At 48.9% G+C, this 72,089-nt stretch overlaps 1 protein-coding gene across 1 annotated transcript; it reads right to left on the reverse strand.

The window, feature by feature from the left end:
* Window positions 1-13,296: 13,296 nt before the first annotated feature.
* On the reverse strand, window positions 13,297-47,958 carry LOC147084134 (uncharacterized). The gene is made up of 3 exons (XM_085979829.1): window positions 46,655-47,958; window positions 24,555-24,639; window positions 13,297-16,618 (listed from the first exon to the last, which is right to left on the reverse strand). Exons 1-3 carry the CDS (start codon window positions 47,741-47,743, stop codon window positions 15,321-15,323), a joined length of 2,472 nt encoding a protein of 823 aa, XP_085835955.1. The 5' UTR covers window positions 47,744-47,958; the 3' UTR covers window positions 13,297-15,320.
* Window positions 47,959-72,089: the final 24,131 nt, after the last annotated feature.

A 72,089-nucleotide genomic window follows, 5' to 3' on the forward strand; every position in this document is an offset into this window, starting at 1 on the left:
GAACTTGGATGATCAGCCATGATCGCATTGAATGGCAGAGCAGGCTCGAGGCGCCAAATGACCTACTCCTGCTCCTATCGTCTATGTTTCTATCTCTTATGCGGGACCTTATCGAAAGCCTTTTGAAAGTCCAAATACACCACATCCACTGGTTCTCCCTTATCTATTTTACCAGTTACATCCTCAAAAAATTCCAGTAGATTAGTCAAGCATGATTTACCTTTTGTAAATCCATGTTGACTTTGTCCGATCCGGTCACTGTTTTCCAAGTGCTCTGCTATTACGTCTTTTATAATGGCCTCTAGCATTTTCCCCACTACCGATGTCAGGCTTACCGGTCTGTAATTCCCCGTTTTCTCTCTACCACCTTTTTTGAACAGTGGGGTAACATTAGCTACCCGCCAATCCATGGGTGCTGTTCCAGAGTCTATCGAATTTTGGAAGATGACCAGCAATGCATCTACTATTTCTAGGGCCACTTCCTCGAGTACCCTCGGATGTAGATTATCTTCTATGTATTCAATCTTTCCTTGTAGCTGAAATTCTCTAGCCCTGGCAAGAACCTCATAAATCTCCCGTCTCGAGCAGTCACATCTTTCCTGCAATGGGGCGAGCAGAACTGCACGCAGCACTCTAGCCGGTGGCCTAACTGGTGTTTTGTACAGTTCAAGCAGAACCTCCCTGCTCTTACATGATACAGAAAGAGGCACTGCCCCTTTAAATACCTGGGGGGGCACCCACAGACTCACAGAAACTCCACAGTGCAGATAGAGGCCATTTCGGCCCATCGAGCCTGCACCGACACATATCCCACCCGATCCCCGTAACCCCTACACCAACACCAACACATATCGCACCCTATCCCTGTAACCCCACGTATTTAATCCCCCTAACACTAAGGGTCAATTTATCATAGCCAATCAACCTAACCCGCACATCTTTGGACTGTGGGAGGAAACCGGAGCACCCGGAGAAAACCCACGCAAACACGGGGAGAATGTGCAATCTCCACACAGACACGGATTCGAACCCGGGTCTCTGGCGCTGTGAGGCAACAGTGCTAACCACTATGCCAAGCAGTTTTTGTTGAAAAGGGGCCGCAGTCCCCTTTGACTCACCCCCCCTCCTCTCACCCACCACAAATACTCACAAGAGAGAGAGAGAGAGAGGAGGAAGAATGCTGGTCTTTGTCCCTTTAAGAGTGGCTGCCCACCAAAATGTTCACAGCACCAGGGCTCTTTGTTCTGGATAAAAGTCAAAGAGAGAAAAGGTTCACTTATTTTTAACTGAATGCAGTTGATGAATAGCCTTGCAATAAAAAGGTAATGCAAAGGAATAAACACTCACAAGCTGGGTTTTTTCCACCCCCTCCTCCCCTTCCCTTTAACAGCTCCTGCAGACAATGAAAGCAGGAAAGCGGCCTGCAGCCCACCGAGGTCCCGCCTCGCCATTAGTTGGAGGACCGTCAGCCCGCCCGGTCCTCCCAGCGTTTTCCGCGCTCCTGATTGGCGGGCGCCTTGCGTCAATCACACCACCTCCGATTACGCGCTGACGCATGCACGCAACTCCCAGGGGTCGGTTGGATCGGCGCACGCCACCGCAAGGTAAAAAAAAGACACCCCACACAAATGAGGAAAAACAAGAATAATAATAATCGCACTTTAGAGGGGAGGAGGTTGGGGAATTAATGAGTGTTTTCAATTTGTTTCGGAAAAAAACATTTTTGAAAAGCTTCTCAACGGTGCGAGGCTGCCAGTGCGCCTGCGCGGGGCCTCCGGGGAGCAGACGGAATCAGCGGCCGGGGTAAAGTCATCTGTTGGGGAATCGATTTAAATCGAGGTGAGGGGGGAGCGGAGAGCGAGATTATAAAGTAAAATACGTGAAAACCCAAACCTGAGAGGCGGGCGGGACCTCCGCGGACGCCGAACGGAGCGGATTGAGGTGCGCGGGGTGGCGGAGTGAGCCGGAGCAAAGTGATTCTGACTGACGGGAACGCTGACCAATAGGACGAGGGCGCAGGTGGGAGGACTGAACTGGGCGGCCTGGTCCTCCAACCAATGGTGGCGCGGCAAGGGGGCGGGGCCTCCTCTCCAGCTCAGGTGCGCTGGGGCCGATTGTGACGCGCTGTCCCCAGGTGAGAGCAGCTCAGTCAGCACAGAGCTGGGGCTGGAATCTGGGAGAGGGGCCGCAGGCAGTGGGCCTGGCAAAGGGGCACAAGCTTCACAATACAAGCTGCTTTCAAATGCACAATTGTTTCCTACACACAGCCTGGGTCACTGCAAAAAAAACTGTTTAACAATTCATCATAACGCCCCTGCTTTAGGAGAGGCGCAGAGTGCAAAAAGCAAGGAAGTTATGATGAAACTGTGTAAAAGACTGGAGTCAGCTGTGGCTCAGTGGATAGCAGAGTCAGAAGGTTGTGGGTTCAAATCCCACTCCAGGGACTTGAGCACATAAAGCAAGGCTGACACTCCAGTGCGGTGCTGAGGGAGTGCCGCACCGTCGGAGGGGCAGTACTGAGGGAGCGCCGCACTGTCGGGGGAACAGTACTGAGGGAGTGCCGCGCTGTCAGAGGGGCAGCGCTGAGGGAGCGCCGCTCTGTTGGAGGGGCAGTACTGAGGGAGCGCTGCAATGTCGGAGGGGCAGTGCTGAAGGAGTGCTGCACTGTCGGAGGGGTAGTGCTGAGGGAGCGCCGCACTGTCGGAGGGGCAGTACTGAGGGAGCGCCGCACTGTCGGAGGGGCAGTAATGAAGGAGCGCTGCAGTGTCGGAGGTGCCGTCCTACGGATGAGACGTTAAACCGAGGTCCCCGTCTGCCCCCTCAGGTGGATGTAAAAGATCCCGTGGTGCTATTTCGAAGAAGTTATCACCGGTGTTTTGAGCCCAATATTTATCCCTCAATCAACATGATGAAGACGCAGATTATCTGGTCATTATCACATTGCTGTTTGTGGGAGCTTGCTGTGCACAAATTGGTTGCCGCGTTTCCCACATTACAACAGTGACTACACTTCAAAAGTACTTCATTGGTGTAAAGCGCTTTGGGGCATCCGGTGATCATGAAAGGCGGTTAACAAGGCAAATGGTATGCTGGCCTTCATTACAAGAGGATTTGAGTACAGGAGTAAAGAAGTCTTACTCCAATTATATCTTCTTAGGCAGTCCCTCGGAACCGAGGATGACTTGCTTACACATTAAAAATGAGTTCTCAGGTGACTGATGAGTCCACACAGCTGGGGCAGATGGTGGTTGAAGGGGCGGGTGGGTGGGGTGCTTGGGTTGACGTACGCTCCTTGCGCTGCCTGCGCTTGGCTTCTGATTGCTCCCGGCGAAGAGACTCGAGGTGTTCGGCGCCTTCCCAGATGCGGTCTTGGGCCAGGGATTCCCAGGTGTCAGAGGGGATGTTGCACCTTTTCAAGGAGGCTTTGAGGGTGTCCTTGAAGGGTTTCCTCTGCCCACCTGGGGCTCTCTTGCCGTGCCGGAGCTCCGAGTAGAGCGCTTGTTTTGGGAGTCTCATATCGGGCATGCGGACAATGTGACCCGTCCATCGGAGCTGATCGAGCGTGGTCAAAGCTTCGATGCTAGAGTCCATTATAAAAGATGTAATAGCAGAGCACTTGGAAAGCAGTGACAGGATCGGACAAAGTCAACATGGATTTACAAAAGGTAAATCGTGCTTGACTAATCTACTGGAATTTTTTGAGGATGTAACTGGTAAAATAGATAAGGGAGAACCAGTGAATGTGGTGTATTTGGACTTTCAGATGGATTTCGATAAGGTCGCGCATAAGAGATTAGCATGCAAAATTAAGGCACATGGGATTGGGGGCAAGGTAGTGACTTGGATAGAGAACTGGTTGGCGGACAGAAAGCGAAGAGTTGGAATAAACGGGTCTTTTTCCGAGTGGCAGGCAGTGACTAGTGGGGTAACGCAGGGATCGGTCCTTGGACCCCAGCTATTCACAATATATATTAATGATCTGGACGAGGGAATTGGATGTAATATCTCCAAATTTGCAGACGACACAAAGCTGGGTGGGAGGGTAATCTGTGAGGAGGATGTCGTGAAACTCCAGTACGATTTGGACAGGTTGGGTGATTGGGCAGAAACATGGCAAATGCACTATAATGTGGATAAATGTGAGGTTATCCACTTTGGTGGCAACAACAGGAAGGCAGATTATTATCTGAATGGCAATAGATTGGGAGAAGGGGAAGTGCAAAGAGACCTGGGTGTCCTTGTGCACCAGTCGCTGAAGGTAAGCATGCAGGTGCAGCAGGTGGTTAAGAAGGCAAATGGTATGTTGGCCTTCGTAGCGAGAGGGTTTGAGTACAGGAACAAGGATGTCTTGCTGCAGTTGTACAGGGCCTTGGTGAGACCGCACCTTGAGTATTGTGTGCAGTTTTGGTCGCTTTATCTGAGGAAGGATGTTCTTGCCATGGAGGGAGTGCAGCGAAGATTCACCAGGCTGATACCTGGGATGGCAGGAATGACGTATGAGGAGAGATTGTGTTGATTGGGCTTGTACTCGCTGGAGTTTAGAAGATTGAGAGGGGATCTCATCGAAACCTATAAAATTCTGTCAGGCCTGGACAGACTAGATGTTGGAAGGATGTTCCTGATGGTCGGGGAGTCCAGAACCAGGGGTCACAGTCTAAGGATAAGGGGTAGGACATTTAGGACTGAAATGAGGAGGAATTTCTTCACCCAGAGAGTGGTGAACCTGTGGAATTCTCTGCCACAGATATTCAAAACAGAAGTCGATAGATTTCTGACTAGTAAGGGCATCAAGGGATATGGCGATAGGGCCGGTGAATGGAGTTGAGGCAGAAGATCAGCCATGATCTCATTGAATGGCGGAGCAGGCTCGAAGGGCCGAATGGCCGACTCCTGCTCCTATTACTTATGTTCTTTTAAATGCAAGTCTTTCTTTCTTTCTTATTGTGTCCAATTCTGGGCACTGCACTTTAGGAAGAATGTGAAGGCCTTGGAGAGGCTGCAGAAAAGATTTACCAGAATGGTTCCAGGAATGAGGGACTGGAGAAGCTGGGGTTGTTCTCCTTGGAGCAGAGAAGGTTAAGGGGAGATTGACCAGAATGGTTCCAGGAATGAGGGACTACAGTTATGTGGAGAGACTGGAGAAGCTGGGGTTGTTCTCCATAGAGCAGAGAAGGTAGAGAGCAGATTTGATGGAGGTGTTCAAAATCGTGAGGGGGTCTGGACAGAGTAGAATGAGGGAAACTGTTCCCATTGGCGGAAGGCTCGAGAACCAGAGGACACAGATTTAAGGTGATTGTCAGAAGGTCCAAAGGCTCCTCACAGCTTACTGTCCCAGCTAGCTTTGTATCATCAGCAAACTTGGATACATTACACTCGGTCCCTTCATCTAGGTCATTAATATAGATTGTAAATAGCTGAGGCCCCAACACTGATCCACGCGGCACCCCACTAGATACAGCCTGCCAACCTGAAAAAGATCCGTTGATCCCTGCTCTCTGTTTTCAGTCTGTTAACCAATCCTCTATCCATGCTACTATATTACCCCCAACCCCATGAGCCCTAATCTTGTGTAATAACCTTTTATGTGGCACCTTATCGAATGCCTTTTGGAAATCCAAATATACTACATCCACTGGTTCCCCTTTATCTACCCTGCTAGTTACATCCTCAAAAAACTCGAATAAATTTGTCAAACACGATTTCCTTTTCATAAAACCACGTTGACTCTGCCTAATCATGTTATGATTTTCTAAGTGACTTGATACCACTTCCTTAACAATGGATTCCAGCATTTTCCCGATGACTGATGTAGCTTTCAAAAGCTCTTATAATAATGTGTCCGTGACTACACAAACCACTCTGGGTACAGGTATATTGTGTATCAGCAAAACAGTCCATGACCACACAAACCACTCTGGGTCCAGGTATATTGTGTATCAGTAAAACAGTCCGTGACTACACAAACCACTCTGGGTCCAGGTATATTGTGTATCAGTAAAACAGTCCGTGACTACACAAACCACTCTGGGTACAGGTATATTGTGTATCAGTAAAACAGTCCGTGACTACACAAACCACTCTGGGTCCAGGTATATTGTGCATCAGTAAAACAGTCCGTGACTACACAAACCACTCTGGGTACAGGTATATTGTGTATCAGCAAAACAGTCCATGACTACACAAACCACTCTGGGTACAGGTATATTGTGTATCAGTAAAACAGTCCGTGACTACACAAACCACTCTGGGTCCAGGTATATTGTGTATCAGTAAAACAGTCCGTGACTACACAAACCACTCTGGGTACAGGTATATTGTGTATCAGCAAAACAGTCCATGACTACACAAACCACTCTGGGTCCAGGTATATTGTGTATCAGTAAAACAGTCCGTGACTACACAAACCACTCTGGGTACAGGTATATTGTGTATCAGTAAAACAGTCCGTGACTACACAAACCACTCTGGGTACAGGTATATTGTGTATCAGTAAAACAGTCCGTGACTACACAAACCACTCTGGGTACAGGTATATTGTGTATCAGTAAAACAGTCCGTGACTACACAAACCACTCTGGGTCCAGGTATATTGTGTATCAGTAAAACAGTCCGTGACTACACAAACCACTCTGGGTACAGGTATATTGTGTATCAGTAAAACAGTCCGTGACTACACAAACCACTCTGGGTACAGGTATATTGTGTATCAGCAAAACAGTCCATGACCACACAAACCACTCTGGGTCCAGGTATATTGTGTATCAGTAAAACAGCCCGTGACTACACAAACCACTCTGGGTACAGGTATATTGTGTATCAGTAAAACAGTCCGTGACTACACAAACCACTCTGGGTCCAGGTATATTGTGTATCAGTAAAACAGTCCGTGACTACACAAACCACTCTGGGTACAGGTATATTGTGTATCAGCAAAACAGTCCATGACTACACAAACCACTCTGGGTCCAGGTATATTGTGTATCAGTAAAACAGTCCGTGACTACACAAACCACTCTGGGTCCAGGTATATTGTGTATCAGTAAAACAGTCCGTGACTACACAAACCACTCTGGGTCCAGGTATATTGTGTATCAGTAAAACAGTCCGTGACTACACAAACCACTCTGGGTACAGGTATATTGTGTATCAGTAAAACAGTCCGTGACTACACAAACCACTCTGGGTCCAGGTATATTGTGTATCAGTAAAACAGTCCGTGACTACACAAACCACTCTGGGTACAGGTATATTGTGTATCAGTAAAACAGTCCGTGACTACACAAACCACTCTGGGTACAGGTATATTGTGTATCAGTAAAACAGTCCGTGACTACACAAACCACTCTGGGTCCAGGTATATTGTGTATCAGTAAAACAGTCCGTGACGACACAAACCACTCTGGGTACAGGTATATTGTGTATCAGTAAAACAGTCCGTGACTACACAAACCACTCTGGGTACAGGTATATTGTGTATCAGTAAAACAGTCCGTGACTACACAAACCACTCTGGGTACAGGTATATTGTGTATCAGTAAAACAGTCCGTGACTACACAAACCACTCTGGGTCCAGGTATATTGTGTATCAGTAAAACAGTCCGTGACTACACAAACCACTCTGGGTACAGGTATATTGTGTATCAGTAAAACAGTCCGTGACTACACAAACCACTCTGGGTACAGGTATATTGTGTATCAGTAAAACAGTCCGTGACTACACAAACCACTCTGGGTACAGGTATATTGTGTATCAGTAAAACAGTCCGTGACTACACAAACCACTCTGGGTACAGGTATATTGTGTATCAGTAAAACAGTCCATGACTACACAAACCACTCTGGGTACAGGTATATTGTGTATCAGTAAAACAGTCCGTGACTACACAAACCACTCTGGGTACAGGTATATTGTGTATCAGTAAAACAGTCCGTGACTACACAAACCACTCTGGGTACAGGTATATTGTGTATCAGTAAAACAGTCCGTGACTACACAAACCACTCTGGGTACAGGTATATTGTGTATCAGTAAAACAGTCCGTGACTGTGGTATACCACGTTCACTATCGTATCACTGTTAGTAGTTAGCACTGTTCACCACTGTTCGTTATAACTGTATCACTGACCACTATTGTATCACGGTACGAGGTCGCCTCTTGCCACACTGCTATACCTGGGATGACCACTGCCGACTCCGCCTTGGCTCCACCCACCAGGCCAGGTATAAAGGTGAGCGACTGGCTGGTATTCCTCCTGCTTGGATCGGATCACCCACGAGAGTGGGCTCTGTTATTTAGTCAATAAAAACCTTTAGTCACCTTCGTAACTCTTCGCCTTTTATTGGAGGAATTGATAGGTATATCAATTTTATTGACTAAATTTAATGATGTCCGACAACGAGTCACAACTGGCGGAGGAGCCACCAGCGCAGCTCCCAGGAGCACAGCCACACCAGCCAGCTTGGCTGCGAGCCCTCAGACCGCCGTACCTGGACCTGAACCCACGAGCAGCAAACTCAGCCGCAGACTTTAAACACTGGCTGGTCTGCTTCGAATCATACCTGAGAGAATCCAGCGTCCCTCAGGCATCCAAACTAAGTGTCCTGCAGGCACAACTGAGCCCGAGAGTATACACTCTCATCGAGGACATGACTACCTACGAGACCGCCATCAACCTGCTGAAACAGAAGTACCGGACCCCGGTAAACTACATGTACGCTAGGCACCTCCTAAGATCACGGCCGCAACAGCCAGGAGAATCAGTAGCCGAATTCTCACAGGCGCTATATGCACTCGCCAGGAACTGTGAGTTTAAATCGGTGTCGGCAGCCGAAAATACTGAAGATAATATCCGCGACGCATTCCTGAAAGGCCTACGGTCCGAGTACTCACGGCAAAGACTGCTGGAAGCTAAAGACCTCAGCATGGAAAAAGCTGAAGCCCTCGCTATCTCCCTGGAAGTGGCCCACCAAGATCAGGAAGCATTCACCAGGTACTGCTCGCGACCCTGGGACTCGGGCCCGACCCCTACCACAGCACCCTTCCCAGCGCCGCCCCCGGGACCTACCTCTGCGTCGGCGTCCCGGACCCGACCGGCCCCGCCACCCCCGGCACCGGCCCCGACATCGGGCATCCGCGATCGGGCCGCCGGCTGTTTTTTTTGTGGCCAGGAGAAGCACCCGAGGTCGCGCTGCCCAGCCAAGAACTCCATATGTAAAACCTGCCTGAAGAAAGGCCACTTCTCCAAGGCCTGCAGGAGCAGATCCTCAGAGGCCAGCAGTGCCGCATGCGAACTATGGGGGCGGCCATCTTCGTTTAGGGCAACTGAGGCCAGCATCCCCACACATGAGTCATGGGGCGGCCATCTTTGTTTAGGGCAACTGAGGCCAGCATCCCCACACATGAGTCATGGGGGCGGCCATCTTTGTTTAGGGCAACTGAGGCCAGCATCCCCACACATGAGTCATGGGGGCGGCCATCTTTGATTAAGGCAACCGACCCCAATAGTGCCTCATGGGGCCCTACCTCGTGGGAGACGCCATTTTACTCACCACGCCCGACCGCCTCGCCCGCAGATGACAACGACTCGCTCAGCTACACACTAGCTTCCGTCACCCTGGACCAAGCCCGCCCGCACCATCTGTCCAAGTCAATGATGGACATCAAAGTGAACGGCCACGCCACGACCTGCCTGTTCGACAGCGGAAGCACGGAGAGCTTCATCCACCCAGACACGGTGAGCCACTACTCCCTCTCTGTCCTACCAACGCTCAGCCGAATCTCGATGGCATCGAGGTCCCACGCCACGGACATCAGCGGCTACTGTGTCGTGACCCTGTCGGTTAAGGGCACGGAGTATAAAAACTTTAAACTCCTCGTCCTCCCCCATCTCTGCGCTGCCGTCCTACTAGGGCTGGACTTCCAATCCCACCTCCAAAGCGTAACCCTAGCATACGGTGGACCCCTCCCCCCACTCACAGTCAACAACCAGCAAACGTTAAACCGCCCACCGCGTAACACCTGCAGCCTCTCCACCCTCAAGGTCCCGCCACCCTCTCTGTTTGCTAACCTTACCCCTGACTGCAAACCCGTCGCTACCAAAAGCAGGCGGTATAGCGCCGGGGACAGAGCCTTCATTAGCTCTGAGGTGCGGCGCCTCCTGAAAGAGGGCATTATCGAGGGGAGCAGCAGCCCCTGGCGTGCCCAGGTCGTAGTCGTAAAGACCGGCGATAAAAACCGCCTGGTCATCGACTACAGCCAGACCATAAACAGATATACCCAGCTGGACGCATACCCCCTCCCCCGCATATCTGACATGGTCAATCAGATTGCACAGTATAAAGTATTCTCGACCATCGACCTGAAGTCGGCCTACCACCAACTCCCTATCCACCCTGAGGACCGCCAGTATACCGCCTTCGAGGCGAATGGGCGCCTATACCACTTCCTTAGGGTCCCCTTCGGTGTCACTAATGGGGTCTCGGTCTTCCAAAGGGAGATGGACCAGATGGTTGACCAGAACGAACTGCAGGCTACATTCCCCTACCTAGATAACGTCACTATCTGCGGCCGCGACCGGCAGGAACATGACGCGAATCTGGAGAAATTCCTCCGTACGGCCCAACGGCTGAACCTCACCTACAATAAGGAGAAATGCGTGTTTAACACCACGCGCCTTGCCATCCTCGGCTGCGTAGTGGAGAACGGAATCATCGGCCCCGACCCCGAAAGAATGCGCCCCCTCATGGAGCTACCCCTCCCCCACTGCCCTAAAGCACTTAGGAGAACCCTGGGGCTTTTCGCCTACTATGCCCAATGGGTACCCAATTACGCGGACAAAGCCAGACCCCTCCTGAAAGCCACTTCCTTCCCCCTCACGGAGGAGGCGTGCGCGGCCTTCTCCCTCATTAAGGGAGACATAGCCAAGGCCACGATGCACGCAGTGGACGAGTCCATCCCCTTTCAGGTGGAGAGCGACGCATCCGACTTCGCCTTAGCCGCCACCCTAAACCAGGAGGGGAGGCCAGTGGCCTTCTTCTCAAGGACCCTACAGGGCCCCGAGATCCGACATTCGTCGGTCGAGAAAGAGGCCCAGGCGATCGTGGAGGCAGTACGGCGCTGGAGGCACTACCTGGCAGGCAAACGATTTACCCTCCTCACCGACCAGCGTTCGGTGGCTTTCATGTTTAATAACAAGCTGAAGGGCAAAATCAAGAATGACAAGATTTTGAGATGGAGAATCGAGCTCTCCACCTACGATTATGAGATCTTGTACCGGCCAGGCAAGCTGAACGAATCCCCTGATGCCCTTTCACGAATGACATGCGCCAGCGCGCATATCGATAGGCTTCAGACCCTCCACGACCAGCTCTGCCACCCCAGAGTCACCAGACTCTACCATTTCATTAAGGCCCGCAACCTGACCTACTCCATCGAGGAGGTCAGGACCATGACCAGGAACTGCCAGACCTGTGCGGAGTGCAAACCGCACTTCTATAGGCCGGACCGAGCAAGCCTGATCAAGGCCACCCGCCCCTTCGAGCGCCTGAGCATCGACTTTAAGGGGCCCCTCCCGTCCTCTGACCGTAATGTGTACTTCCTCAACATCGTTGATGAGTACTCCCGTTTCCCCTTTGCCTTCCCCTGCCCCGACATGACCAGTAGCACGGTCATTAAGTGCCTGAATGCCCTCTTCGCCTTGTTCGGGTTCCCGAACTATATACACAGCGACCGGGGCTCCTCCTTCATGAGCGAGGAACTCCGGCAATTCCTCCTAGAGAGAGGTATTGCAGCAAGCAGGACCACCAGCTACAACCCCAGAGGTAACGGTCAGGTGGAAAGAGAGAACGCGACGGTATGGAAGGCCGTCCTCTTAGCCTTAAAGTCTAAGGGCCTCCCAACCTCCCGCTGGCAAGAAGTCCTCCCGACAGCGCTGCACTCCATCCGGTCATTACTTTGCACGGCCACTAACACCACCCCCCATGAACGAATGTTCGTTTTCCCCAGGAAGTCGACTACGGGAACCACTCTACCAACCTGGCTGACCGCCCCGGGGCCGGTCTGGCTGCGGAAACACGTGAGGACCCATAAAACGGACCCCCTGGTCGAGAGGGTGAACCTCCTGCACGCCAACCCCCAGTACGCCTACGTGGCGTACCCAGACGGGCGGGAGGACACTGTCTCCCTACGAGACCTCGCACCCTCAGCCGATCCGGAAACACCGCCACCACCCCCCCCAACCTCAGTCCAGGTAGACGGCATGCCGGAACCCCACGAGCCCTCGCCGACCACGCAAACACCAGCATCAACACCGGATAAGGCACCAGCACCGGATAAGGCAACACCACCGCTGCGGCGATCGGAGAGGCTTACGAAGCCTCCGGACAGACTGACCTACCAGAATTGGTAGTACACTTCACCCCGCCGGACTTAATTCTAAACAAGGGGTGAATGTGGTAAACCACGTTCACTATCGTATCACTGTTAGTAGTTAGCACTGTTCACCACTGTTCGTTATAACTGTATCACTGACCACTATTGTATCACGGTACGAGGTCGCCTCTTGCCACACTGCTATACCTGGGATGACCACTGCCGACTCCGCCTTGGCTCCACCCACCAGGCCAGGTATAAAGGTGAGCGACTGGCTGGTATTCCTCCTGCTTGGATCGGATCACCCACGAGAGTGGGCTCTGTTATTTAGTCAATAAAAACCTTTAGTCACCTTCGTAACTCTTCGCCTTTTATTGGAGGAATTGATAGGTATATCAGTGACTACACAAACCACTCTGGGTACAGGTATATTGTGTATCAGTAAAACAGTCCATGACTGCACAAACCACTCTGGGTACAGGTATATTGTGTATCAGTAAAACAGTCCGTGACTACACAAACCACTCTGGGTCCAGGTATATTGTGTATCAGTAAAACAGTCCGTGACTACACAAACCACTCTGGGTCCAGGTATATTGTGTATCAGTAAAACAGTCCGTGACTACACAAACCACTCTGGGTACAGGTATATTGTGTATCAGTAAAACAGTCCGTGACGACACAAACCACTCTGGGTACAGGTATATTGTGTATCAGTAAAACAGTCCGTGACTACACAAACCACTCTGGGTCCAGGTATATTGTGTATCAGTAAAACAGTCCGTGACTACACAAACCACTCTGGGTCCAGGTATATTGTGTATCAGTAAAGCAGTCCGTGACTGCACAAACCACTCTGGGTCCAGGTATATTGTGTATCAGTAAAACAGTCCATGACTACACAAACCACTCTGGGTCCAGGTATATTGTGTATCAGTAAAACAGGTTTATTAAGCATTAAACATCGGTACAAAGAAGTAGTACTTAACAAGAAGATAATCACAGTCTGTCCGTTTAAACCCCGGCGTTCCTTCCGAGTATCCACGGCGCAAGTCTCCTGATGTATCTTGCTGTGTTCCGTTGACCCATGCGCGCTTCCTTGTGATCTTGCTGTGTTCTGTTGACCGAAGCTCCTGTCAATCTCTGGTTACACGGTGCGCTGCTTTCGATGTTCAAAACCTGTATCTTTATACCCTTTTCCCTCTCGTTTTGCCTACGTGGCAGTAATTAACCCTCTAACACCTGGTAAAAAGTCTTGCTCCCTCGTTACCCATCTTGTGGCCTTGTTTGATCCTTCTGACTTTTTCTCCCTACATTACAAAGTACCCTTATCTCAGATCTTCACTTTTCACAGAACACTTCCTAGAATGTTGACGACACAGTCGGTCCATCCGATAGCTGGACCAATGAAGGACGTCTCCAACTCTTATCTATCTCTCTAGTTTTTATCTCTTTAAACATAATATTGCTGAATTCCTCGTCTCCATAAACTTAGCACAACATTCCATTACTTCAGTAATTTTAAACAGAGCTTTTTAGTCAGGTTGGCATTATCCCATCCTGCTTTGCTCTCAGCCATTCTCCATTTTATACAGGCTTTTAGGATCTTAACATACAATTTCACATATTATAGTTATATTAGAATGGTTATCGAATCTTAATAATGTTTACTAAATCCTACAGGTACACCCTATCCTACATATCCCTACCTTGAGGGCGAGGCATTTGCCGACCCCTCAAAACTAAAATCTTACATATGGATTATTTTTCTTCCGTTTATGTAACTCTAACATGTTCTGGGCTGTGATCATATTTAAATGTGATTGGGCATTGGACTTTAGGTGTTTCAGGTAGCAGGTGTAGAATAGTAAGCACATCATTACTACAAGTTGGGATATGACCACTCCATGGGAAATTATCCTAATCCAATGAGGAATTTCCATGTTTGTCCCTATGTTGTCTTATTAGTCCTAACAATTTTTGACTCCCTACCTTGTGACATTTGTGTTTAACTGGGTAGATCTTAAACAAACCTCTGATCTTACATAGTTCAAAGTTTTACTACATGGGTTACATATCTCAAATACAAAATCATTACAAGTTGGAGAACAACCAGAGCGTGTGAAATAATATGAGCCTAAGGGCATGCTGATGTATTAAGCCCAATATCCCACCAGTGTGTGTTGTCCCTTCTGCTTTCAATTTCAATATCTATTCTCCAGTTGTCTTGCTCCAAAACATAAAAAATGCTTTAGGGAGGAGTTCAGTCGTATCATGAGCTCACTGAAACCCTCAACCAATAGGGGAATGTCGGGTCTGAATTGTGCCACATAACTGTGCAGCTCGTACTTAAAAACGTGTTGGTTGATGGGACAGGTCCTGTTAGACCCGTAAAGCATGGTAGTTGTGGTGGTAGTGACACAGGAGGCACCACCAAAATCACCTCATACTGGATTCATACTGGTTTTTCCCACGCTCTGTTACCTACAAAACACAATTATTACAGTCACAGTTAAATTCAGTCTTACAATCATTTCAAGCGACATTACAGTTTCACATCTACTTCCTGATCTTCCAAGTCGAGATCCATTCTCGCTTCCGTTTTTCAAAATAGCGGCCACGGGATCTTTTACACCCACCTGAGAGGGCAGACGGGGCAGCGGTTTAACGTCGCATCTGAAAGATGGCACCTCTGACAGAGCAGCTCTCCCTCAGTACTGCCCTGGAGTGTCAGCCTAGATTACATGCTCAAGTCTCCAGAGTGGGACTCAAACGCACGACCTTCTGACTCGAGAGGTGAGAGTGTCGCCCACTGAGCCGAGGCTGACCCCTCTTAAACTCCAGCCTAGTTACTGGGGTTATCAGCATCTTCAAACCGCCCCCGTAATTGCCATTATTAACACAGAACAGTCCTTCATGTGATTGACAGCAGAATGGGACCAGTGCACTCAGGTGTGAACTCGCTGGTGTCTCAGCAGGTGAGATGACCTGGTGAATCGCTTTTCACAGACTGAGCAGGGGAACGGCCTCTTCCCGGTGTGGGTGAACTGGTGTTTCCGAAGATCGGATGAGTGCCTAAACCTCTTCCCACAGTGAGAGCAGCTGAACGGCCTCTCCCCGCTGTGGATGTGTCGATGCATCTTCAGGTCCTTTGAGCATTTGAAACTCTTGTCGCAGTCGGAACATTTAAACGGCCTCTTGTCAGTGTGAACCAGCTGGTGTTCCCGCAGAGTGGAGGGACGAGTGAATCCTTTCCCGCACTCGGAGCAGGAGAATGGCCTCTCGTCAGTGTGAACTCGTTGGTGTTCCCGCAGGGTGGAGGGACGAGCGAATCCTTTCCCGCACTCGGAGCAGGTGAATGGCCGCTCGTCATTGTGAACTCGCTGGTGCAGCCGCAGAGAGGAGGGATGAGTGAATCCTTTCCCGCACTCTGAGCAGGAGAACGGCCTCTCGTCAGTGTGAACCAGCTGGTGTCTCAGCAGGGTGGAGGAGAGAGTGAATCCCTTCCCACACACAGAGCAGGTGAACGGCCTCTCCCCGGTGTGAACACGCTCGTGTATCAACAGTTGGCAAGACTGGTTAAACCTCTTTTCACAGTGAGAGCAGGCGAATGGCTTCTCCCCGGTGTGAACTTGCCGGTGTCTCAGCAGGGCGGATTGTTGAGTGAATCCCTTCCCGCACACGGAGCAGGTGAACGGTCTCTCCCCGGTGTGAACTCGCTGGTGTGTCTGCAGGGAGAATGAACGACTGAATCCCTTCCCGCACTCGGAGCAGGTGAACGGCCTCTCCCCGGTGTGAACTCGCTGGTGTGTCAGCAGGTCGGATTGTTGAGTGAATCGCTTCTCGCACACGGAGCAGGTGAACGGCCTCTCCCCGGTGTGAACTCGCTGGTGTGCCCGCAGGGAGCCTGAATGAGTGAATCTCTTCCCGCACACGGAGCAAGTGAACGGCCATTTCACAGAGTGACTGCGTTGATGAGTCTCCAGCTCGGAAAGGCAACTGAATCCCTTCCCACATTCCCGACATTTGCACGGATTCTCCTTGCTTTGTTTACACTTGTGCCTCCCCAGGCTGCACTTTCGGGTGAATCCACGTCCACACACAAGACACGTGTGCAGTTTGCCCGCATTCTGATTGCTGCTTTCCACTTCCATATGGCGATGATATTCAGGTCCTGATGAATCGAGTGACTCTGTCAGATCTTCGTGTGAAGTTTGCGTTAAGCTGCCCGACTGCAATTCCTCCCCTTGCAAGAGACAGTAAAACAAGTTTATATAAGTAATTAATGTAAATACAGGAGAGAAAATAAAGAAAGACTGGCCTTTATACAGCGCCTTTCACGATCAACGGTTTTACAGCCAATGAAGTACTTTTTGAAGTGTAGTCGCTGTCGTAATGTGGGAAACACTGCAGCCAATTTGCATGATAAATAATGGCCAGGACACCAGGGATAACTCTCCTGCCCTTCTTCAAAATAGTGGGATCGTTTATGTCCACCTGAATGTCTCATCCGAAAGACGGATCACCGACAGTGTGGCGCTCCCTCAGTACTGTCCCTCCGACAGTGCGGCGCTCCCTCAGGACTGTCCCTCCGACAGTGCGGCGCTCCCTCAGTACTGCCCCTCCCACAGTGCGGCGCTCCCTCAGTACTGCCCCTCCGACAGTGAGGCGCTCCCTCAGTACTGCCCCTCCGACAGTACGGCGCTCCCTCAGTACTGCTCTTCCGACAGTGCGGCGCTCCCTCAGTACTGCCCCTACGACAGTGCGGTGCTCCCTCAGTACTGTCCCTCCGACAGGGCCGCGCTCCTTCGGCACTGTCCCGGAGTGTCAGCCTAGTATGTGCTCGAGTCCCTGGAGTGGGGACTTTGAACCCACAACTTTCTGACTCAGAGACGAGGGTGCTCCCAATGGAGCCACTGGCTGTCTCTCAAGGTCTTTCACATTCTTGCTAAAGTGCGGTGGCCGGGGGAATTGTCACTGTCCCTTTAATCAGAAGAAAACACGAGAGGGGGGAGGGAGTCCCTTTAAATATGGAGGGGGTGGGTGTCCCTTTAAATGTGGAGAGGCGGGGCCGCGCATGCTCATTCCTCCCCCCCCCCCCCCCCCCCCCAACGAATGCAAGGTTATCCACTTTGGTGGCAAAAACAGGATGGCAGATTATTATCTGAACGGTAATAGATTGGGAGAAGGGGAAATGCAACGAGACCTGGGTGTCCTTGTGCGCCAGTCGCTGAAGGTAAGCATGCAGGTGCAGCAGGCGGTTAAGAAGGCAAATGGTATGTTGGCCTTCATAGCGAGAGGATTCGAGTACAGGAACAAGGATGTCTTGCTGCAGTTGTACAGGGCCTTGGTGAGACCACACCTGGAGTATTGTGTGCAGTTTTGGTCTCCATATCTGAGGAAAGATGTTCTTGCTATGGAGGGAGTGCAGCGAAGATTCACCAGACTGATACCTGGGATGGCAGGAATGACGTACGAGGAGAGATTGGGTCAATTAGGATTATATTCACTGGAGTTTAGAAGGATGAGAGGGGATCTCATTGAAACTTATAAAATTCTAACAGGACTAGACAGACTAGATGCAGGAAGGATGTTCCCGATGCCGGGGGAGTCCAGAACCAGGGGTCACAGTCGAAAGATAAGGGGTAAGCCATTTAGGACAGAGATGAGGAGGAATTTCTTCACCCAGAGAGTGGTGAACCTGTGGAATTCTCTACCACAGAAGGCAGTTGAGGCCAATTCATTAAATATATTCAAGAAGGAGTTGGATATATTTCTTAAGGCTAAAGGGATCAAGGGATATGGGGAGAAAGCAGGGACAGGATACTGAATTTGGATGATCAGCCATGGTCTCATTGAATGGCGGAGCAGGCTCGAGGGGCTGAATGGCCTACTCCTGCTCCTATCTTCTATGTTTCTAAAAAGCTAGCCAATTCCTCCAACTCCCCGTACTCCCTTCCAATATTTTCAAGTCCTGGGTGCCAATATTTATCTGTCGATCAACATCACGAAAATCACATTATCTGGTCAGTGTCACATGGCTGTCTGTGGGAGTTTGCTGTGCGCAAATTGGCTGCCGCGTTTCCTACATTGCAGCAGTGACTACACATTGGCTGTAAAGCGCTTTGGGACGTCCTGAGGTCGTGAAAGGCGCTATAGAAATGGAAGTTTTTCATTCTTTCCATTGAATCTGCTTCCACCGCCTTTTCAGGCAGTGCATTCCAGGCCACAACAACCCCCTTTAACCTTCTCTGCTCTAAGGGGAACAGCCTCACGTTCTGCAGTCTATCCACGCCATTGAAGTCCCTCATCTGCCAGTACCTGCACCCTCTCCAAGGCCTTGACATCCTTCCTAAAGTGTGGTGTCACAGAGTTATACAGCACAGAAAGAGGCTCTTCGGCCCATCGTGTCCACGCCGGCCATCAAGCCCTGTCTACTCTAATCCCATTTTCCAGCACTTGGTCCGTAGCCTTGTATGCTATGGCGTTTCAAGTGCTCATCTAAATGCTTCTTGAATGTTGTGAGGGTTCCTGCCTCTACCACCCTTTCAGGCAGTGAGTTCCAGATTCCAACCACCCTCTGGGTGAAAAAGTTTTTCCTCAAATCCCCTCTAAACCTCCTGCCCCTTACCTTGAAACTATGCCCTCTGGTTATTGACCCCTCTACTAAGGGGAAAAGTTCCTTTCTATCTACCCTATCTATGCCCCTCATAATTTTGTACACCTTAATCAGGTCCCCCCTCAGCCTTCTCTGCTCCAAGGAAAACAACCCCAGCCTGTCCGGTCTCTCTTCATAGCTGAAGCGCTCCAGCCCAGGTAACATCCTGGTGAATCTCCTCTGCACCCTCTCCAATGCAATCACATCCTTCCTATAGTGTGGCGACCAGAACTGCACACAGTATTCCAGCTGTGGCCTAACTAGCATTTGTACAGCTCCATCATAACCTCCCTGCTCTTAGATTCTGAAGTGGATTTTTAGAAATCATACTTAGTAGAAGTATAGCATTATGGGTAAGAATAAGTAGTCAAGGTATTTTTGCCTGACAACAGCAGGCTAAATGCATATAAGCTTTGCACACAGCTCAGCACGTAACCACAAAATGGGACAAAGATAGGAAAAGCAGAAGGAGACGTACGGAGACAACTCGCTTGACTGAAACTAGCCATTGGGAGATTAGGGACGTCACCAGGTGGGCAACTGACGGTTCAACCACCACCTAGACTGTTAGGAGAATGTGGCAAGAAATAACTTGAATAACAAGTGACGTGAAAACATGTGATGTCACGCGAAAGTATGAATCATTGTGGTTTTAAGACATAAATACGGAAAGCTGTAAGCGTTCGGGGAGTCAGCCAGAAACGAGTTGCAGGAACTCTAAGCTGTACTCCCTGATCAGCCCTTAGGTACCTCCGCGGACTGATTATCGTACTGTTGAATAATTTTGTGTTTTCGGTGTTTTCAATAAACTGGCTATTTTACCATTTACAGACTAGTGTGCAGATTTAATTAATTTTATTTCGCCACAACATATTCTATGCCTCGGCTAATGAAAGCAAGTATCCCATATGCCTTTTTAACCACCTTATCTATCTGTCTTGCTGCCTTCAGGGATCTATGTACATGCACACCAAGATCCCTCTGATCCTTTGTCCTTCCTAGGGTCCTACCATTCATTGGTGCCAAATTGAACACAATACTCCAGCCGAGGCCTAACCAGTGTTTTATAAAGGCCTAACATAACGTCCTTGCTTTTATCCTCTATTCCTCTATCTGTAAAGCCAAGGATCCCATATGCTTTTATAGAGCGAGTGGGCGGGCGGGGGGTGGGGGGAGTTCTCCCTGGTGTCCTGGGGCCAATATTTATCCCTCAATCAACATCGCTTAAAAAAACCCAGATGATCCAGTAATTATCACATTGCTGTTTACGGGAGCTTGCTGTGCGCAAATTGGCTGCCGCGTTTCCTACATTACAACAGTGACTACACTTCAAAAAGTGCTGCATTGGCTGTAAAGCGCTTTGGGACGTCTGGTGGTCGTGAAAGGCGCTATAGAAATGCAAGTTGTTCTTTGTGCAACTGTGCAGCGCTCCCGTCCCTGGAGTAGTGACTCGACAATAGCGCATTGATGATTATAATGAACTGCCGCATTTCACGAGTTTTTTCTGCCCATTTTTCCATGAATTGGAGAATAAGCTTTTCAAAGCAATAAATATTCACAAGTTTGGGGGCGGGGGGGGTGGGAGAAAGACACCTAAACGAATGTCGGCTAATACATTCATTGAAATTGAAATGGACTATAAGGTGGAGAAGTGTGAAGTTATCCACTTTGGTAGGAAAAACTAAAAAAAGCAGAGTATTTTTGAAATGGTGAGAGATTGGGGAAATGTTGGCATTCAGAGGGACCTGGGTGTCCTTGTACACAAATCACTGAAAGTTAACATGCAGGTACAGCAAGCAATTTGGAAAGCAAATGGTATGTTGGCCTTTATTACAAGGGGATTTGAGTATAAGAGTAAAGATATCTTACTGCAATTATATAGGGCCCTGGTGAGACCACACCTGGAGTATTGTGTGTAGTTTTACATAGAAACATAGAAGATAGGAGCAGCAGTAGGCCATTCGGCCCCTCGAGCCTCCTCCGCCATTCAATGAGATCATGGCTGATCATCCAAATTCAGTACCCTGTCCCTGCCTTCTCCCCATATCCCTTGATCCCTTTAGCCTCAAGAAATATATCCAACGCCATCTTGAATATATTTAATGAATTGGCCTCCACTGCCTTCTGTGGTAGAGAATTCCACAGGTTCACCACTCTCTGGGTGAAGAAATTCCTCCTCATCTCTGTCCTAACAGGCCTACCCCTTATCCTTAGACTGTGATCCCTGGTTCTGGACTCCCCGACCATCGGGAACATCCTTCCTGCATCTCGTCTGTCTAGTCCTGTTAGAATTTTATAAGTTTCAATGAGATCCCCTCTCATTCTTCTAAACTCCAGCGAGTATAAGCCTAATCGATCCAATCTCTCCTCATACGTCATTCCTGCCATCCCAGGTATCAGTCTGGTGAATCTTCGCTGCACTCCCTCCATGGCAAGAACATCCTTCCTCAGATAAGGCGACCAAACTGCACCAAACTACCAAAAATGGTAGACCAATTAAATACATATTTTGGTTCTGTCTTCACAAAGGAGGACACAAATAACCTCCCAGAAATGTCAGGGAACATAGGGTCTGATGAAAGGGTGGAACTGAAAGAAATCAGTATTTGTAGGGAGATGGTGTTAGGGAAATTGATGGGATTGAAGGCCGATAAATCCCCAGGGCCTGATAATCTACATCCTAGGGTACTTAAGGAAGTGGCCCTAGAAATAGTAGATGCATTGCTGATCATCTTCCAACATTCGATGGAAGCTGGAACAGTACCCATGGATCGGAGGGTAGCTAATGTTACCCCACTATTCAAAAAAGGTGGTAGAGAGAAAACGGGGAATTACAGACCAGTAAGCCTGACATCGGTAGTGGGGGAAATGCTGGAGTCCATTCTAAAGGATGTAATAGCAGGAATTTTTTGAGGATGTAACTAGTAAAATAGATAAGAGAGAACCAGTGGATGTGGTGTATTTGGACTTTCAGAAGGCTTTCGTGAAGGTCCCACATAAGAGATTAGCGTGTAAAGTTAAGGCACATGGGATTGGGGGCAAGGTATTGACTTGGATAGAGAACTGGTTGGCAGATAGAAAGCAAAGAGTTGGAATAAACGGGTCTTTTTCCGAGTGGCAGGCAGTGACTTGTGGGGTACCGCAGGGATCGGTCCTTGGACCCCAGCTATTCACAATATATATTAATGATCTAGACAAGGGAACTAGATGTAATATCTCCAAATTTGCAGACGATACAAAGCTGGGTGGGCGTGTGAGCTGTGAGGAGGATGCCGAGAAACTACAGGATGATTTGGACAAGTTGGGTGATTGGGCAGAAGCATGGCAGAAGCAGTATAACGTGGATAAATGCGAGGTTATCCACTTTCGTGTCAAAAACAGGAAGGCAGATTATTCTCTGAATGGCAATAGATTAGGAGAAGGGGAAGTGCAATGAGACCTGGGTGTCCTTGTGCACCAGTCGCTGAATTTAAGCATGCAGGTGCAGCAGGCGGTTAAGAAGGCAAATGGTATGTTGGCCTTCATAGCGAGAGGGTTTGAGTACGGGAACAAGGATGTCTTGCTGCAGTTGTACAGGGCCTTGGTGAGACCACATCTTGAGTATTGTGTGCAGTTTTGGTTGCCTTATCTGAGGAAGGATATTCTTGCCATGGAAGGAGTTCAGCGAAGATTCACCAGGATGATACCTGGGATGGTAGGAATGATGTATGAGGAGAGATTGGGTCGATTGGGCTTGTACTCGCTGGAGTTTAGAAGAATGAGAGTGGATCTCATTGAAACTTATAAAATTCTGGCAGGACTGGACAGACTAGATGCAGGGAGGTTGTTCCCGATGGCCGGGGAGTCCAGAACCAGGGGTCACAGCCTAAGGATAAGGGGTAGGCCTTTTAGGACAGAAATGAGAAGGCAGGGACAGGATACTGAACTTGGATGATAAGCACTGATCGCATTGAATGGCGGAGCAGGCTCGGGGGGCTGAATGGCCTACTCCTGCTCCTATCTTCTATGTTTCTATCTCTTATGTGGGACCTTATCGAAGGCCTTCTGAAAGTCCAAATACACCACATCCACTGGTTCTCCTTTATCTATTCTACCAGTTACATCCTCAAAAAATTCCAGTAGATTAGTCAAACACGATTTACCTTTTGTAAATCCATGTTGACTTTGTCCGATCCGGTCACTGTTTTCCAAGTGCTCTGCTATTACATATAGCATTTTCCCCACTACCGATGTCAGGCTTACCGGTCTGTAATTTCCCGTTTTCTCTCTACCACCTTTTTTGAACAGTGGGGTAACATTAGCTACCCGCCAATCCATGGGTACTGCTCCAGAGTCTATCAAATTTTGGAAGATGACCAGCAATGCATCTACTATTTCTAGGGCCACTTCCTTAAGTACCCTAGGATGTAGATTATCTTCTATGTATTCAATCTTTCCTTGTAGCTGAAATTCTCTAGTCCTGGCAACATCACTGGCATCTACCCGGCAATGTGGAAAATTGCCCAAGTATGTCCTGTCTACAAAAAGCAGGACAAATCCAACCCGGCCAATTACCGTCCCATCAGTCTACTCTCAATCATCAGCAAAGTGATGGAAGGTGTCGTCGACAGTGCTATCAAGCGGCACTTACTCAGCAATAACCTGCTAACTGACGCCCAGTTTGGGTTCCGCCAGGGCCACTCAGCTCCTGACCTCATTAGAGCCTTGGTCCAAACATTCAAGCATAACCTCCCTGCTCTTACATGATACAGAGAAAGAGAGAGGCACTGACGTATGAGGAGAGATTGGGTCGATTGGGCTTATACTCGCTGGAGTTTAGAAGAATGAGAGGGGATCTCATTGAAACTTATAAAATTCTAACAGGACTAGATGCAGGAAGGATGTTCCCGATGGCGGGGGAGTCCAGAAGCAGGGGTCACAGTCTAAGGATAAGGGGTAGGCCATTTAGGACAGAGATGAGGAGGAATTTCTTCCCCCAGAGAGTGGTGAACCTGTGGAATTCTCTACCACAGAAGGCAGTAGAGGCCAATTCATTAAATATATTCAAGAAGGAGTTAGATATATTTCTTAATGCTAAAGGGATCAAGGGATATGGGGAGAAAGCAGGGAGAGAGTACTGAATTTGGATGATCAGCCATGATCGCATTGAATGGCGGAGCAGGCTCGAGGGGCCGAATGGCCTACTCCTGCTCCTATCTTCTATGTATTCAATCTTTCCTTGTAGCTGAAATTCTCTAGTCCTGGCAACATCCTCGTAAATCTCCCGTCTCGAGCAGTCACATCTTTCCTGCAATGGGGCGAGCAGAACTGCACGCAGCACTCTAGCCGGCGGCCTAACTGGTGTTTTTGTAAAGTTCAAGCAGAACCTCCCTGCTCTTACATGATACAGAAAGAGGCACTGCCCCTTTAAATACCTGGGGGGCACCCATTCCCCTTTAAATGGCCAAGCAATTTTTTTTGTTGGAAAGGGGCCGCAGTCCCCTTTGACTCACCCCCCCGCCTCTCACCCACCACAAATACTCACGAGAGAGAGAGAGGAGGAAGAATGCTGGTCTTTGTCCCTTTAAAAGTGGCTGCCCACCAAAATGTTCACAGCACCAGGGCTCTTTGTTCTGGATAAAAGTCAAAAAGAGAAAAGGTTCACTTATTTTTAAATGAATGCAGTTGATGAACAGCCTTGCAATAAAGGTAATGTAAAGGAATAAACACTCACAAGCTGGGTTTTTTTCCACCCCCTCCTCCCCTTCCCTTCAACAGCTCCTGCAGACAATGAAAGCAGGAAAGCGGCCTGCAGCCCACCGAGGTCCCGCCCTCCTCCCTCCCGCGCCGCCATTGGTTGGAGGATCGTCAGCCCGCCCGGTCCTCCCAGCGTTTTCCGCGCTCCTGATTGGGGGGCGCCTCGCGTCAATCATCCACCCCTCCGATTACGCGCTGACGCCAGCACGCAACGCCCAGGGGTCGGTTGGATCGGCGCACGCCACCGCAAGGTAAAAAAAAAGACACCCCACACAAATGAGGAAAAACAAAAATAATAATAATCGCACTTTAGCGGGGAGGAGGTTGGGGGAATGAATGAGTGTTCTCAATTTGTTTCGCAAAAAAAAATATTTGAAAAGCTTCCCAACGGTGCGAGGCGCGCTGCGCATGCGCTCCAGCCAGCCTTTGACCCCCGACGTGGGCCCGGGGGCCGGACACGCCCACTTGCCTTCCCCTGCACCAATCACAGCGCGGGCAGGCGCAACACGAGGCTGCCAGTGCGCCTGCGCAGGGCCTCCGGGGAGCAGCCGGAAGTCCTGGCCCGGGGAAGAGGCGGAATCAGCGGCCGGGGTAAAGTGCTGGGGAATCGATTTAAATCGAGGTGAGGGGGTGGAGCGGAGAGCGAGATTATAAAGTAAAAGACGAGAAAAACCAAACCTGAGAGTCGGGCGGGCGGCACCTCCGCGGAGGCCGAACGGAGCGGATTGACCCGCGTGGGGTGGCGGAGTGAACCGGAACAATGTGATTCTGACTGACGGGAGCGCTGACCAATAGGACGAGGGCTGAGCTGGGAGGACTGAACTGGGCGGCCTGGTCCTCCAACCAATGGCGGCGCGGCTCGGGGGCGGGGCCTCCTCTCCAGCTCAGGTGCGCTGGGGCCGATTGTGACGCGCTGTCCCCAGGTGAGAGCAGCTCAGTCAGCACAGAGCTGGGGCTGGAATCTGGGAGAGGGGCCGCAGGCAGCGGGCCTGGCAAAGGGGCACAAGCTTCACAATACAAGCTTCTTTTAAATGCACAATTGTTTCCTGCACACAGCTTTGGTCACTCTGCAAAAATAACTGTTTAACAATTCATCAAAACTCCCCTGCTTTAGGAGAGGGGTAGAGTGCAAAAGCAAGGAAGTTATGATGAAACTGTGTAAAAGACTGGAGTCAGCTGTGGCTCAGTGGATAGCAGAGTCAGAAGGTTGTGGGTTCAAATCCCGCTCCAGGGACTTGAGCATATAAAGGGAGGCTGACACTCCAGTGCGGTGCTGAGGGAGCGCCACACTGTCGGAGGGGCAGTACTGAGGGAGCGCCACACTGTCGGAGGGTCAGTACTGAGGGAGCGCCGTACTGTCGGAGGGGCAGTACTGAGGGAGCGCCGCACTGTCGGAGGGGCAGTACTGAGGGAGCGCTGCACTGTCGGAGGGGCAGTGCTCGGAGTGCCGCACTGTCGGAGGGGCAGCACTGAGGGAGCGCCGCACTGTCGGAGGGGCAGCACTGAGGGAGCGCCGCACTGTCGGAGGGTCAGCACTGAGGGAGCGCCGCACTGTCGGAGGGTCAGCACTGAGGGAGCGCCGCACTGTCGGAGGGTCAGTACTGAGGGAACGCCACACTGTCGGAGGGGCGGTACTGAGGGAGCGCCGCACTGTCGGAGGGGCAGTACTGAGGGAGCTCCGCACTGTCGGAGGGGCAGTACTGAGGGAACGCCACACTGTCGGAGGGGCGGCACTGAGGGAGGTCCACACTGTCGGAGGGGCAGTACTGAGGGAGTGCCGCACTGTCGGAGGGACAGTACTGAGGGAGTGCCGCACTGTCGGAGGGGCAGTACTGAGGGAGCGCCGCACTGTCGGAGGGGCAGTACTGAGGGAGCTCCGCGCTGTCGGAGGGGCAGTACTGAGGGAACGCAGCACTGTCGGCGGGGCAGTACTGAGGGAGCGCCGCACTGTCGGAGGGGCAGTACTGAGGGAGTGCTGCAGTGTCGAAGGTGCTGTCCTACGGATGAGATGTTAAACCGAGGCCCCCGTCTGCCCCCTCAGGTGGACGTAAAAGATCCCGTGGTGCTATTTCCAAGAAGTTATCCCTGGTGTTTCGAGCCCAATATTTATCCCTCAATCAACATGATGAAAAAACATTATCTGGTCATTATCACATTGCTGTTTGTGGTAGCTTGCTATGCACCAATTGGCTGCCGCGTTTCCCACATTACAACAGTGACTACACTTCAAAAGTACTTCATTGGCTGTAAAGCGCTTTGGGACGTCCGGTGGTTGTGAAAGGCGGTTAAGGCAAATGGTATGCTGGCCTTCATTACAAGAGGATTTGAGTACAGGAGTAAAGAAGTCTTACTCCAATTATATCTTCTTTCTTCTTAGGCAGTCCCTCAGAGCCGAGGATGACTTGCTTCCACATTAAAAATTAGTTCTCGGGTGTAAGGGTAAATCGGGAGAGCTTCTTCTCCCCGAGACGGACCCTCTGATATAAAGGGTCGACTGGATCCATGTTTATCTGTAATTTAAACAGAGGTCTGGTCGTCTTCCGAGCTCTTTCCCCTAGAGGAGAGGGTAGAATGGGGGTCTTTAGTGTTAAATGGTTTCACCTGGGTCCATTGCTTCCATCGCATACCCATCGGTTCCTGTAGACAAACACACGTATCACTGGTCATTAATACAGTGCATGGCCCCATCCAACGGGCCCCATTCCCTTTCTTCCGATAACTTGCGTCATCACTTGTTGACCTATTCTGGGCAACTCGTCTGGTTTAAGTCCAGCATTCTGCCTTTCTAGATCTTTAATCTGTTGTTGGTTCCTCACTTCTTTATTTAGTGCTTGTACCTCCTGATTTAGTTGTACTAAGTATCGCCTTTATCTATCTTGCACTGGTCCTGGTTCACCAGTCGCTGAAGGTAAGCATGCAGGTGAAGCAGGCGGTTAAGAAGGCAAATGGTATGTTGGCCTTCGTAGCGAGAGGGTTTGAGTACAGGAACAAGGATGTCTTGCTGCAGTTGTACAGGGCCTTGGTGAAACCACACCTTGAGTATTGTGTGCAGTTTTGTTTGCCTTATCTGAGGAAGGATATTCTTGCCATGGAGGGAGTGCCGCGAAGATTCACCAGGCTGATACCTGGGATGGCAGGAATGACGTATGAGGAGAGATTGGGTCGATTGGACTTATATTCGCTGGAGTTTAGAAGAATGAGAGGGGATCTCATTGAAACTTATAACATTCTGACAGGACTAGACAGACGAGATGCAGGAAGGATGTTCCCGATGGTCGGGGAGTCCAGGACCAGGGGTAGGCCATTTAGGACTTTTTTTAAAATTCATTGATGGGATGTGGGCGTCGCTGGCTGGCTAGACCTACATTTAGTGCCCATCCCTAATTGCCCTCGAGAAGATGGTGGTGAGCCACCTTCTTGAACCGCTGCAGTCCATATGGTGTAGGTACACCCACAAAGCTGTTAGGAAGGGAGTTCCAGGATTTTGGCCCAGCGACAGTGAAGGAACGGCGATACAGGTCCAAGTCAGGATGGTGTGTGGCTTGGAGGGGAACTTGTAGGTGGTGATGTTCCCATACATCTGCTGCCCTTGTCCTTCGAAGTGGTAGAGGTCGCGAGTTTGGAAGGTGCTCTTAAAGGAGCTTTGGCGAGTTGCTGCAGTACATCTTGTAGATGGTACACACTGCAGCCACAGTGCGCCGGTGGTGGAGGGAGTGAATGTTGAAGGTGGTGGATGGAGTGCCAATCAAGCGGGCTGCCTTATCCTGAATGGTGTCGAGCTTCTTGAGTGTTGTTGGAGCTGCATTCATCCAGGCAAGTGGAGAGTATTCCATCACACTCCTGACTTGTGCCTTGTAGATGGTGGAAAGGCTTTGGGGAGTCAGGAGGTGAGACACTCGCCGCAGAATTCCCAGCCTTTGGCCTGCTCTTGCAGCCACAGTATTTATATGGCTGGTGCAGTTCAGTTTCTGATCAATGGTAACCCCCAGGATGTTGATAGTGGGGGATTCAGCGATGGTAATGCCATTGAATGTCAAGGGGAGATGGTTAGAGTCTCGCTTGTTGGAGATGGTCATTGCCTGGCACTTGTGTGGTGCGAATGTTACTTGCCACTTTTCAGCCCAAGTCTGAATGTTGTCCAGGTCTTGCTGCATATGGGGAATGAGGAAGATGAGATGAGGAAGAATGCTCATGAGGAAGAATTTATTCACCCAGAGAGTGGTGAACCTGTGGAATTCTCTACCACAGAAGGCAGTAGAGGCCAATTGATTAAATATATTCAAGAAGGAATTGGATATATTTCTTAAGGCTAAAGGGATCAAGGGATATGGGGAGAAGGCAGGGACAGGGTACTGAATTTGGATGATCAGCCATGATCTCATTGAATGGCGGAGCAGGCTCGAGGGGCCGAATGGCCGACTCCTGCTCCTATCTTCTATGTTTCTAACTCTTTGCTTCCTGTCTGCCAACCAGTTCTTTATCCAAGTCAATACCTTGCCCCCAATCCCATGTGCTTTAACTTTACACACTAATCTCTTATGTGGGACCTTATCAGAAGCCTTCTGAAAGTCCAAATACAACACATCCACTGGTTCTCCCTTATCTATTCTACCAGTTACATCCTCAAAAAATTCCAGTAGATTAGTCAAGCACGATTTACCTTTTGTAAATCCATGTTGACTTTGTCCGATCCTGTCACTGTTTTCCAAGTGCTCTGCTATTACATCTTTCATAATGGACTCTGGCATTTTCCCCACGACCGATGTCAGGCTTCCCGGTCTGTAATTTCCCATTTTCTCTCTACCACCTTTTTTGAATAGTGGGGTAACATTAGCTACCCTCCAATCCATGGGAACTGTTCCAGAGTCTATCGAATTTTGGAAGATGACCAGCAATTCTGTCCCTCTAGTGCTACTTGTCTCTCCCAGTCCTCTCTTCACCTTGTTTCTCCTCTCTAATGTTTCATCCTGGTGCCCATCCCCGTGACAAATTAATTTAAACCCTCCCCCACAGCACTAGTTAACCGTCCCATGAGGACATTGGTCCCAGCTCTGTTGAGGTGCAACCTGTCCACCTTGGACAGGTCCCTCCTGCCCCAGAACTGGTCCCTCCTGCCCCAGGAATCTGAAGTCCTGCAATATTTCTCTTTCAGGTACTTCTCCAATTCCCTTTTGAAAGCGGTGATTGAATCTGCCTCCACCACCCTTTCAGGCAGTGCATTCCAGATCCTAACCACTCGCTGCGTAAAAAAGTTTTTCCTCATGTCGCCTTTGGTTCTTTTGTCAATCACCTTAAATCTGTGTCCTCTGGTTCTCGACCCCTCTGCCAATTGGAAGAGTTTCTCTCTATCTACTCTGTCCAGACCCCTCTTGATTTTGAACACCTCTATCAAATCTCCTCTCAATCTTCTCTGCTCCAAGGAGAACAACACCAGCTTCTCCAGTCTATCAATGTAACTGAAGTCCCTCATCCCCGGAATCATTCTCGTAAATCTTTTCTGCACCCTCTCTAAGGCCTTCACACCCTTCCTAAAGTGCGGTGCCCAGAATTGGACACAATACTCCAGTTGAGGCCGAACCAGTGTTTTATACAGTTTCATCATAATTTCAACACTTTTGTACTCTATACCTCTATTCATGAAGCCCAGGTTCCCGTAGGCTTTTTGAACTGCTTTCTCAACCTGCCCTGCCACCTTCAATGATTTGTGCACATATACCCCCAGGTCTCTCTGTTCGTGCACCCACTTTAGGATTGTACCCTTTAGTTTATATTTCCTCTCCTCATTCTTTCTACCAAAATGTATCACTTCACACTTTTCTGCATTAAATTTAATCTGCCACATGTCCGCCCATTCCACCAGCCTGTCTATGTCCACTTGAAGTCTATCACTATCTTCCTCACTGTTCACTATACTTCCAAGTTCTGTGTCATCTGCAAATTTTGAAATTGTGCCTTGTACACCCACATCCAAGTCTTTAATATAGATCAAGAAAAGCAGTGGTCCTAGAACCGACCCCTGGGGAACACCACTGTGTACCTTCCTCCAGTCTGAAAAACAACCGTTCACCACTACTCACTGTTTCCTGTCACTTAGCCAATTCCCTATCCATGCAGCCACTGTCCCTTTTACTCCATGGGATTCAACTTTGCTGGTAAGCCAATTATGTGGCACTTTGTCGAACGCCTTTTGGAAATCCATGCACACCACGTCAACCGCATTGCCCTCATCAACCCTCTCTGTTACCTCATCAAAAAACTCCATCAAGTTGGTTAAACACGACTTGCCTTTAATAAATCCGTGCTGGCTTTCCTTAATTAATCCACACTGTTAGTTTTGTCCCTGATTTTTGTTTCTAAAAGCTTCCCCACTCCCGAGGTCAAACTGACTGGCCCGTTGTTGCTGGGTTTGTCCTTACACCCTTTTTTGAACAAGGGTGTGACATTTGCAATTCTCCAGTCCTCTGGCACCACCCCAGTTTCTAATGAGGATTTGGAAGGTTATGGCCAGTACCTCCGCAATTTCTTCCTTCACTTCCCTCAGCGTACTAGGATGCATCCCATCCGGTCCTGGTGACTTCTCTACTTTAAGTACAGCCAGCCTTTCTAGTACCTTGTCTTTATCAATTTTATCCCATCCAGTATCTCCTCTACCTCCTCCTTCACTATGTCTATGGCAGCATCTTCTTCCTTGGTGAAGACAGATGCAAAGTACTGATTTAGTCCCTCAGCCTTACCCTCTGCCTCCGTGCGTAGGTCTCCTTTTTGGTCTCTAATCGGCCCCACCCCTCCTCTTACTACCCGTTTACTATTTATATGCCTATAGAAGACTTTTGGATTACCTTTTATGTTAGCTGCCATTCTATTCTCATGCTCTCTCTTTGCCCCTCGTATTTTCTTTTTCACTTCTCCTCTGAACTTTCTATATTTAGCCTGATTCTCCGATGTATTCTCGACCTGACATCTGTCATACACGCTCTTTTTCTGCTTCATCTTACTCTCTATCTCTTTCGTCATCCAGGGAGCTCTGACTTTAGTTGCCCTACATTTCCCCTTAGTGGGAATGTACCTCGACTGTACCTGAATTATTTCCTCTTTAAAGGCAGCCCATTGTTCCTCTACAGTTTTTCCTGCCAATCTTTGATTTCAATTTACCCGGGCCAGATCCATTCTCATCCCACTGAAATTGGCCTTGCCCACAGTGCAGTGGATGCGCTCTAGACTGCACTCTCCCCCCGAGGTGTCGTCACCCTCACCGGGATTCAGCACTGAAAACCGGTTTGAGAGTGCCGCACTCCCGGGGGATTCCTGCACTGCCTTGCTTCCTCAAACCCTGCTGGGCGGCCACCCAGTTACAATTACATAAAAACATAGAAGATAGGAGCAGGAATAGGCCATTCGGCCCCTCGAGCCTGCTCCGCCATTCAATGAGATCATGGCTGATCATCCAAATTCAGTACCCTGTCCCTGCCTTCTCCCCATACCCCTTGATCCCTTTACCCTTAAGAAATATATCCAACTCCTTCTTGAATATATTTAATGAATTGGCCTCTACTGCCTTCTGTGGTAGAGAATTCCACAGGTTCACCACTCTCTGGGTGAAGAAATTCCTCCTCATCTCTGTCCTAAATGGTTTACCCCCTATCCTTAGACTGTGTCCCCTGGTTCTGGACTCCCCGACCATCGGGAACATCCTTCCTCCATCTAGTCTGTCTAGTCCTGTTAGAATTTTATAAGTTTCAATGAGATCCCCTCTCATTCTTCTAAACTCCAGCGAGTATAAGCCCAATCGACCCAATCTCTCCTCATACGTCATTCCTGCCATCCCAATTCCCACGAACTCTCTGTGGCTGAGGGTTGACCACCTCCTGGAACGTGCGCTCCAGGAAACTCACAGCCTCCCGTCTGCTCAGCAGTGACTCCAGCCGCTCCCCAAGCTCAGAGACCCCGAGCTCAAGTTCCAGCCACGGGAGGCACTTCCTGCACACACGGTTCACCAGGACACGTGAAGCATCCTGGAGTTCCCGCATGGCACAGGAATTGCAGCCATCAGTCCCATCGTTTGGCTTAAAATCTGTCTACTTAAGCTATAGATATATATGATGTGAGGTTAGTGTGCCCTTACCCCTGTTTATTATTCAATCAGTGATTGTCCCTTTGCCAGGCCCGCTGCCCGCGGCCCCTCTCCCAGATTCCAGCTCCAGCTCTGTGCTGACTGAGCTGCTCTCACCTGGGGACAGTGCACCAAGAAGGAGTTGGATATATTTCTTAATGCTAAAGGGATCAAGGGATATGGGGAGAAGACAGGGACAGGGTACTGAATTTGGATGATCAGCCATGATCTCATTGAATGGCGGAGCAGGCTCGAGGGGTCGAATGGCCTACTCCTGCTCCAGTCTTCTATGTTTCTATGTCCACTGATATCTTCCTGCAGTCTGCAGCTTTCTTCTTCATTATCAACCACACGGACAATGTTTGCATCATCTGCAAACTTCTTAATCATACTTCCTACATTCAAGTCCAAATCACTGATATGGACCAATCAGCAGAAACATGTTGTATTGACGTTATGACGCCTGCACCTTTTACGATGTCAAGACGCCCCAGTGTGCGTCACCCACCACCCGCCCATTGATCCCAGGATCTGTCTCCCTATTGGTCGGCGGACACGTCAATCCCGCCTGCTGCCCGCGGTCACGTGCCCCTGAGGCGCTCTCCGGCTCCGCCCGAGTGAAGTCGCTCCATTCGGTGCCTGCGGAGCCCTCGGACTCTCAGGTTTGGATTCCCCTTTATTCTCTCCCCTCCTCTGATCTCAATCGGATCGGGGGGAAAACTCACTTTCCCTCACTGATTGCGGCTCTTCACCAACACCGACTTTACAAAGAAAGCCCCGCGCGGCAGCCTGGAGCTCGGGCCCAGTGCACAGGCGCGGGGGAGGATGATTGACAGGGGCCCAGGGTGTGTGCTGAGCATGCGCGGTGCGGGCCGGGCGCCTGTGGAGCAGGAGAGGGCGGGGCCATGGGGCGCATGCACGGGGTCAGCCACAACTCAGCGCGGCGGCCGGAGCGCTTTCTGGAGCATGGGGTCTTGTGGGGATTGCAGCCGCCATTACTGTTGATTCTTTCAACCAACCTGTGCAGCAGCTGGGGCCTGAAAATCAGCTTCACTGCCCCTGGGCTGGGAAAGGGCGACATGAGACAACATTCTCCCTCTTACCCCTTTCTACACTCCTTTTACAGGGTTTTAGAAGTAGAGCATCTACAGACAGGAAGCTCAGACCAGACATCACATCAAGAACAGACAGAGTCGCTCGATTCATCAGGACCTGATTCAGTCGCTCCTCCAATCTGCTGGCACACCAGCGAGTTCACACTGATGAGAAACAATTTAAATGTTCTGAGTGTGGGAAGAGCTTCAAAATATACAAGTAGCTAAAGAGACACCAGTGGCTACACACTGGGGAGAGAACGTTCAGCTGTTCCGGAAGGGATTCATTCAGTCATCGCTCCAATGATACACCAACAAATTCACACGAGGGAGAGACTTTTAACCCGCTCCGTGTGTGGGAAGGGATTAATTGCACCCTCCATGCTGCTGAGACACCAGCTTGTCCACACTGATGAGAGACTGTTGACCTGCTCCGTGTTTTTGAAGCGATTCTCTCATTCTGCCACCCTCCTGAGACACCAGCTTGTTCACATTAAATGTTCTGACTGTGGGAAGAGATTTAAAAGGTCCCAGGATCTGAAGAGACACCAGCTGGAGAGAGCAGGAGAGATTCTGTTCACCTGCTCTGTGTGTGGGAAGAGATTCACTCGGTCCTCAAATCTGCTGGCACACCAGCAAGTTCACACTGGAGAGAGGCCGGTGAAACATTCCGACTATGGGAAAAACATTAAAAGGTCCCAGGAGCTGAAGCAACACCAGCTGGAGGGAGCAGGAAAGAGGCCATTCACCTGTTCTGTGTGTGGGAAGGGATTCACTCAGCCATCCAATCTGCTGGAACACCAGGAAGTTCACACTGTGGAGAGGCCGTTCACCTGCTCTGTGTGTGGGAAGGGATTCACTCAGTCTTCACATCTGCTGAGACACCAGCGAGTTCACACTGGGGAGAGGCCATTCACCTGCTCTGTGTGTGGGAAGGGATTCACTCAGTCATCCAATCTACTGAGACACCAGCGCGTTCACACTGTTCTGTAGCGCAGGGCCCTGGAAAGAGCTGGGGTGACATGAACATGGAATGGATGAATGTTTTATAAATTCTTGTAAAGCTGTTTAATCTTTAGGGCTGTTGTGCTGATGATTCCCTTTGTTTGACTGTTCATGGTGTTACATAGAATATACAGCACAGAAACAGGCCATTCGGCCCAACTGGTCCATGCCAGTGTTTATGCTCCACACAATCCTCCTTTCACCCAACTTCATCTAACCCAATCAACATATCCTCCTATTCCTTACACACTCATGTGGCTTCCGCTTAAATGCATCTGTACGTTTAGCCTCAACTACTCTTTGTGGTGCTGAGTTCCACATTCTCACCACTCTCTGGGTAAACAAGTTTCTCCTGAATTCCCTGCTGGATTTATTAGTGGCCATCTTATATTTTGTGGATGTTAAAACCCCAATAACTGAGCTGCATTTTAATATTCTGCATAAATAAATCAGCTTTGTTTGAAACATACAGTCGATTGAGTCCCTGTTTCTAAGATAAGACGAGAGCTAATTGATGACTTGTTACAGACATTCCCGGTCCTCTCAATATCTGCGTCCAGGAGAGAAGCTTCTGTTACTTTGTGCATTTTATTACCATCGAGGTTCTGGAAGTCATTGTGGGGGAATGGAACATTTTAACATTCTCAGCACCTGGTATCAAAACCAAACACTCCAAAAGCAGGTTACAGCATGGGTTAGATACAGAGTAAAGCTCCATCTACATTGTCCCATCAAACACTCCCAGGGCAGGTACAGCATGGGTTAGACACAGAGTAAAGCTCCATCTACATTGTCCCATCAAACACTCCCAGGGCAGGTACAGCACGGGTTAGATACAGAGTAAAGCTCCCTCTACACTGTCACATCAAACACTCCCAGGGCAGGTACAGCACGGGTTAGATACAGAGTAAAGCTCCCTCTACACTGTCACATCAAACACTCCCAGGGCAGGTACAGCACGGGTTAGATACAGAGTAATGCTGATATACCTATCAATTCATCCAATGAAAAGCGACGAGTTAAGAAAGTAACTATAGGTTTTTATTGGCTAAATAACAGAGCCCACCCTCGTGGGTGATCGGATCCAACAAGGAGGAATACCAGCCAGTCGACCACCTTTATACCTGGGCAGGTAGGTGGAGCCATGGGCAGAGTCAGCAGTTGTCAGCCCAGGTATAACAGCGTGAGAAGAGGCGACCTCATGTAGTGATACAACAGTGTAACCAGTGATAACCATAGTGTAACGATACAACAGTGATAACCATAGTGTAACGATAGTGAACGATAAAAGTGGTTTACCACATTCACCCCTTGTTTAGATTTGAGTCCGGCGGGGTGAAGTGTACTACCAGTTCGGGTATGTCAGTCTGTCCGGAGGCCTCGTAAGTCTTTCTGATCGGCGCAGCAGCGGCGGCGGTGTTGCAGTATCCGGTGTTAATGCTGGTGTCTGCGTGGTCGACGAAGACTCGTGGGGTTCCGGCATGCCGTCTACCTGGGCTGGGTTTGGGGGGCTGGTGGGGGGTAACGGTGGTGTCTCAGGGGTGCCCGAGGGTGCAAGGTCTCGTAAGGAGACTGTGTCCTCCCGCCCGTCTGGGTATGCCACATAGGCGTACTGGGGGTTGGCGTGCAGGAGGTCCACCCTCTCGACCAGGGGGTCCATTTTATGGGCCCTCACATGCTTTCGCAGCAAGATGGGCCCCGGAGAAGTCAGCCAAGTTGGCAGCGTGGTTCCCATAGTCGACTTCCTGGGGAAAACAAACATTCGTTCATGGGGGGTGGCGTTAATGGCAGTGCAAAGCAGTGACCGGATGGAATGGAGCGCTGCCGGGAGGACTTCCTGCCAGCGAGAGGTTGGGAGGCCCTTAGACTTTAAGGCTAAGAGAACGGCCTTCCAGACAGTCGCGTTCTCTCTTTCCACCTGGCCGTTCCCTCGGGGGTTGTAGCTGGTGGTCCTGCTTGCAGCGATACCTCTCGCTAATAGGAACTGGCGAAGTTCCTCGCTCATGAAGGAGGAGCCCCGGTCGCTATGTATATAGTTCGGGAACCCGAACAAGGCGAAGAGGTCGTTCAGGCATTTGATGACCGTGGTGCTGGTCATGTCTGGGCAGGGGAAGGCAAAGGGGAAACGGGAGTACTCATCAATAATGTTGAGGAAGTACACATTACGGTCAGAGGATGGGAGGGGCCCCTTAAAATCGATGCTCAAGCGCTCGAAGGGGTGGGTGGCCTTGATCAGGCTTGCTCTGTCCGGCCTAAAGAAATGCGGTTTGCATTCGGCACAGGTTTGGCAGTTCCTGGTCATGGTCCTGACCTCCTCGATGGAGTAGGGCAGGTTGCGGGCCTTAATGAAGTGGTAAAGTCTGGTGACCCCGGGGTGGCAGAGGTCGTTGTGGAGGGTCTGCAGTCTATCAGTTTGCACGTCGGCGCATGTACTTCGTGATAGAGCATCTGGGGGTTCGTTCAGTTTACCAGGCCGGTACAAGATATCATAATCATAGGTGGAGAGCTCGATTCTCCACCTCAAGAGCTTGTCGTTCTTGATTTTGCCCCTCAGTTTGTTATTAAACATAAAAGCGACCGAACGCTGGTCGGTGAGGAGGGTAAATCGTTTGCCTGCCAGGTAATGCCTCCAGCGTCGTACAGCCTCCACGATCGCCTGGGCCTCCTTCTCGACCGAAGAGTGTCGGATCTCAGGGCCCTGGAGGGTCCTTGAGAAGAAGGCCACTGGTCTCCCCTCCTGGTTGAGGGTTGCGGCTAGGGCGAAGTCGGGTGCATCGCTCTCCACTTGGAAAGGGATAGACTCATCCACCGCGTGCATAGTGGCCTTAGCAATGTCTCCCTTAATGAGGGAGAAGGCTGCGCACGCTTCTGCCGTCAGGGGGAAGGAGGTGGGCTTCATGAGGGGTCTGGCTTTGCATAATTTGGCACCCATTGGGCATAGTAGGCGAAGAGCCCCAGGGTTCTCTTCAGTGCCTTTGGACAGTGGGGGAGTGGGAGCTCCATGAGGGGGCGCATTCTTTCGGGGTCGGGGCCAATGACTCCGTTCTCTACTACGCAGCCGAGGATGGCAAGACGCGAGGTGTTGAACACACATTTCTCCTTATTGTAAGTGAGGTTCAGCTGTTGGGCCGTACGGAGGAATTTCTCCAGATTAACGTCGTGGTCCTGCCGGTCGCGGCCGCAGATGGTGACGTTATCTAGGTAAGGGAACGTGGCCTGTAGCCCGTTCTGGTCAACCATCCGGTCCATCTCCCTTTGGAAGACTGAAACCCCGTTGGTGACGCCGAAGGGAACCCTAAGGAAGTGGTAGAGGCGGCCATTCGCCTCGAAGGCGGTATACTGGCGGTCCTCAGGGCGGATAGGGAGTTGGTGATAGGCCGACTTAAGGTCGATGGTGGAGAATACCCGGTACTGTGCAATCTGATTGACCATATCAGATATGCGGGGAAGGGGGTATGCGTCCAGCTCGGTGTACCGGTTTCTGGTTTGGCTGTAGTCGATGACCAGGCGGTTTTTATTGCCGGTCTTAACGACTACGACCTGGGCACGCCAGGGGCTGTTGCTCCCCTCGATGATGCCCTCCTTCCGGAGACGCTGCACCTCAGAGCTAATAAAAGCTCTGTCCCCGGCGCTGTACCGCCTGCTCTTGGTGGCGACGGGTTTACAGTCGCGGGTGAGGTTAGCGAACAGGGAGGGGGGCGGTACCTTGAGGGTGGATAGGCCGCAGGTGGTACGCGGTGGGCGGTTTAAAGGCTGCTGGTTGTCGACTGTGAGTGGGGGGAGGGGTCCACCGTATGCCAAAGTGACACTTTGAAGGTGGGATTGGAAGTCCAGCCCTAGTAGGACGGCAGCGCAGAGCTGGGGCAGGACGAGGAGTTTAAAATTTTTATACTCCGTGCCCCTAACCGACAGGGTCACAATACAGTAGCCGCTGATGTCTGTAGAATGGGACCTCGATGCCATCGAGATCCGGTTGCACGTTGGCCGGACAGTGAGGGAGTAGTGGCTCACCGTGTCTGGATGGATGAAACTCTCCGTGCTTCCGCTGTCGAACAGGCAGGTCATAGCGTGGCCGTTTACTTCTATGTCCATCATGGACTTGGACAGGTGATGCGGGCGAGCTTGGTCCAGTGTGACGGAGGCTAGTGTATGGCTGAGCGAGCTGTTGTAGTCTGTGGGTGAGGCGGTGGTCGGGTCTGGAGACAAGGTGGCGGTCGAGTGTGGTGGACGAAATGGCGGCGCCCACGAGGTTGAATAAAATGGCGGAGAAGATGGCTGCCCCCACAACTCACGAGGCATTGCTGGTGTTGGTTGCCTTGATCAAAGATGGCCGCCCCGCGACTCACACGAGGGGATACTGGCATCTGTGGCCTTGATGAAAGATGGCCGCCCCCACAATTCGCATGAGGCACTGCTGGCTTCTGTGACTCTCCCCCTGCAGGCCTTAGCGAAGTGGCCTTTCTTCTGGCAATGGGAGCAAGTCGCGTTTCTCGCAGGGCAGCGCGTCCTCGGGTGTTTCGCCTGGCCACAGAAGAAGCAGCCGGCGGCCCGATCGCGGGGCTCCGATGTTGCAGCCGGTACCGGGGGTGGCAGTCCCGATCGGTTCTGGGACGCCGACGCCGAGGTAGGTCCCGGGGGCGGCGGTGCGAGGGGTATTGCGGCCGGGGTCGGGCCGGAGTCCCAGGGTCGCGCAGTACAGTACCTGGAATACGCCTCGAGGTCCCGATGGGCCACTTCCAGAGAGTGAGCGAGGGCTGCAGCTGTGTTCAGGTCGAGGTCCTTTGATTCGAGCAGTCTTTGCCGTGAGTAGTCGGACCGAAGGCCTTTCACGAAGGCATCGCGGATATTCTCTTCAGTATTTTCTGTAGCCGTTACCACTTTAAAGTCACAGTCCCTGCCGAGTGTTTGTAGCGCCCGTAAAAATTCATCTACAGACTCTCCTGGCTGCTGCGGGCGGGATCTTAGGAGATGTCTGGCATACATAGAATTTACCGGGCTCTGGTACTGCTGTTTCAGCAGGTTGATGGCGGCCTCGTATGTAGTAAGGTCCTGTATGAGTGCGAATACTTTAGGGCTCACTTGGGCGGTCAGAACTCTTAGTTTGGATCTCTGAGGCACGCCGGATTCTCCCAGGTAGGATTCGAAACAGCTCAGCCAGTGTTTGAAGTCGAGGGCTGAGTTTGCTGCCTGTGGGTTTAGATCCAGGTACGGCGGTCGGAGGGCTCGCAGCCAGGCCGGCTGCTGTGGCTGTTGTAGCTGGGCGTCTGACTGGTCTGACGGTTCATTAGACATTTTTAAAATTTAGCCAATAAAATTGATATACCTATCAATTCATCCAATGAAAAGCGACGAGTTAAGAAAGTAACTATAGGTTTTTATTGGCTAAATAACAGAGCCCACCCTCGTGGGTGATCGGATCCAACAAGGAGGAATACCAGCCAGTCGACCACCTTTATACCTGGGCAGGTAGGTGGAGCCATGGGCGGAGTCAGCAGTGGTCAGCCCAGGTATAACAGCGTGACAAGAGGCGACCTCGTGTAGTGATACAACAGTGTAACCAGTGATAACCATAGTGTAACGATACAACAGTGATAACCATAGTGTAACGATAGTGAACGATAAAAGTGGTTTACCACAAATGCTCCCTCTACACTGTCTCATCAAACACCCCCAGGGCAGGTACAGCACGGGTTAGATACAGAGTAAAGCTTCCTCTACACTGTCCCATCAAACACTCCCAGGGCAGGTACAGCACGGGTTAGATACAGAGTAAAGCTTCCTCTACACTGTCCCATCAAACACTCCCAGGGCAGGTACAGCACGGGTTAGATACAGAGTGTCAGCCATGACTCAGGCGGCAGCACTCTCTCCTCTGAGTCAGAAGGTTGAGGGTTGAAGTCCCACTCCAGAGACTGGAGTCTAAAACTCTGTGCTGCCCCTCCAGTGCAGTGCTGAGGGAGTAAAGCCCAGTGCAGAGTAAAGTTCCCTCTGCACAGCTCCACTAACAGGCCTGAGCCCCAAACTCAGAAGAGCGCCCTCTGCTGCATTCCACTTGTCTCAGCAGCGGGAGAAGCAGGCGGCGGAAGTCCCGACCCTCGGACACCCCGATTGGTTGGAGGACCCGCCGCCACCTCAGTCCTCCAAGCTCCGCCCGCTTTCTCCCTATTGGTCGGAGCTCCCGTCAGTCACCGCCGTGGAGTTGATGACGTGCCCCAGTCCGGCTGCCTGCAGAAGACAAGGGGCTGCGGCCGCTCAATCCGCTCCGCTCGGTGCCGGGAGGGCGCTGGGACGGTGCGGTTTGTATTTTCTTTTTATTTATCTCCCCGCCCGCGCTTCTCTCCGCTACATATAAAAAAACTCTGAAAAAACTCACTTTCCGCCGGTGATCCGGACTCTCAGGCGGGGTGTGTGCTGAGCATGCGCGGTCCGGGCCGGGCGCCTGTGGAGCAGGAGAGGGCAGGGACATGGGGCGCATGCGCGGGGTCAGCCACAAGTTAGCGCGGCGGCCAGAGCGCTTTCTGGAGCGCAGGGGCTTGTGGGGGTTGCAGCCACCGTTACTGTTGATCCTTTCAACCCACCTGTGCAGCAACTGGGAAAGGGGGACATGAGTGATGCGCTATCAATTCCTCATAAAAGACAGAGGCCTAGAATTTTGCTATCGCCGCACCAGGTATTTAGCGCCCGAAATTTAGCGCTCGCCCGGATTCCCGTAGCGCCCGCCTGAAATTCAGTTGCAGCGCACCAAGAGGGAGGCGGGCGCTATTGCAGGGTTTGGCCGCCTCGCTTGGGGCGCTGAGTCAGTTTCAGGCATCCAGCTGCCGCTGCGCCACCCGATGCGGTGCGGCAGGCTGGGGTACTGCAGGCCTCCTCTTAAGGAGGATCTGCCTGCAGCCGTGAGATCGCCGCTGGATTCCCCTGGCAAATGAGCCCGGCACCACGGAGAAGTGCCGGGCTCGCGGGGGTCAGACACCAATGCCGCGGGGGGGGTGGTGTGGGAGTCCGGGGAGGAAGGAGCGGCCAATCGGCCGCTGGGAAAGCGGACGGCCGCACCTCCACCTTAACGCCCCGGCCCCTCGGAGCTGCAAGGCCCCGTTTTACAAACGCTCCTTGCGCCCGCTATGGGTGAGGCGGCGGCAAGTGAATTTGGGCGTTGGGCCGGGATCGCGTTGGAACTGGGGCGCTGCGCACACCGATGACGTCATCAGTGCCGGCGCAGCGCTACCGGCTAACACCACCATTTGCGCTACACTGAATTTCAGGCTACCAACAGCGCCGGCGCTAAAGACCTCTTTAGGCGCTAAGTGGGCGCTAAGACCACTGAATTTCTAGGCCAGAGAGTTAATTAATAGGCTTTTATTAGCAAAGAACAGAGCATGCCTCTCGTGGTTGCCTGGTATCCAAAAGGGCAGGGGGCTGCAGAGCAGTCACCTTTATACCCGGGCATGTGGGTGGAGCCAGGGGCGGAGTCAGCTGAGGCATACATAGGCACAGCAGTGTGCAACAACAACAACAACAACAATAACGAACAGTGGTTTACCACAATGAGCAAATTTTCAGAGCGGTCAGGCAACATTCTCCCTCTTACGATAGCAAAATACTGCAGATGCTGGAAATCTGAAATAACAACAGAAAATGCTGGAAAAACTCAGCAGGCCAGGCAACATCCATGGAGAGAAATTAGAGTCGACGTTTCGGGTCTAACCCTTTTTCAAAACTGGAAAGGAAATGAAATAGATCGAAAGGCAGGGCTGGGACAGAACAAAAGAAGTGAAGAGACATTAAGAGGTATTGAAGACGAGACGAGATGGTGATGGTGGAGACAAAAGACGGCTCAGATTAGGTGTGAAATGTTCTGGCAGAATGAGAGGCAGCTGCCATGTGGGAGAGAGAAAAAAGGAAAGGGGGGGGAGGGAGAAACCGCAAAGGGGTGGATAAAAAATATAATTAAAAATGTAATAGGGGCCGAGGTTATGATCTGACATTGTTGAACTCGATATTGAGTCCGGAAGGCTGCAAAGTGCCTAATCGGAAGATGAGGTGCTGTTCCTCGAGTTTACGTTGAGCTTCCGTGGAACAATGCAAGAGGCCAAGGACAGCGAGGACCGAGTGGGAATGGAGCGGTGAATTAAAGTGACAGGCGACCGGAAGCTCGGGGTCACCCTTACGGACTGAACGGAGGCGTTCCGCAAAGCGGTCACCCAATCTGCGTTTGGTCTCCCCAATGTAGAGGAGACCGCATCGTGAGCAGCGAATACAGTATACTAGATTGCAAGAAGTACAAGTAAATCGCTGTTTCACCTGGAAGGGGTGTTTGGAGCCCTGGACAGTGGGAGGGGGGGGGGGAGGTATAGGGGCAGGTGTTACATCTCCTGCGCTTGCACGGAAAGGTGCCAAGCAAAGGGGAAGGGGTTCGGGGGGTGATAACACAGATCAGGTGATAATGCCCTCAATCTGGAGAATAGAAGTACAGTGGATTCACGTGCAATCTTAACATAAGAAATAGGAGCAGGAGCAGGCCAATCGGCCCCTTGAGCCTGCTCCGCCATTCAATAAGATCATGGCTGATCTGATCCTAACCGCCAATCTACTATCACAGAACCATCTCCTGAATCTAACAGAATTAGGAGCAGGATCAGGCTACATGGCCCCTGGGCCCGCTCCGCTACCCACAGGGCCATGACCGATCCGAACCTAGACTCATGTCCAAATTCCTGCCCGCTCCCCATAACCCTTTATTCCCTTTACTTCTAGGAAACTGTCTATTTCTGTTTTAAATTTATGTAATGATGTAGCTTCTACAGCTTTTTGGGGCAGCATATTCCATGGACCTACCACCCTCTGAGTGAAGTAGTTCCTCCTCATCTCAGTTTTGAAAGAGCAGCCCCTTATTCTAAGACTATGCCCCCTAGTTCTAGTTTCACCCATCATCGGGAACATCCTCCCCGCATCCACCCGATCCAACCCCTTCACAATCTTATATGTTTCAATAAGATCGCCTCTCATCCTTCTGAACTCCAATGAGTAGAGTCCCAATCAACTCAACCTCTCCTCATATGTCCATCCCCTCATCCCCGGGATTAACCGAGTGAACCTTCTTTGTACTGACTCGCGAGCAAGTATGTCTTTTCTTAAGTATGGACACCAAAACTGTATGCAGTATTCCAGGTGCGGTCTCACCAATACCTTGTACAACTGAAGCAATACCTCCCTATTTTTATATTCTATCCCCCTAGCAATGAAAGCCAACATTCCATTGGCCTTCTTAATCACTTGCTGCACCTGCATACTAACCTTTTGAGTTTCGTGCACCAGGACCCCCAGATCCCTTTGTACTTCAGTACTTTCCAGTTTCTTGCCATTAAGATAATAACTTGCTCTACGATTTTTCCTGCCAAAGTGCATAACCTCACACTTTCCAGTATTGTATTCCATCTGCCAAATCTCTGCCCACTTACTTAGCCTGTCTATGTCCCCTTGCAGGTTTTTTATGTCCTCCTCACTCACTACTTTCCCTCCCATCTTAGTATCATCTGCAAACTTTGATATGTTACACTCAGTCCCCTCCTCCAATTCATTAATATAGATTGTAAAGAGTTGGGGACCCAGCACTGAACCCTGTGGAACACCACTAGTTACTGATTGCCAGTCCGAGAATGAACCATTTATCCCAACTCTCTGCCTTCTGTTAGATAGCCAATCCTCTATCCATGCCAGAATATTACCCCCAATCCCGGGATTTTTTTTATCTTAAGCAATAATCTTTTGTGTGGCACCTTGTCAAATGCCTTTTGGAAGTCTAAATACACTACGTCCACTGGTTCCCCTTTATCCACCCTATATGTTACTTCCTCAAAGAACTCCAGCAAATTTGTCAAACATGACTTCCCCTTCATAAAACCATGCTGACTTTGTCCTATTAAATTATGATTATCCAAATGTCCTGTTACTGTCTCCTTAATAATGGACTCCAATATTTTACCTACCACAGATGTTAGGCTATAGTTTCCAGCCTTCCGTCTACTGCCCTTTTTAAATAAGGGCGTTACATTAGCAGTTTTCCAGTCTGCCGGGACCTTTGCGGAGTCCAGGGAGTTTTGGAAAATTATTACCAATGCATCCACAATCCCTACCGCCACTTCCCTCAAGACCCTAGGATGTAAGCCATCAGGTCCAGGTGATTTATCCGCCTTGAGTCCCATTATTTTACCGAGTACCACTTCCTTAGTGATTTTGATCGTGTTTAGCTCCTCCCCCCCCTCTAGCCCCCTGTTTGTCCAGTGTTGGGATATTCTTAGTGTCTTCTACTGTAAAGACTGATACAAAATATTCATTCAGTGTTTTTGCCATCTCCATATTTCCCACCATTAATTCCCCGGTCTCATCCTCTAAGGGGCCAACATTTACTTTAGCCACCCTTTTTCTTTTTATATAACTATAAAAACTCTTACTATCTGTTTTTATATTTTTTGCTAATTTACTTTCATAATCTATCTTCCCTTTCTTAATCAATCTTTGTTATTTTTTGCTGTCTTTTAAAGTTTTCTCAATCCTCGATCCTCCCACTAGATTTGGCTACCTTATATGCCCTTGTTTTTAGTCGAATGCTATCCTTAATTTCCTTACTTATCCATGGATGGCTGTCTTTTCTTTTACACCCTTTTCTTCTCAGTGGAATATATATTTTTTGGAAGTTGTAAAATAACTCCTTAAATGTACACCACTGATCATGTACCATCTTACCCTTTAATCTATTTTCCCAATCCACTCTACTCAATTCCGCTCTCATACCTTCATAGTCTCCTTTATTCAAGCTTAGCACGCTTGTTTGAGATCCAACCTTCTCACCCTCTAATTGAATATGGAATTCAACCATGTTATGGTCACTCATTCCAAGGGGATCCTTTACTAGGACATTTTCTAGGTCCTTTACTAGGACCTTCTCGAGTCTGTTCCAACTGACAATGGCTTAAGTGGCCTGTTCTTATGCACAAGCTTGGTTACCGCTCAGGAAATGAGATTGTTTGGACCCGTCTGTTGACTGCCTCCTGAACTCCTGCTAATTCAGGGAATTTAGTCCATCTGTGACCAGACTATAACCACAAGACCGTCGGGTTATCACAACTATACGGTCCGTGAGGTTATTATTAGATTCAAACCCAGACGTTGTGCCTTCACTTGTCTGGCACTTCATCCCATAACACGGGTACAGGGGCTCAGTAATGTTTCATCCATCAGAAAAAGACAAAGTACAACAACATACTGGTCAGCTTAACAGAATCTCATCATATTTAAGGGGCCATCAATATAAAATAGTCTCTGACAGATCAAGTAGGGAATTCAGGAGAAATGTCTTTACCTAGAGAGTGGTGAGAATGGGGAACTCGCTACCACAGGGAGTAGTTGAGGTGAACAGCACAGATGGATTTATGGGGAAGCCACACAAGGGAGAAAGGAATGGGAGGATGTGTTGATCGGGTTAATTGAAGTAGGGTGGGTGTGGAGCATAAACACTGGCATGGACCAGTTGGGCCGAATGGCCTGTTTCTGTGCTGTACATTCTATGTAACACCATCAACAGTCAAACAAAGGGAATCATCAGCACAACAGTCTTAAAGATTAAACAGCAGTCCAAGAATTTCTAAAACATTCATCCATTCCATGTTCATGTCGCCCCAGCTACAGAACAGTGTGAACTCGTTGGTGTCTCAGCAGGTGGGATGACTGAGTGAATCCCTTCCCACACACAGAGCAGGTGAAAGGCCTTTCATTAGTGTGAACTCGCTGGTGTGTCAGCAGGTGGGATGAATGAGTGAATCCCTTCCCACACACAGAGCAGGTGAAAGGCCTCTCCCCAGTGTGAACTCGCTGGTGTGTCAGCAGGTGGGATGACTGAGTGAATCCCTTCCCACACACAGAGCAGGTGAACGGCCTCTCCCCAGTGTGAACTCGCTGGTGTGTCAGCAGGTGGGATAACTGAGTGAATCCCTTCCCACACACAGAGCAGGTGAACTGCCTCTCCCCAGTGTGAACTCGCTGGTGTGTCAGCAGGTGGGATGGCTGAGTGAATCCCTTCCCACACACAGAGCAGGTGAAAGGCCTTTCATTAGTGTGACCTCGCTGGTGTCTCAGCAGGTGGGATGACTGAGTGAATCCCTTCCCACACACAGAGCAGGTGAACGGCCTCTCCCCAGTGTGAACTCGCTGGTGTGGCAGCAGGTGGGATGACTGAGTGAATCCCTTCCCACACACAGAGCAGGTGAAAGGCCGCTCCCCGGTGTGAACTTGTTGGTGTTCTAGCAGTGTTGAGGACCGAGTGAATCCCTGCCCACACACGGAGCAGGTGAACAGTCGCTCCCCAGTGTGAACTCGCTGGTGTGCCGTCAAATGTCCAGAGCGTTTAAAGCTCTTCCCACAGTCAGGACATTTAAATAGTCTCTCATCAGTGTGAGCTCGCTGGTGTTCTTTCAGATCCCCAGAGCTTTTAAAGCTCTTCCCACAGTCAGAACACTTAAATGGTCTCTCATCAGTGTGAACTTGCTGGTGTCTCAGCAGATTGAATGACCGAGTGAATCCCATCCCACACACGCAGCAGGTGAATGGCCTCTTTCCTGCTCTCTCCAGCTGGTGTCCCTTCAGCTCCTGGGAGATTTTAAAGCTTTTCCCACAGTCAGAATGTTTCACCAGCCTCTCCCCAGTGTGAACTCGCTGGTGTGCCAGCAGATTCGAGGACCGAGTGAATTCCTTCCCACACACTGAGCAGGTGAACATAATCTCTCCTGCTCTCTCCAGCTGGTGCCTGTTCAGGTCCTGGGACCTTTTAAATCTCTTCCCACACTCAGAACATTTAAAAGGTCTCTCATTAGTGTGAACAAGCTGGTGTGCCAGCAGATTGGAGGAGCGACTGAATCAGGTCCTGATGAATCGAGTGACTGTCTGATCTTGAAGTGATGTTTGGTCTGAGCTTCCTGTCTGTAAATGCTCCACTTCTAAAACCCTGTAAAAGGAGTGTAGAAAGGGGTAAGAGGGAGAATGTTACCTCATGTCCCCCTTTCCCAGCCCAGGGGCAGTGAAGCTGATTTTCAGGCCCCAGCTGCTGCACAGGTTACATACGAACATACGAATTAGGAGCAGGAGTAGGCCACTCGGCCCCTCGAGCCTGCTCCACCATTCAATAAAATCATGGCTGATCTGATTACTCCACATTCCCACCTACCCCCGATAACCTTTCACCCCCTTGCTTATCAAGAATCTATCTACCTCTGCCTTAAAAATATTCAAAGACTCTGCTTCCACCGCCCTCTGAGGAAGAGAGTTTCAAAGACTCACGACCCTCTGAGAAAAAATTTATCCTCATCTCGGTCTTAAATGGGCGACCCCTTATTTTTAAACAGTGACCCCTAGTTCTAGATTCTCCCACAAGAGGAAACATCCTCTCCACATCCACCCTGTCCAGACCCCTCAGGATCTTATATGTTTCAATCAAGTCACCTCTTACTCTTCTAAACTCCAGCGGATACAAGCCTAGCCTGCCCAACCTTTCCTCATAAGACAACCCACCCATTCCAGGTATTAGTCTAGTAAACCTTCTCTGAACTGCTTCCAATGTATTTACATCCTTCCTTAAATAAGGAGACCAATACTGTACACAGTGCTCCAGATGTGGTCTCACCAATGCCCTGTATAACTGAAGCATAACCTCCCTACTTTTATATTCAGTTTCCCTCGCAATAAACAACAACATTCTTAGCTTTCCTGATTACTTCTTGTACCTGAATACTAACCTTTTGTGATTCATGCATTAGGACACCCAGATCCCTCTGCATCTCAGAGCTCTGCAATCTCTCACCATTTAGATAATATGCTTCTTTTTTATTCTTCCTGCCAAAATGGACAACTTCACATTTTCCCACATTATACTCCATTTGCCAGATCTTTACCCACTCACTTAACTTATCTCTATCCCGTTGTAGCCTCATTATGTCCTCTTCACAATTTACTTTCTTACCTATCTTTGTGTCATCAGCTAATTTAGCAACCATGCCTTCGGTCCCTTCATCCAAGTCATTTATATAAATTGTAAAAAGTTGAGGTCCCAGCACTGATCCCTGTGGCACACCACTCGTTACATCTTGCCAACCAGAAAATGACCCATTTATGCCTACTCTCTGTTTCCTATTAGCTAGCCAATCTTCTATCCATGCCAACATGTTACCCCATACAACATGAGCTTTTATTTTCCGCAATAGTCTTTGATGTGGCACCTTATCAAATGCCTTCTGGAAATCTAAGTACAGTACATCCACCGGTTCCCCTTTATCTACAGCACATGTTACTTCCTCAAAGAACTCCAATAAATTGGTTAAACATGATTTCCCTTCCACAAAACCATGTTGACTCTGCCTGATTACCTTGAACTTTTCCAAGTGCCCTGCTATAACGTCTTCAATAATAGCTTCTAACATCTTCCCGATGACAGATGTTAAGCTAACTGGCCTGTAGTTTCCTGCTTTCTGTCTCCCTCCCTTTGAGTAAAGGAGTTACATTCGCTATTTTCCAACCTAATGGAACCATCCCCAAATCTAGGGAATTTTGGAAAATTTAAACCAATGCATCAACTATCTCACTAGCCACTTCTTTTAAGACCCTAGGATGAAGTCCATCAGGACCCGGGGACTTGTCAGCCCACAGCTCCAACAATTTGCTCAGTACCACTTCCCTGGTGATTGTAATTTTCTTGAGTTCCTCCCTCCCTTCCATTTCCTGATTTACAGCTATTTCTGGGATGTTACTTGAATCCTCTATAGTGAAGACCGATGCAAAATACCTGTTCAATTCAACTGCCATCTCCTTATTTTCCATTATTAATTCCCCAGTCTCACTTTCTATAGGACCAATGCTCACTTTGTTAACTCTTTTCTTTTTTAAATATCTATAGAAACTCTTACTATCTGTGTTTATATTTCTAGCTAGCTTTCTCTGGTACTCTCATTTTTCTCTCCTTATTAATCTTTTAGTCATTCTTTGCTGTTTTTTATATTCTGTCCAATCTTCTGACCTGCCAGCCATCTTTGGACAATTATATGCTTTTTCTTTAAGTTTGATACTATCTTTAACTTTTTTAGTTAACCACGGATGGTGGGTCCTCCCCTTGGAATTTTTCTTTCTCGTTGGAATGTATCTATTCTGTGTATTCTGAAATATCCCCTAAAATGTCTGCCACTGCAACGCTATTGACCTCTCCCTTAACCTAATTTGCCAGTTCACTTTAGCTAGCTCTGCTTTCATGCCCTCATAATTGCCCTTATTTAAGTTTAAAATACTAGTCTTGGACCCATTCTTCTCTCCCTCAAACTGAATGTAAAATTCAATCATATTATGATCGCTGCTACCTAGGGGTGCCTTCACTGTGAGGTCATTAATTAATCCTATCTCACTGCACAATACCAGGTCTAGTATAGCCTGCTCTCTGGTTGGTTCCAGAACGTGCTGTTCTAAGAAACTATCCCGAAAACATTCTATGAACTCCTCATCTAGGTTACCTTTGCCCATCTGATTTTTCCCGTTTATATGTAGATTAAAATCCCCCATGATTATTGCCATACCTTTCTGACAAGCTCCCATTATTTCTTCCTTTATACTCCATCCTACCGTGTGGTTACTGTTAGGGGGCCTGTCCACCACTCCCACAAGTGACTTCTTGCCTTTATCATTTCTCATCTTAACACGCAGGTGCAGCAAGCAATTAGGAAAGCAAATGGTACGTTAGTCTTTATTACAAAAGGATTGTAGGGACTTAAGGCGGATAAATCCCCCGGACCTGATGGCCTACATCCTAGGGTCTTGAGAGAAGTGGCGGTAGGGATTGTGGATGCATTGGTGATTATTTTCCAGAACTCCCTGGACTCAGGAAAGGTCCCGGCAGATTGGAAAACTGCTAATGTAACACCCTTATTTAAGAAGGGAAGTAGACAAAAAGCTGGAAACTATAGACCAGTTCGCCTAACATCTGTGGTTGGCAAAATGTTGGAGTCCATTATTAAGGAAACAGTAACAGAGCATTTGGATAAACATAATTTAATAGGACAGAGTCAGCATGGTTTTATGAAGGGGAAGTCATGTTTGACAAATTTGCTTGAATTCTTTGAGGATGTAACATACAGGGTGGATAAAGGGGAACCAGTGGATGTGTTGTATTTGGACTTCCAAAAGGCATTTGACAAGGTTCCACACAAAAGATTACTGATCAAGATAAGAAATCACGGGATTGGGGGCAATATACTGGCATGGGTGGAAGATTGGCTATCTAACAGATAACAAAGAGTTGAGATAAATGGTTCATTCTCGGGCTGGCAATCAGTAACTAGTGGTGTTCCGCAGGGGTCAGTGCTGGGACTCCAACTCTTTACAATCTATATTAACGATTTGGAGGAAGGGACCGAGTGCAACATATCCAAGTTTGCCGACAATACAAAGATGGGAGGGAAAGCAATGAGTGAGGATGAGATAAAAAACCTGCAAAAGGACATAGACAGGCTAAGTGAGTGGGCAGAGATTTGGCAGATGCAACATAATGTTGGAAAGTGTGAGGTTATGCACTTTGGCAGAAAAAATCAAAGAGCAAGTTATTATCTAAATGGAGAGAAACTGCAAAGTGCTACAGTACAAAGGGATCTGGGGGTCCTGGTGCATGAAACACAAAAAGTTAGTATGCAGGTGCAGCAGGTGATCAGGAAGGCCAATGGAATCTTGGCTTTTATTGCAAGGGGGATGGAGTATAAAAACAGGGAGGTCTTGCTGCAGTTATACAGGGTACTGGTGAGGCCACACCTGGAATACTGCGTGCAGTTTTGGTTTCCATATTTAAGAAAAGATATACTTGCTCTCGAGGTGGTTCAGAGAAGGTTCACTCGGTTGATTCCGGAGATGAGGGGGTTGACGTATGAGGAAAGGTTGAGTAGGTTGGGACTCTACTCATTGGAGTTCAGAAGAATGAGAGGCGATCTTATCGAAACATATAAGATTGTGAGGGGGCTTGATCGGGTGGATGCGGTGAGGATGTTTCCACTGATGGGTGAGATTAGAACTAGGGGGCATAATCTAAGAATAAGGGGCTGCCCTTTCAAAACTGAGATGAGGAGAAACTTCTTCACTCAGGAGGGTAGTAAATCTATGGAACTTGCTACCCCAGAGAGCTGCGGAAGCTGCAACATTAAATAAATTTAAAATGGAGATAGACAGTTTCCTAGCAGATAAGGGAATTAGGGGTTACGGGGAGAAGGCAGGGAAGTGGACGTGAGTCTCGATTCGGATCAGCCATAATCTTATTGAATGGCGGAGCAGGCCCAAGGGGCCGTATGGCCTACTCCTGCTCCTACTTCTTATGATTGGAGTATAAGAGTAAAGTATTACTGCAATTATATAGGGCCTTGGTGAGACCACACCTGGAGTATTGTGTACAGTTTTGGTCTCCTTACCTAAGGAAGGATATACTTGCCTTAGAGGGAGTGCAACGAAGGTTCACCAGACTGATTCCTGGGATGGGAGGATTGTCCTGTGAGGAGAGATTGAGGAGACTGGGCCTATATTCCCAGGAATTTTGAAGAATGAGAGGTGATCTCATTGAAACATCTACAATTCTTACAGGGTTTGACAGGGTAGATGCTGGGAGACGGTTTCCCCTGGCTGGGGAGTCTAGAACCAGGGGTCACAGTCTCAGAATAAGGGGTCGGCCATTTAGGACTGAGATGAGGAGAAATTTCTTCACTCAGAGGGTGGTGAATCTTTGGAATTCTCTGCCCCAGAGGGCTGTGGAGGCTCAGTCATTGAGTATAAACAAGGCTGAGATCGATAGATTTTGGGACTCATGGGGAATCGAGGGATATGGGGATCGGGCGGGAAGGTGGAGATGAGGTAGAAGATCAGCCATGATCTTATTGAATGGCGGAGCAGGCTCGAAGGGCCGAATGGCCTGCTCCTGCTCCTATTTCTTATGTTCTTAAGAAAGCTATTTGCTATAGCCTGCTGCACCACGACAAATACACAGAGGATTTCAGTTATGTGGAGAGACTGGAGAAGCTGGGATTGTTCTCCTTGGAGCAGAGAAGGTGCAGCAGAGATTTAATAGAGGTGTTCAAAACATGGAGGGTTTTGATAGAGTAAATAGGAGCATGGGAACAGGAGGAGGCCATTCAGCCCCTCCAGCCTGTTCCGCCATTCAATGAGATCATGGCCGATCTGTGTCTTAACTCCACCCACCTGCCTTGGCTCCATATCCCTTTGCTCCCTCGTCTAGCAAAAATCTATGGCTCTCGGACTTAAAATGATTAATTGAGCTGGCATCGACTGCTTTCTGTGGGAGAGGGTTCCACACTTCTACCACCCTTTGTGTGAAGAAGTGTTTCCCAACTTCTCTCCTGAATGGCCTGGCTCTGATTTTAAGGTGATGTCCCCTTGTCCTCGACTGCCCCACTGGCAGAAAAAGTTTCTCTCTATCTACTCTACCAATTCCTTTCAAAATCCTAAAATCCTCAATCACTCCTTAACCTTCTAGATTCCAGGGAACACAAGCCTAGTTTGTGTAATCTCTCCCTCATAATCTAACCCTTGGAGCCCGGGTAACATTCTGGTGAATCTGTGCTGCACTCCTTCCAAGGCCAATATATCCTTTCTGAGGTGCGGTGCCCAGAACTGTACACAGTGCTCCAGGGAGTTCCTGGGAGTTACTGTGCGTAGGTCCCTGAAGGTGGCGGGACATATTGAGAGAGTGGTTAACAAAGCATATGGGATCTTGGGCTTCATAAATAGAGGTATTGAGTACAAAAGTAGAGAAGTTATGCTGAACCTTTATAAAGCGCTGGTTAGGCCACAACTGGAGTATTGCGTCCAGTTCTGGTCACCACACTTTAGGAAGGATGTGAAGGCCCTTGAGAAGGTGCAGAGGAGATTTACCAGAATGGTTCTGGGGATGGGGGATCTTAGCTACAAGGACAGGTTGGAGAAGCTGGATTTGTTTTCATTAGAGCAAAGGAGGTTGAGGGGTGATTTGACAGAGGTGTACAAGATTATGACGGGTTTGGATAGGCTAGACGGGGAAAGGCTGTTCCCACTAGTTGATGGTACAAGGACTAGGGGACACTGATTTAAGGTTTTGGGCAAGAGATACAGGGGGGGATGTGAGGAAAACCTTTTTTATGCAGCGAGTGGTGAGGACCTGGAACTCGCTGCCGATGGAAGTGGTGGAAGCGGACACACTCAATGTTTTCAAGGGGAGACTGGATAGGCACTTGAGGGAAATAAACTTGCAGGGCTACGGGGATAGAGCGGGGGAATGGGACTGACTGGATTGCTCTACAGAGAGCCGGCTCGGACTTGATGGGCCGAATAGCCTCCTTCTGTGCCTCTATGACTCTCTGGGGTCTAACCAGGGCTTTGTATAGCTGTAGCTTATAAGGAGAAACTGTTTCCAGTGGCAGGAGGGTCGGTAACCAGAGGACACAGATTTAAGGTCATTGACAAAAGAACCAGAGGCGAGGTGAGGAGAATTTTATTGACGCAGCGAGTTGTTGTGATCTGGAATGCGCTGCCTGAAAGGGCGGTGGAAGCAGAGTCAATAATAACGTTCACTGGGGAATTGGATAAATACTTGAAGGGGAAACATTTTCAGGGCTATGGGGACAGAGCAGGGGGAGTGGGACTAAATGGAGAGCTCTTTCAAAGAGCCGGCACAGGCACGATGGGCTGAATGGCCTCCTTCTGTGCTGTATGATTCTAGCAGCCACTCCTAGAGTGGAGTGGTGCCCACAGGGATCGCTTGGTAGGAAATTGGGAGGAGGTGGTTCACACGCAGACAGCACCTGATTTCGAGACGCTGTCCTTTTAAAATTGGTCCTCCACAGGCAAGGAGGGACTCGGTCCCTTTAATGAAAATCACATTGAAAAGAAGAGTCCCTGTCCCTTTAAGAGCCCTCCGCCCACCACTCCCACCTTCTTCTTAAAGTCTTTGAAATTAATAATAAAAGTTCATGCAGGAAAAATGTGAGTGTGTGTCTGACTGTATTTTAGTGAGTATCTGTGTCTGTGTGTCTGTCTGACTGTATGTGTGTGTGTCTGTGTAGAATAGCATCATAGAATGATACAGCACAGAAGGAGGCCATTCGGCCCATCGTGCCTGTGCCGGCTCTTTGAAAGAGCGATCCAATTAATCCCACTCCCCCTGCTCTTTCCCCAAAGCCCTGTAAATGTTTTCCCTTCAAGTATTTATCTCAATCTCTTTTGAATTATAATATCGAATCTGCTTCCACCGCCCTTTCAGGCAACGCATTCCAGATCACAACAACTTGGTGTAAAAATCTGTTTCCTCATGTCACCTCTGGTTCTTTTGCCAATCGCCTTAAATCTGGTTTCTGTCCCTTCAGCCATTGGAAACGGTTTCTCCTTATTTACTCTCTCAAAATCCATCCTGATTTTGAACAACTCTATCGAATCTCCTCTTAATCTTCTTTGCTTAAGGAGAACAACCCCAGCTTCTCCCGTCTCTCCACGTAACTCAAGTCCCTCATCCCTGGTCCCATTCTTGTAAATTTCTTCTGCACCCTCTCTAAGGCCTTGACATCCTTCCTAAAGTGTGGTGCCCAGCGGAAGCCTAGCCAGTGTTTTATAAAGGCTTAGCATAACCTGCTTGCTTTTGTACCCTATTCCTCTATTAATAAAGTCAAGGATCCTGTATGCTTTTTTAACAGCCTTCTCAACTTGTCCTGCCACCTTCTAAGATTTGTGTACAGACACCCCGAGGCCTCTCTGTTCCTGCACCCTCTTTAAAACTGGACCATTTAGTTTATATTGCCTCTCCTCATTCTTCCTACCAAAATGAATCACTTCACACTTCTCTACATTAAATTTAATCTGCCACGTTTCTGCCCATTTCACCAGTCTGGCTACATCCTCCTGAAGTCTGTTACTATCCTCATTGTTTGCTACATTTTCGAGTTTCGTGTCATCTGTAAATTTTGAAATTTTGCCCTGGATCCCCAAGTCCAGGTCATTGATATATATCAAAAAAAGCAGTGGTCCGAATCAATGTTCACGTTAAGTTGCACGGCCACGCAGCGGTCTGGAGGTCCTGCGCAGCCGGCTCACCGCCGTATAAATGGAATAAACGCGCATGCGCGGAAATTTGAATGGACCGTGCAGCCCGTTAAAGGGGCCACGCACCTCAAAAAAAAAGAGGGAACATTGGTCCTAATACCGACCCCTGGGGAACATCACTGTTTACCTCCCTCCAGTCTGAAAAGAAACCGTTCACCACTACTCTCTGCTTTCTGTCCCTTGGCAGAAAATTGGGAGGGGGTGAGAGCAAACAGCACCTGATTTCTCACCAAGCACTCACTGGAGCAGGGGATTAGCCCTACTTTAAATGTCAGTCTCTTACATATATACATTATAAAAAGGGAGACGCTGTCCCTTTAAATGAAAATATCACAGAAGAGAGTGCCTTTCCCTTTAAGAGAACCCCCACCACTCCCATATTTCTCTTAATAAAGTGCTTGAAATTAATAATTAAAAACGCAGAAAATTAATATTAAAAAAATTAATTCAGGGAGAAAAAATATTTTTACTCACATTTGCTCCACAGGGTTTCTTGTTTCTGTTCCATCAATTTAAAAACAAACTGCTTTTTTTATGATCAGCCATGATTGCATTGAACGGCGGAGCAGGCTCGAGGGGCCGAATGGCCTACTCCTGCTCCTATCTTCAATGTTTCTATGTTTAAAACAAGTATCTTCTGTAAAATAAAATTAGTTTGAGCTGTAAAATGGGAAAGGAACATTAAAAATAAACTTTCCCAGGATCACAGATTCTGACCAGGCCGCTTTACAAAATGGCGGCGGGCCGATCCCAGGTCCTGCCTCCTCCTTCGCCGCGATTGGTTGGAGGACCAAAGCCCCTCGGTCGGTCCTCCAGGCTCCGCCTCCCCTCGCTCATTGGTGGAGAGCTCAGTGTCAGTCAGTGCACGCCGGCGACGTCGTGACGTTGCAGGGTGGGCGGTTGGAGCAGGCGGGAAATTAAATTAAATCTCCCGTCAGCCTCCTCGGTCCCACTCAGCCGGCGCAAGTCCCGCCCCTCGGGCTCCTCCATTGGTTGGAGGACCCGCCGCCGGCTCGCTTCTCCAGTCCCGCCCCGCTCGCTCCCTATTGGTCGGAAGCTGCCGTCAATCAGGCCCTGGGTCCTATAGAGTCATAGAGTTTTACAGCACAGAAAGAGGCCCTTCGGCCCATCGTGTCTGCGCCGCCCATCCATCCCTGTCCAGTCTAATCCCATTTTCCAGCATTTGGTCCATAGCCTTGTATGCAATGGCATTTCAAGTGCTCATCCAAATGCTTCTTGAATGTTGTGAGGGTTCCTGCCTCTACCACCCTTTTAGGCATTGAGTTCCACATTCCAACCACCCTCTGGGTGAAAAACTTCCTCCTCAAATCCCCTCTAAATCTCCTGCCCCTTACCCTGAATCTATGCCCCCTTGTTATTGACCCCTCTACTAAGGGGAAAAGTTCCTCTTTGTCTACCCTATCTATGCCCCTCATCATTTTGTACACCTCAATCAGGTCCCCCCTCAGCCTTCTTTGCTCCAAGGAAAACAACCCCAGCCTGTTTAGTCTTTCTTCATAGCTGAGGCGCTCCATCCCAGGTAACATCCTGGTGAATCTTCTCTGCACCCTCTCCAAAGCAATCACATCCTTCCTATAGTGAGGCGACCAGAACTGCACACAGTACTCCAGCTGTGGCCTCACCAGCGTTTTGTACAGCTCCATCATAACCTCCCTGCTCTTATATTCTATGCCTCGGCTAATGAAGGCAAGTATCCCATATGCCTTTTTAACCACCTTATCTACTTGTTCCGCTGCCTTCAGAGATCTATGTACATGTACACCGAGGTCCCTCTGACCCTCTGTACTTCCTCGGGTCCTACCACTCATTGTGTATTCCCTTGCCTTATTTGTCCGTCCAAAATGCATCACCTCGCACTTTTCAGGGTTAAATTCCATTTGCCACTTTTCCGCCCATCTGACCAACCCGTCTATATCGTCCTGTAGCCTGAGGCTTTCCCCCTTGCAATTTACCACCCCACCAATTTTCGTGTCATCTGCAAACTTACTGATCATACCTTTTACATTCTCATCCAAATCATTTATGTAGATCACAAACAACAAGGGACCCAGCACCGATCCCTGAGGTACCCCACTGGACACAGGCTTCCAGTCACAAAAGCAACCTTCGACCATCACCCTCTGCCTCCTGCCACTCAGCCAGTTTAGGATCCAACGCGCCAAGGCACCCTGGATCCCATGGGCTTTTACCTTCTTGACCAGTCTCCTATGCGGGACTTTGTCAAAAGCTTTACTGAAGTCCATGTAAACCACATCCACAGCATTTCCCTCATCCACCTCCCTAGTCACCCCCTCGAAAAATTCAATCAGATTTGTCAGACATGATTTACCCTTGACAAAGCTATGCTGACTATCCCCGATTAATCCTTGCCTCTCCAAGTGGAGACTAATTTTGTCCCTCAGAATTTTTTCCAATAATTTCCCTACCACAGATGTTAGGCTCACTGGCCTGTAATTCCCTGGTTTATCCCTGCTACCCTTCTTGTATAATGGTACTACATTAGCTGTTCTCCAGTCCTCTGGTACATCCCCTGTGGCCAGAGAGGTTCTGAAAATTTGTGTCAGAGCCCCTGCAATCTCCTCCTTTGCCTCCCACAGCAACCTGGGATACATCTCGTCCGGGCCTGGGGATTTATCGACTTTTTGGCCTGCTAAAACCGCTAGCACCTCCTCCCTCTCGATGCTAATATGTTCAAGTATGTCACAATCCCCTTGCCCGATTTCTATGTCTGCATCGTCTTTCTCCATAGTGAACACAGATGCAAAAAATTCATTTAAAACCCCGCCTACATCATCTGGTTCTACACACAGATTGCCACTTTGGTCCCTAATGGGCCCTACCCTTTCCCTGGTTATCCTCTTGCCCTTAATATACTTATAAAACATCTTAGGATTTTCCTTTATTTTGCTCGCCAGTGTTATTTCATGGCCCCTCCTCGCCCTCCTAATTTCTTTTTTAAGTATGCCCCTGCACTTTTTATACTCCTCTAGGGCTTCTTCCGTCTTTAGTCTTTTGTAACTGCCAAAAGCCCCCCTTTTATTTCTAATGCATTTTTGTATCTCCCTTGTCATCCAAGGTTCCCTTTGCTTGTTGGTCCCACCCTTGACCTTTACAGGAACATGTTGGCGTTGTACTCTCTCTATTTCCCTTCTGAAAGTCTCCCACTGTTTTGATGTGGATTTTCCTATAAGTAGCTGCTCCCAGTCCACTTTGGCCAGATCCTGCCTTATCATATTAAAATCGGCCTTCCCCCAATTTAGAACCCTTATTTCCGGGCCGTCTTTGTCTTTTTCCATGACCACCTTAAATTTCACCGAATTATGGTCACTGTCGCCAAAATGCTCTCCTACTGATACTTCCACCACTTGCCCGGCTATCTTCTGTGTACTTTCAGTAATGACTTTTACAAACTGGTTTTACAGGAAATTAGAAGAGGAAGGGAGAGATTTGAAGACACTCGGTCCCTTTGTGACGCTAAAGTTGCAGCTGACCCCGCGCATGCGCCCCATGGCCCCGCCCCCTCCTGCGCCACAGGCGCCCGGCCCGCACCGCGCATGCTCAGCACACACCCTGGGCCCCTGTCAATCATCCTCCCCCTCTGAACAGGCCCCTCCCCCTACTCCGCATGCGCCGGCGGGCCCCGCTCCCGAGGATGAGCCGCTACCGCGCCTGCGCAGGGCCTCGCATTCTGGGGAAGGCCCGGGCAACCACGAGGGTCCGGATCACCGGCGGAAAGTGAGTTTTATCAGGGTTTTTTATATATAGCGGAGAGAAGCGCGGGCGGGGAGATAAATAAAAAGAAAATACAAACCGGACCGTCCCAGCGCCCTCCCGGCAGCGAGCGGAGCGGATTGAGCGGTTGCAGCCCCTTGTCCGAATGGGCTCTTCCTGTGATGACGTCACAATTGTGCATTTGAAAGCAGCTTGTATTGTGAAGCTTGTGCCCCTTTGCCAGGCCCGCTGCCTGCGGCCCCTCTCCCAGATTCCAGCCCCAGCTCTGTGCTGACTGAGCTGCTCTCACCTGGGGACAGCGCGTCACAATCGGCCCCAGCGCACCTGAGCTGGAGAGGAGGCCCCGCCCCCTTGCCGCGCCGCCAGTGGTTGGAGGACCAGGCCGCCCAGTTCAGTCCTCCCAGCTCCGCCCTCTTCCTATTGCTCCGGCTCACTCCGCGCGAGTCAATCCGCTCCGTTCGGGGTCCGGAGGTCCCGCCCGCCCGACTCTCAGGTTTGGTTTTTCTCGTATTTTACTTTATAATCTCGCTCTCCGCTCCCCCCTCGATTTAAATCGATTCCCCAACTTTACCCCGGCCGCTGATTTCGCCTCTTCCCCGGGCCCAGCCTTCCGTCTGCTCTCCGGAGACCCCACACAGGCGCACTGGCAGCCTCGATTCGTGGTGGGGCCGAATGAGCATGCGCGGCCCCGCCTCTCCACATTTAAAGGGACACCCACCCCCTCCACATTTAAAGGGACACCCACCACCTCTACATTTAAAGGGACACCCACCTCTCATGTCCGCTACTGTGGAGGAGGAATTCCTGGAGTGTTTACGGGATGGTTTCCTGGACCAATATGTCGAGGAACCAACCAGAGATCAGGCCATCTTAGACTGGGTATTATGTAACGAGAAAGGATTAATTAGCAATCTGGTTGTACGAGGCCCCTTGGGTCGCAGTGATCATAATATGATCGAAATCTTCATTAAGATGGAGAATCAAGTTGTTGACTCAGAGACTAGGGTCCTAAATTTAAATAAAGGAAACTACGATGGTCTGAGAAGCAAGTGAGTAGGATTGATTGGGGAATGTCACTCAAAGGGTTGACGGTGGATAGGCAATGGTAAACATTCAAAGGCCGCATGGATGAACTACAGAATTTGTTCATCCCAGTTTGGCATAAAAATAAAACAAAAAAGGTGACTCAACCGTGGCGAGCAAGGGAAATTAGGGATAGCATAAGATCCAAGGAGAGGACATATAAATTGGCCAGAAAAAAACAGTAAACCTGAGGATTGGGAGCAGTTTAGGATTCAACAAAGGAGGACAAAGGGATTAATTAAGAAGGGGAAAATAGAACATGAGAGTAAATTTTCAGGGAACATAACAACTGACTGTAAAAGCTTTTATAGATATGTGAAGAGAAAAAGAACATAAGAAGTAGGAGCAGAAGTAGGCCATATGGCCCCTCGGGCCTACTCCGATATTCAGTAGGATCATGGCTGATCCGAACCTAGACTCACATCCACTTCCCTGCCCGCTCCCCGTAACCCCTAATTCCCTTATCAGTTAGGAAACTGTCAATCTCTGTTTTAAATTTATTTAATGTTGCAGCTTCCACAGCTATCTGAGGTAGCAAATTCCATAGATTTACCACCCTCTGAGTGAAGAAGTTTCTCCTCATCTCAGTTTTGAAACGGCAGCCCCTTATTCTAAGATTATGCCCCCTAGTTCTAGTCTCACCCATCAGTGGAAACATTCTCTCTGCATCCACCCGATCGAGCCCCCTCACAATCTTATATGTTTCGATAAGATCGCCTCTCATTCTTCTGAATTCCAATGAGTAGAGGCCCAACCTACTCAACCTTTCCTCATAAGTCAACCCCCTCATCTCCGGAATCAACCGAGTGAACCTTCTCTGAACTGCCTCAAGAGCAAGTATATCTTTTCTTAAATATGAAAACCAAAACTGCACGCAATATTCCAGGCGTGGCCTCACCAGTCCCCTGTATAACTGAAGCAAGACTTCCCTGCTTTTATACTCCATCCCCCTTGCAATAAAAGCCAAGATTCCATTGGCCTTCCTGATCACCTGCTGCACCTGCATACTAACCTTCTGTGTTTCATGCACCAGGACCCCCAGATCCCTTTGTACTGTAGCACTTTGCAGTTTCTCTCCATTTAGATAATAACTTGCTCTTTGATTTTTTCTGCCAAAGTGCATAACCTCACACTTTCCAACATTATATTCCATCTGCCAAATCTCTGCCCACTCACTTAGCCTGTCTATGTCCTTTTGCAGGTTTTTTATGTCCTCCTCACTCACTGCTTTCCCTCCCATCTTTGTATCGTCGGCAAACTTGGATATGTTGCACTCGGTCCCCTCCTCCAAATCGTTAATATAGATTGTAAAGAGTTGGGGTCCCAGCACTGACCCCTGCGGAACACCACTAGTTACTGATTGCCAACCCGAGAATGAACCATTTATCCCAACTCTCTGTTTTCTGTTAGATAGCCAATCTTCCACCCATGCCAATATATTACCCCCAATCCCATGCTTTTTTATCTTGCGTAGTAATCTTTTGTGTGGCACCTTGTCAAATGCCTTTTCGAAGTCCAAATACACCACATCCACTGGTTCCCCTTTATCCACCCTGTTTGTTACATCTTCAAAGAATTCGAGCAAATTTGTCAAACATGACTTCCCCTTTATAAAACCATGCTGACTCTGTCCGATTAAATTATGTTTATCCAAATGTCCTGTTACTGCTTCCTTAATAATGGACTCCAACATTTTACCAACCACAGATGTTAGGCTAACTGGTCAATAGTTTCCAACCTTTTGTTTCCAACCTTTTGTCTCCCTCCCTTTTTAAATAAGGGCATTACATTAGCAGTTTTCCAATCTGCTGGGACCTTGCCTGAATCCAGGGAGTTTTGGAAAATTACCACCAATGCATCCACAATCCCCACTGCTACCTCTCTCAAGACCCTAGGATGTAAGCCATCAGGTCCAGGGGATTTATCCACCTTAAGTCATTCAATGGCATTACCATCGCTGAATCCCCCACTATCAACATCCTGGGGGTTACCATTGATCAGAAACTGAACTGGACCAGCCATATAAATACTGTGGCTACAAGAGCAGGCCAGAGGCTGGGAATTCTGCGGTGAGTGTCTCACCTCCTGATTCCCCAAAGCCTTTCCACCATCTACAAGGCACAAGTCAGGAGTGTGATGGAATACTCTCCACTTGCCTGGATGAGTGCAGCTCCAACAACACTCAAGAAGCTCGACATCATTCAGGATAAAGCAGCCCGCTTGATTGGCACTCCATCCACCACCTTCAACATTCACTCCCTCCACCACCGGCGCACTGTGGCTGCAGTGTGTACCATCTACAAGATGCAGTGCAGCAACTCGCCAAAGCTCCTTCAACAGCACCTTCCAAACCCGCGACCTCTACCACTTAGAAGGACAAGGGCAGCAGACGCATGGGAACATCACCACCTACAAGTTCCCCTCCAAGCCACACACCATCCTGACTTGGACCTGTATCGCCGTTCCTTCACTGTCGCTGGGCCAAAATCCTGGAACTCCCTTCCTAACAGCTTTGTGGGTGAACCTACATCATATGGACTGCAGCGGTTCAAGAAGGCGGCTCACCACCATCTTCTCAAGGGCAATTAGCGATGGGCACTAAATGCAGGCCTAGCCAGCGACGCCCACATCCCATCAATGAATAAATTTTTTTTTTTTTTTTTAAGTCCCATTATCTTACCGAGTACCATCTCCTTAGTGATTTTAATCGTGTTTAGCTCCTCCCCCCATAGCCCCGTTTGTCCAGTGTTGGGATATTTTTAGTGTCCTCTACTGTAAAGACTGATACAAAATATTTGTTAAGCGTGTTTGCCATCTCCATGTTCCCCACTACTGACTTCCCAGTCTCGTCCTCTAAGGGACCAACATTCACTTTAGCCACCCTTTTTCTTTTTATATAACTGTAGAAACTCTTGCTATCTGTTTTTATATTTTTTGCTAGTTTACTTTCATAATCTATCTTCCCTTTCTTAATTAATGTTTTAGTTATTCTTTGCTGGCTTTTAAATACTTCCTAATCTTCTATCCTCCCACTAGATTTGGCTACTTTATAAGCCCTTGTTTTCAGTCGGATACTATCCCTTATTACTTTACTTAGCCACGGATGGCTGTCTTTTCTTTTACGCCCCTTTTTCCTCAGTGGAATATATTTTTCTTGAAAGTTGTGAAATATCTCCCTGAATGTACACCACTGCTCATTTACCGTCTTGCACCTTAATCTATTTTCCGAGTCCACTTTAGTCAACTCTGCTCTCATACCTTCATAGTCTCCTTTATTTAAGCTTAGTACGCTGGTTTGAGATCCAACTCTCTCACCCTCCAACTAGAATCCTGGCGAATCGAATAACCAGGGCTGTCAAGAGGGCTTTAAACTAATTAGTGGCGAGAAGGTTTCAAGAGAGCCTGGTTGGTTCAGTAACATACTGCTCAAGGAACCTGTCGCTAATGCACTCTATGAACTCTTCCTCAAGGCTGCCCTGCCCAATTTGATTAGTCCAGTCAATATGAAAGTTAAAATCTCCCATGATTATAGCTGTTCCCTTATTACAAGCCCCAACTATTTCCTGATTTATACTCCGACCAATAGAGTTGCAACTGTTAGGAGGCCTATAGACTACGCCCACTAGTGACTTTTTCCCCTTATTATTCCTTATTTCCACCCAAACCGTTTCACTATCCTGATCCTTTGACCCAATATCATTTCTCACTATTGCAGTGATTCCATCCTTTATTAACACAGCCACCCCACCACCTTTTCCTTCCTGGCTGTCCTTCCTAATAGTCAAATACCCCTGGATGTTTAGTTCCCAGTCATGGTCACCCTGCAGCCATGTCTCCGTAATGGCCACCAGATCATACCCATGTGTAGTTATTTGTACCGTCAACGCGTCTATTTTGTTACGAATGCTGCGTGCATTCAGATAAAGAACTTTTAAATATGTTTTGTGACAATTTATTCCTGCTTTTACCCCCTTTACTACTTTACCTTTATCTTTATATATTCTGTCCCTTCCTGACACGCTCTGGTTTTTAATTCCCCCACTGCTACCTTGCTCTATTGCCTTCTCCGCTGACATTTTTATTTTTCGCTCTCTTGAAACCTCCCCCCCACTAATTAGTTTAAAGCCCTCTCTACACCACAAGTTATTAGATTCACCAGGATTCTAGTCCCAGCACTGGCCAAGTGAAGTCCGTCCCAACGGAACAGCTCTCTCCTGTCCCAGTACTGGTGCCACTGTCCCAAGAAGCAAAACCCATTTCTCCCCCACCAGTCTTTGAGCCACGCATTTAACTCTCTGATTTTATTTACCCGAGCCAAATTTGCTCGTGAGGGCAGGTACAGCACGGGTTAGATACAGAGTAAAGCTCCGTCTACACTGTGCTATGAAACACTCCCAGGGCAGGTACAGCATGGGTTAGATACAGAGTAAATCTCCCTCTACACTGTCCCATCAAACACCCCCAGGGCAGGTACAGCACAGGTTAGATACAGAGTAAAGCTCCCTCTACACTGTCCCATCAAACACTCCCAGGGCAGGTACAGCACGGGTTAGATACAGAGTAAAGCTCACTCTACACTGTCACATCAAACACTCCCAGGGCAGGTACAGCATGGGTTAGATACAGAGTAAAGCTTCCTGTACACTGTCCCATCAAACACTCCCGGGGCAGGTACAGCACGGGTTAGATACAGAGTAAAGCTCCCTCTACACTATCCCATCAAACACTTCCAGGGCAGGTACAGTACGGGTTAGATACAGAGTAAAGCTCCCTCCACACTGTCCCATCAAACACTCCCAGGGCAGGTACAGCACGGGTTAGATACAGAGTAAAGCTCCCTCTACACTGTCCCATTAAACACTCCCAGAGCAGGTACAGCACAGGTAAGATACAGAGTAAAGCTCCCTCTACACTGTCTCATCAAACACTCCCGGGGCAGGTACAGCACAGGTTAGATACAGAGTAAAGCTCCCTCTACACTGTCCCATCAAACACTCCCAGGGCAGGTACAGCACGGGTTAGATACAGAGTAAAGCTCCCTCTACACTGTCCCATCAAACACTCCCAGGGCAGGTACAGCACGGGTTAGATACAGAGTAAAGCTCCCTCTACACTGTCCCATCATAAGGACATAAGAAGAACATAAGAAGTAGGAGTAGGCCATAAGGCCCCTCGGGCCTGCTCCGCCATTCAATAGGATCATGGCTGATCTGAATCTAGACTCACGTCCACTTCCCTGCCCTCTCCCCGTAACCCCTAATTCCCTTATCTGCTAGGAAAATGTCTATCTCCATTTTAAATGTATTTAATGTCGCAGCTTCCACAGCTCTCTGGGGTAGCAAATTCCATAGATTTACTACCCTCCGAGTGAAGAAGTTTCTCCTCATCTCAGTTTTGAAAGGGCAGCCCCTTATTCTAAGATTATGCCCCCTAGTTCTAGTCTCACTCTTCAGTGGAAACACCCTCCCCGCATCCACCCGATCAAGCCCCCTCACAATCTTATATGTTTCGATAAGATCGCCTCTCATTCTTCTGAACTCCAATGAGTAGAGTCCCAACCTACTCAACCTTTCCTCATACGTCAACCCCCTCATCTCTGGAATCAACCGAGTGAACCTTCTCTGAACCGCCTCGAGAGCAAGTATATCTTTTCTTAAATATGGAAACCAAAACTGCACGCAGTATTCCAGGTGTGGCCTCACCAATACCCTGTATAACTGCAGCAAGACTTCCCTGTTTTTATAGTCCATCCCCCTTGCAATAAAAGCCAAGATTCCATTGGCCTTCCTGATCACCTGCTGCACCTGCATACTAACTTTTTGTGTTTAATGCACCAGGACCCCCAGATCCCTTTGTACTGTAGCACTTTGCAGTTTCTCTCCATTTAGATAATAACTTGCTCTTCGATTTTTTCTGCCAAAGTGCATAACCTCACACTTTCCAACATTATATTGCATCTGCCAAATCTCTGCCCACTCACTTAGCCTGTCTATGTCCTTTTGCAGGTTTTTTATGTCCTCCTCACTCACTGCTTTCCCTCCCATCTTTGTATCGTCGGCAAACTTGGATATGTTGCACTCGGTCCCTTCCTCCAAATCGTTAATATAGATTGTAAAGAGTTGGGGTCCCAGCACTGACCCCTGCGGAACACCACTAGTTACTGATTGCCAGCCCGAGAACGAACCATTTATCTCAACTCTTTGTTTTCTGTTAGATAGCCAGTCTTCCACCCATGCCAGTATATTACCCCCAATCCTGTGATTTTTTATCTTGATCAGTAATCTTTTGTGTGGAACCTTGTCAAATGCCTTTTGGAAGTCCAAATACACTACATCCACTGGTTCCCCTTGTTGTGTCTGTGTGTTGATAGAGACACTGAAGACAGGAGTTGGCTTGATAGGTGTTTACTAAACAAATTCTGGAGGGGAACTAACGGATACAACACAATACTCAGGCTTATATAGCCCGAGTGGCCATTACCGGCATTACAGTACACATGGGGCTCTTAAAGGCACATACACTACAATTCCTCTCCTTTTAGCTAACCAGTACATAATATTTTAAGTAATTATTAATTACATGTTACAAGAAAAATAATCTATACATTGCTGCAGTTAATTAATTATAAGTCAGTCTCTCTGGAGGCTTCCTGACTCGGTCCGGATAACGCCTCGGTGGTGTAGTAGTTTCTGGTGGTGTAGTAGGTTCTTTTGGCAAGGCTGATTCGGCTTGAATGCCAGTGTCGGGTTCATCGGGTTCCAGTATCACCGGATCGGAGGTAGATATAGGTATCTCTACTTCATCGTTAAGCGTATAGAGTTGTGGTGTAGGTTGTCCCTTTTCGGATGACTCTGATTTGGTCAGCATGGCGCCTTATTATGCTTTCTCCGATGTCCACGGTATACATCAGCGGTCCTAGTCGTGTGCAGATAGTTCCAGGCTGCCATTTCTCGGTACGGTAGTCCCGGGCCAAAACTTGTTGACCTATCTGGAAGGTTCTAGTTGGCCTTTCATTCATGCCTTGAAATTGCCGGTTCTCCACGTCCCTTCTGATGTTGGGCTTGATCAAATCCAGCCGGCATCTTAGGCTTCTATTGAAGAACATCATGGCGGGAGTTTGGTTTGTAACCATATGTGTTGCATTCCTGTATGCGAACAAGAAGTTATCCACCTTGTGCTGAAGTTTTATGTCTTCATTACCCATGGCCTTTATGGCCTTCTTGAAGGTCTGGACAAACCTTTCAGCCAATCCATTGGTGGCGGGATGGTATGGGGCGGACGTGTAGTGCTTAACCCCATTGTTTTTTTAAGAACTTCCTGAATTCTTCGGACACAAATTGCGGTCCATTATCAGAACAGATCTGTTCCAGCGGCCCATTCCTGGCAAATATGGTCCTTAATACTGTGATGGTTTTTTCTGTGGTGGTGGAGGACATCTTGATTACCTCCGGCCACTTGGAGTGTGCATCAACTGCGATTAAGAACATTGAGTCCATAAATGGACCAGCAAAGTCGATGTGTACCCTTTGCCAGGGAGATGAGGGCCACTCCCATGGATGTAGAGGGGCTTGGGGTGGAGCGTTTTGGACCTTCTGGCATCCTAGGCAGCTCTTGGTCATTTCTTCGCTGTCTCCATCAATACCTGGCCACCGTACAAACGCTCTGGCTAGGTTCTTCATTTTCACTCCACCCAGATGCCCCTCGTGAAGCTCCTTTAGCACTTTATCCTGGAGTTTGGGTGGAATCACCACTCTGGATCCACACATCAAGGTTGCTCGGCACACTGACAGCTGTTCTCTTCTTTGCGAGAATGCTGGCAACAGTGGTTCGCCATGTGCTGGCCATCCCTTCACCGTTAAGTCGTAGACTCGTGAGAGAGTCGGGTCATTTCTCGTTTCCTTTTCAATGGCAGAATTTGTTACTGGTAGACATTCCACTATGGTTGAGTGGAACATCTCCACTGGGTCTACTGTTGGTGCCTCTTCTACCGTCAGCATTCCCATGCTGTTTTGATCCTTTGTATTCTATGTTGTATTGGTGTGCCCCTAGAAAAAGGGACCACCTCTGTAGCCTTTGCACTGTCATAATGGGAACACCCTTTTTAGGATTGAATATGGAGATGAGGGGTTGATGGTCAGTCAACAAGGTAAATTTTTGTCCGTGTAGGTAATGGTTGAATTTCTTCACTCCCCATACCAGGCTGAGTGCTTCCCTGTCGATTTGGGCATAGTTACGCTCAGCTGAGTTCAATGAGCGTGACGCAAAAGCTATCGGCCGTTCCGAGCCATCAGGTAATTTATGCGATAATACTGCTCCTATGCTGTAAGGGGATGCATCGCACGCCAGTCTGATTGGCAGTGATGGGTTGTAATGAGCCAAAACTTCTTTGGACGTGATTAAGTCTTTGCATTTATGGAAGACACGCTTACAGTCTTCGCTCCATTTCCAAATTACTCCAGTTTGTTGCAGTTTATTAAGAGGGTGTAGAAGAGTTGATAAGTTCAGTAAGAATTTATGCTAGTAATTTATTAATCCCAGGAACGACCTTAATTGTGAAACATTTTCAGGTGCTGGGGCTTTTATGACCGCTTCAATTTTTTCAGGTGACTTATGCAACCCTTCCTTATTAATTATGTGGCCACAATATGATATTTGATTTTGGAAAAATTCGCACTTGGGGCGATTTGCTCGTAGGCCCCGTTCTCTCAGCCTAGTGAGCACCTGCTCCAAATTGGCACGGTGCTCGTTGTCGTTTTCTCCTGTTACAAGGATGTCGTCTAGGTAGCATTGAGTCCCCGGAATCCCTTGGAGGACTTGCTCCATAGCTCTTTGCCAGATAGCTGGAGCGGATGCTACTCCGAAAACCAGTCGATTGTACTGGTACAGACCTTTGTGTGTATTTATCGTGAGATATTTTTTTTAGAGGCCTCTTCAACCTCCATCTGTAGATATGCCTGTGCCAAGTCAATTTTGGTGAAACGTTTCCCTCCGGATAGTGAGGCGAAAATATCTTCTATCCTCGGACGAGGATACTGTACCGTGTGAAGGACCGGGTTTACAGTCACCTTGAAGTCTCCACAGATGCGAATTTTTCTCTGTTCTTCAGATTTATCATTCTTCAATACTTTCTTCATGACTGGGACGATGGATGTTGCCCACTCGCTTCAATCTAGTTTAGATAATACGCCTGCCTTTTCCAAATTCTCCAGCTCTGCCTCGACTGCTGGACGAATTGCGTATGGCACCGGTCTTGCCTTAAAAAACTTGGGAATTGCTGCATCTTCCACTTTTATTGAGGCGGTGATGCCTTTCAAGGTTCCTAGTTTCTCTTGAAACACTTCCTTGGCGTTGGCCAAGATGCCTTTTAATCGTTCAGGTATGACGTCATCATCGTTTTTTTCCTTACTGGTCACCATCAGTGCCTGAATGGAGTGCCAGTCTAAATGTATTTTCCTGATCCATTCATTTCCCAACAGCGGTGGACCACCATCTTGTAGAACGTATAAATACAACTTCTGTATTTCCTTGCCGTTGTATACAACAGGCACCTTTATTTTTCCTTTGGGGTATACTTTCTGCCCCGTATATGTTTTCAAGATAATGGATGTGTCTTTTAAAGGTATATGTGGAAATAGCCGCTCGTAATCTCGTCGATTTATGACGGTCAGAGCTGATCCTGTATCTAGCTCCATTTTAACTGGGGACCCTGCTATTGTGAGGGTAACCCAAATGGTCTGGTAATCTTCTTTGGCAATTACATTATGTAATTTGAGAGAGCTTAGTCTCTTGTTTTCGGAGTCGCTATCGCTCTTCTGGTCTTCGGAGCTACTGTCCGTCATCATTTGTACGTTTCTGTGCTTTTCCTTATTGATTTTTTTCCTGTTAGTGGATTTTTTGTTTCCAGATCGGCATACACGTGTAATGTGTCCCATCTTTCCGCATTGCCTGCATGCTTTGTCCTTGAACCAGCAGTCCCTCTGGTCATGGGTGGATCTGCCGCAGCGATAACATCTCTCAACCCTGTGTCATTTCATGGGTGCCGAAGTCCTGTGGCTTTTGCTGTATCTCTGCAGCTCCTCTTGCACTGAAAGCCTTGTCCAGTGTTAAATCTTTTTCAGAAAATAGCCTTTTTTGTGTTCCTACACTTAGGAGACCGCAGACGAATTTGTCTCGTAGAGAATCTGCCAGTCCTGCCTTGAATTGGCAGTGTAGGGTATCAACAATCTCCTTAAAATTCTTGTCCATCGGTTCGGCTGGAGTGATTAAGTTTCGTAACAGCGCCCATTAGATCTAGAAGTACTGAAGCTTTTTTTTCATCTTCTATTCCATTTGCGGTGCAATATACCTCCACTCTTTCCACATATGTGGTCCAATCCTCTATCTTGTTATCAAAAGCATCAATATTGCCAGAATTAGGCATCTTAGAAAAGATATGGCGCTTCCCGCGCTTTTCTTTCTTTCTTTTCTGCAGAAAAGATATGGCGCTTTCCCGCCGCTGCTGCCGATGACAACGCTGTTTCCCGCGGTTTCCTTTTTTTTTTCTTTCTTTCTTTCTTTACAGTTGGAGACTCGTTCCCACCGGACTCTCTCTGTAGGTCTGAACGCCGACCTGCTTGCAGCCGCGGCCGTCTCCCGAGTGCTCCCTCCCCGTCTGTTACTGCTTGCCTCCGCTTTCGCTGCTTGGCCCAGCTGTAGAGCCAGCCGCTGGAGCCCCAGCCTGACGCCCAGGAAGGATTACCGCAGTACCTGCCACCAGCTTGGCCAGCTGGTGAAACAACAGCTTCTTTCACTTCTTGATTCTTCTGGACGCCAGAAGAATCGATGTCCTTGAGGTGCTGCCGAATTGTAGGTAAGTCCGTTTCCACTTCGTCGCCACTGTTGTGTCTGTGTGTTGATAGAGACACTGAAGACAGGAGTTGGTTTGATAGGTGTTTGTTTGATAGGTGTTTACTAAACAAAGTCTGGAGGGGTACTAACTGATACAACACAATACTCAGGCTTATATAGCCCGAGTGGCCATTACCGGCATTACAGTACACATGGGGCTCTTAAAGGCACATACACTACACCCCTTTATCCACCCTGTATGTTACATCCTCAAAGAATTCGAGCAAATTTGTCAAACATGACTTCC

This window comes from Somniosus microcephalus, unplaced genomic scaffold, assembly GCF_052327205.1.
Source record: "Somniosus microcephalus isolate GS21.2 unplaced genomic scaffold, FLI_Smic_1.0 scaffold1, whole genome shotgun sequence".
Taxonomy (NCBI): Eukaryota; Metazoa; Chordata; class Chondrichthyes; order Squaliformes; family Somniosidae; genus Somniosus; species Somniosus microcephalus.

Coding starts and splice junctions, on each gene's coding strand:
- LOC147084134 (XM_085979829.1), bottom strand. CDS start 47,743: ATGTTCACCTGCTCAGTGTGTGGGAAGGAATTCACTCGGTCCTCGAAT. Junction 24,640..46,654: donor AACGAGTTCACACTGTTCTG/TAGCTGGGGCGA, acceptor TTTATCCAGAAC/AAAGAGCCCTGGTGCTGTGA. Junction 16,619..24,554: donor CTTCCTCCTCTCTCTCTCTC/GTGAGTATTTGT, acceptor GTCTCTTGCAAG/GGGAGGAATTGCAGTCGGGC.